At 40.3% G+C, this 72,089-nt stretch overlaps 1 protein-coding gene across 1 annotated transcript; it reads right to left on the reverse strand.

The window, feature by feature from the left end:
• Positions 1 to 23,841: 23,841 nt before the first annotated feature.
• LOC122807955 (gallinacin-13-like) lies at positions 23,842 to 60,276 on the reverse strand. Its single transcript, XM_044078990.1, has 2 exons — positions 60,108 to 60,276; positions 23,842 to 24,153 (listed from the first exon to the last, which is right to left on the reverse strand). The coding sequence occupies exons 1-2, from the start codon at positions 60,259 to 60,261 to the stop codon at positions 24,008 to 24,010; spliced, it is 300 nt and encodes a 99-aa protein (XP_043934925.1). The 5' UTR covers positions 60,262 to 60,276; the 3' UTR covers positions 23,842 to 24,007.
• Between the last annotated feature and the right edge of the window lie 11,813 nt (positions 60,277 to 72,089).

Below are 72,089 nucleotides of genomic sequence, written 5' to 3' on the forward strand. Positions count from 1 at the left end.
CGCCTTCCTCGACTAGTTTAGACCAGTTTACAGGCATTGCTGTATTCTGGGCTGTGGTGTAGTTCCTGTGTTGTCCATTACCTTACTTGGATAGAAGGAAGTTTCTTTGCTCACCAGTGGGAGTGGGGAGCCTTGAGCAGCCTACCTGTCCTTGGGGGAAGTGACCTCAGCACAAAAAGCTGTAGTAATTGGTTGTTTGGGACCATTTCTAGCTCTTTTGTAGTTCACTGTTTAAAATCCACGTTTGCACGGCTTTGCGCGGTCGTGCGCATAGCGCAGCACCGGTTAAACAAGGTTAAACTTTTTCTGGCTCCGCCAAGTCTGCTCTTCAAATTTTCCCTTAAGGAAGCTCTACTCTTAGTATAATCAGACTACTCATTGTATTATAAGCCTAGCACTTGTTCTCAATACTTCTCTACTAAGTAAGCACTCTCGTACTAAGTAAAGCACTACATCTACTTACCACCCCTGTGAATACCCACTTCCCTTAAAGGTATACCACTCCCTTATACTGTTCTAGCATGTCGAGTGGTAGATTACTGGTGTCGTCTCCAGTTCAGCTGGTCAATCTGGGCATCTTGAGACAATGCTACAATTGTCTCATGTACACAGACAACCCTCTCCTCCTTCCAACAAACACAAATACATGTGAGAGATGCAACTATATAGCCAAACTGGAGGCTGAACTCTCTCAACCCAGGGCTGGCATGACCAGACAGGAGGAGATGGCAACCACACACACAACAATCCCAGTCCCACATAGACCTACCACAACTGCAAACCAAACAATTAAAAACACAAAGACATACTTGGAGGCTCAAATAAAAAACTTACCAAAACGACAGAGGCTCCCAAAGCAGACATCCAAAAATCCACCACCTCAAAACAAAACACATGCAACACATACTTCAATAAATCAGTGTGTCGACCAATCGCAGCCCTTAAGGCCAAACACCTTGCCTGATTCACTAGTAATAGGTGACTCCATAGTCAGACACACTGATGTCCCACTGACCAGGCTGAACAAGGAGAAGGTGACTGTGAGCTGTCTATCGGGGGCTAGGATCCGCCACATAACACACGCACTCAGGTCACTCCAAAGCAAGTACAAATATGACTCCGTCATTGTCCATGCTGGTGTGAGTGACCTGAGACGTACCTCCCTGGACTACATGAAAAGAGACATAGAGGAGCTCTCCGATTATGTAGCCCAGGCTGGTATGACCCTGACCCTGAGCAGCATCTTGCCCTCACCAAGAATGATACAGCAATACATAGACAAGATGATCAGCTTTAACAATTGGCTTGAGTACTGGTGTCATTCTAAGGGGATCCAATGTCTGTCTGCCTGGGATGATATGTTGGACAAGCCACGCTGCCCAAGGGATGGCTTACACCTGTCACCACTGGGCTTCGGATATTGGCTAAGGCTCTTGCCACCCCATAGTGCCTTTTTAGGCAAGGCTCAAAAGACAAACCCACCTCCTTAGAAAACAAAATGGAAAAAACTAAGGGTAATGCTGCTCAATGCCAGAAGTCTAAATCTCAAGATGCAGGCACTTGATGCACTCCTCAGCATGGAGAACATCGACGTCTGTGCAATAACTGAAACCTGGTTCAAGGCTCCTGAGAGCACCCCAGCACTACCAGGCTATACCTCGTATCATGCTTTTCGGCCCCAAAACCCGGGCTGAACCACAAAGGGAGGGGGAGTGTCCATATTCATAAAGGACACCCACACCTCCAGGTTAGTAGCAACACATGAAGCATCAGAGACCATACAGGTGCAACTAACCATAGGCAAAACTGATATACAACTGGTAGCATGTTACAGACCACCCTCCCAATCTCAAGAACCCCACTCAGCCTTCCTGAAGACATTGGAGGATATGAATGTATCACAAAATACCATCATACTGGGAGACTTCAACTACACAAACATAGATTGGGAACATTATTCTAGCCCTAATACCCTAGCCCAAAGGTTCCTGGAATTCATAAATTCAAATGCACTGGAACAACTAGTCACCTCTCCCACTAGGGGAGATAATATACTAGACCTGATCATCACAAACATGGGGACAAAATGCTCCACACGGAAGTATACCCCTCACTAGTGAGATCTGATCACAAACTAATCACCCTGGATATACTTATCCCACCTCCACCCCCAGCACAAAAGACCACAGTGAAAAACTTCTCAAAAGCAGACTTCACTCATCTTAAGACGGAGATGGTATCCTTTAAGCCCACTGTGCCAGTGGATACCACATCCCGCAATGCCGAATCCTTCACAAATGCTTTCTATGGACATATCCAAGAATGCATGGATCATGCAATCCCAAACAAATCCAAGTCCCTCTCCACCAAATGTAAGCATCCTGTCTGGTGGACCCCAGCCATAAACAAATTGTATAACAAAAGAAGGAAGCTACTGCACGTCAGAGCAAAATCCCATGAAGGGAAGACGTCTCTGATCAACATTAGCAGAAAGCTACGTTCTCTCATAAAAACATCCAAGGCAAACTTTGAGAGAAAAATCGCTAAGGACACTAAAGATAACCACAAAGCCTTCTTCAGCTATGTTAGAAACCTGGGAGGAAACCCTCAGATATGCTCAGAGTTGGTTCACAACAACAAAAAATACACTGAACCCACAGATATTGCTAACATTCTGGCTGACAGGTTCAGTGCAAATGTCTCGCCTCCTTCACCCCCAAAAGAAGAAATACTTATCCCAGCTGAATGTAATCTCCCTGTCATCTCAGATGTCCAAGTGAGAACCGCCCTAAACAAAGCAAAAAACACAGCATCAATGGGACCTCACGGTATCCCGGGGTGCGTGTTATGTGAACTCCAAGAGGAGCTAAACCCACACATAAAAATGCTATTTAACCTTAGCCTTACTTTGGGATATGTACCTGCACACTGGTGTACAGCAACAGTGGTCCCACTCCACAAGGAGGGTGCCTCTACAGACCCTGGAAACTACCGCCCCATAAGCTTAACTAGCCTGGTCTGCAAAGCTATGGAAAGAATCATTATGGAACTCATAAACAGAGACATAGGGGACCTACAGACACTTCACCCCACCCAGTTCAGCTTTGTGAAGGGCAGATCCTGCCTTTTAAACCTGGTTGACTTTTTCGAAACAGTCACTAGAGCCATTGATGAGGGCAAAGCAGTCCATACAGCATACCTGGACTTGGCTAAGGCCTTCAACACAATACCCCACTCAGGCATCATAGATAAGCTAAACAGCTTAAAAGTAAACCCTTATGTCACTACATGGGATGCAAACTGGCTAAAGGACAGAACCCATAAAGTTAAAATCGCTGGAGCAATGTCAGACTCAAAGCCAGTCACAAGTGGTGTCCCACAGGGATCTGTCCTGGGACCCCTCTTGTTTGGCATTTATTTCTCAGATGTTAAAGCAAACATGGGAGGGCTGTGGCTGACAAAGTTCGCAGATGACTGCAAACTAGGCGCCATAGTCGATACACCAGCAGACACACACATCCTACAAAAGGCCTCACTGAAGCGGACAACTGGTGCCGTAGTCACGGCCTTAAACTAAACGCCAAAAATGTATAGTCATCCCTTTTGGAAAAAACAAAGTACCCACAAATTATCACATAGACAGCAACCCACTGAGTACGGAAAAAGTAATCAGAGACCTAGGGACCCAAGTAGACAGCGACCTCTCATTTGACACCCACGTTGCCAAAGTGGTTAGAAAAACATTCTACCTTGCACACCTCATCATGAAGGGATTCACATTCAGATCCAAGGATGTCATTGTACCCCTATATTCCTCCCTCATCAGACCCATGATTGAGTACAATGCCCCATTTGGTATGTACCTCACCCGGCACTTGCAACAGCTGGAGAGACCACAAAAGTACTTCACCAAAAGGATCAAGGGTCTCCAACATATGTCTTATTCTGCCAGACTAAAGAAACTTCAGCTCTATTCAGTAGCATACCGCCTGCTCAGAGGTGATCTCTGCCTGATGTACAAGGCCATGTCTAATCAGGATTTGATGGACATGCTCCACCTCAAAAAATCCAAATCCATCAGGACCACGAGAGCTAAAGACTTAAACCTCGGCACAAGTATGAATAGGACATGCTGGAGGGATAGATTCATAACCTAGAGGCTTCCCATGCTTTGGAACAGGATCCCAGTTCGTATTCGGCAGAGCCCCTCACTGACTCTCTTCAAGAGAAATGTTGATGAGTGGATGGGAGATCGAAAGTTTACCCCAGGGGTCACATCTGTGTCACTGCTAGACAGGGCCACAGTAAACTAATTCTATTATATAAGCGGACCTTCATTGTGTCACTACTAGACAGAGGCACAGTATTCTAGATTTATTCTGTACATTTTTGTACCATTTCATGGGGTGGCAAAAGCCACATCACTATGGCTAGGCTTACAAATGCCCCAGGGCAGATAGCCTAGTACTATACTATGAAACTATGAAACTTGTAGCAAATTAATTTCATCCATTGTTGTCACAGTTTACAAATAGAACTGTTTTTCTTACATTTGCTTGTGGATGAGAAGAAAAATAACTAATCAATGTATTGTATATTGTTATAATATGAAATATAACACCTATCACTAATGGATAATTTGTATTAATTTTAAGCCCTCATCACATATACCTTTATAATTTTCACAGTACAAAATGTGATTTTAATCCACAAAGCAGAATAATACTGAGGCCTGAGCATAGAAAGGGATTTTTCTCAGCAGTCCTTCATTCTTATTCCTAGATTTTCAGTCAAGTTTTAGTGCCAGCTGTCTGTCATGTCCATGCTCCGCTCTTCTGTCTCTTTATCCATCATTCCCCACTAAAATCCCTCTGTGTGTGGTGAACATCATTGTAGCCTGGTGGATGGTGATGTGGAGGATATAGTCACATTCTAGTACAATACCATCCCAGTTATAGGCAAATGTTTTTCCTCCTTAGGCTAAGCTTGAATATGAAATATAAAACCCATTCACTTTTAAATTACTTAAGATTGATCATATATATTCTGCTGAATGGTCTTAAATGCAAAATCCTTGACAATAAAGGAACAGTTTCCACACTTCCCTCATGTAGGGGGGCTTTGAGCACTGTACACTCTTAATTAACATAATGTGCCCTGAGAACACACAACATTAGGATAAGCTAGAAAATGTGTTAATTTACCCCATTTTCATAAAATGGAAATGACTGGTTGACACTCACTTAAAAAGAATCAAAAGCACAACAAGCGACCCTAGTATTTACCCACTCAGCCACACTCCATTGTAGATAATCTTCTACATGCTATTTATATGTAGAAGGTCTAGGCTGGAAAGTACAGTTGTGTATATAACCTTCTGGAGTGTTAGAGGTTCAAATAGATCACTATTGCAGTATTCGTCACAAATGGGATCTACCTACCAGGACATCTCATGCATCCTGCCAGTCTACAAAGATCAGACTTCTTCCTCATGTACTGAATGCCTGACCTTAGCATGAGTTGATATGCTAAAATAATGGCTATATAGGAATGAACCAAAACTCAGAGATTTCTTGACTCTATGAAGTCAAACTGAAGCATACAGCCCTAAGTGAAATAGTAAAAAAGACACTAAGGTGGGAAAAGAATAGTTAAATGGAAGAAAACCTCACCATGGCCAGATAAAGAGATAGCAAAGTGGAATGGAGGGAGGTTATACCTATTGTTTCAATGATAGATTCAAACATCTACTATTGTGATAGGTTACCTACACAACTGTACTATGTTCTTCATAAGATCACTGTTATAGTATTCTTCTTAAATAGGATCAGTCTCAAACCTTCAAGAAAGGGAGGTGGGAACTGATCCAGAATTCAGGATGCATAGTTTGGTAAATTTAGTTTTGACTCTGGAGAAAATCTTCACTTTTTAATGCTTGGTGATTGTGTAAACAGATGACCTAGAATCTGCTTCTAAGATTGACCTCGTGTCCCTGCCTTTCAAAAATATTCCTGATGTAGCAACTGCTCTAGTGTTGTGACCTTTTATCTTTTTTGGAAGACTGATGCCATGATTTGAGTAAAAGAACTCAATAGAAAGAGAATACCATCTGGAAATACTTTGTTTAGAGAATGGTTGTTGCTTTTTTTTCTCATAAGAAATAAAATGTTGATTTGTTTTTTTTTTTAACTTTTATTTCTATTCTAATAAAAATCTGGGTTGTATGTGTACATTTAAGCATGGAAGAATTATTTTGCCTTTATTTTCTGGATTAGGATAAAAGGCACTGAGCTGAATAGATAGGTTAGGAGTAAATTCAGAAATACCCTTTGGTGTGAAGGAAGGATTGGCTCTTATGTTATTCAGTCGTTGTGAAATAAACAAACTTTACAACAAAAGGAAGAAACTGTTGCAGAAAAGAGGAAAAATCCCAGGATGCAAAAAACTCCCTTACAAGCCTCAGTAAGAAACTGAGATCCCTCATAAAATCCTCGAAAGCTAGTTACGAAAATAAAATTGCCAAATATTCCAAAGACAACCACAAGGCATTCTATAACTATGTCAAGAATCTAAATGGCCATGCTCAGATCTGCTCTGAGCTAAAACAGAATGGCATTAAATATACTGATCCCAAGGATGTTGCCAATACCCTGGCAGATCGATTCAGTGCCAACTTCACCCCCCCCACCCCCTAAATGGCCCATTTCAATACCGGAAGATTGCCAAATTCTGGTAATAACAGCCACACAGGTAAAAAACGCACTCTCCAAAGCTAAGAATACTGCATCCATGGGACCAGATGACATCCTGGGCTGTGTACTACATGAACTACAATATGAACTGGCACCTCACCTAAGTGTCATGTTTAATCATAGCTTCACCTCAGGTTTCGTACCCACTGAGTGGTGCAGAGCTACAGTTATCCCACTCCACAAGGGGGAATCCACCTTGGATCCTGGAAACTACCATCCCATCAGTCTGACAAGCCTTATCTGCAAGGCCATGGAGCGTATTATCATGGAATTTATAAACAAAGACATTGGCAACCTTCAAACACTGGACCCCACCCAGTTTGGGTTCGTGAAGGGCCAATCTTGTCTCTTGAACCTGATTGACTTGTTCGAATCAGTCTCCAGAGCCATGGACAAGGATAAGGTGGTCCAAACAGCCAATCTAGACCTTGCCAAGGCCTTTGACACCATCCCCCACTCTGGAATCATAGATAAACTTACTAAGCTGGGCATTAATCCCTACGTCACCCAATGGGTTGCTAACTGGCTTACTGACAGAACCCACACTGTAAAAGTAGCTGACTCCAAATTCAGCTCCAGACAAGTGACAAGTGGAGTACCTCAGGGTTCAGTCCTGGGACTGCTCTTGTTTGGCATCTACTTCTCTGAAGTACAGGCCAACACTAAGGGACTCTGGCTAACAAAGTTTGCAGATAACTGCAAACTGGGAGCCATTATTGAATCCCCAAATGATGTGGATACTCTACAAAAGGGCCTTACAGAAACAGATGCTTTGTGCCAGAGCCATGGGCTCAAGCTCAATGCCAAGAAATGTATAGTTATCCCCTTTGGGAAAAAACATGTACCCATGAACTACCATATAGGTGGCAGTACACTAAACACCAAAAGTGTGATAAGAGACTTAGGGACACATGTGGACAGTGGTCTCACCTTCGATAACCACATCGCCACAACAGTCAGGAAATCCTTCTATGTGGCATACTTCATCACTAAGGGCTTTTCATCCAGAAAAAATGGAGGTCATTGTCCCACTGTACTCATCCCTCATTAGACCCATTATAGAATACAACGCCCCATTTGGTATGTACCTCTCAAGACATCTGCAACAACTGGAAGGGCCTCAGAAATACCTCACTAAAAGAATCACAGGCCTAAAGCAGATGCCCTACGCTGACTGCCTTAAAAAACCTCCTGCTATACTCTATCGCATATCGTCTACTCAGAGGCAATCTCTGCTTAACATCCAAGGCCATGTCAAACCCAGAGCTGTTTGACATGCTACACTTAAAGAAACCCCAATCCTTCAGAGTCACATGCTCCAGGGATCTAAACCTTGTCATCACAATAAACAAAACATGCTGGAGGGATAGGTTCCTGACCCAGAGACTCCCCAGACTCTGGAATAGATTGCCCATACATGTCAAGCAGAGTGCCTCTTTGGCCCTCTTCAAAAGGAACCTTGATGACTGGATGGGAGAAAGGAAATTTACCCTGGGGATCACGTCAGTCGCCCTGCTAGACAGGGGTCCAGGGAAGTAAATAGTGTGGGAAGAAATAGCCAGGGGATTGTTATGGCTAGGCATGTACAGGCCCTAGGGCTGATAGCCTAGTAGAAACCTATGAACCTATGAACCTATAAACCAGGAAAGATCAAATACACGTAATGGGTATAAACTTAGAAATCATTCTAGCAGATGTTGAGGCTACCAACAAAGCAGTCTTACAGATTAACAAGTTAAGAGAAGAGCCGGATCAAAGGGAGCTCAAGTTAACTGTATGACACAATTAAATTCCATGGAGAAGCCATTCATTTTATTTGGTTGTTTAATATGCAGAGCTCCTTTAAGAAGATGTCTGACCTGAAAAACATAAGATAAAATGGATTTAGTGTCAAACAGGTTGTAATGTTTGAGAGATGTACCTTTAATGAAGGGTACACTGAGTGTGAATTAAGAAGTTCACACACATAGTGAAGAACCAGGGGTGCCTCCTGCTTAAGGTAGGTCCTGTCCTTTGCTTCGACATCAATGAGAAAATTCTTTACATTTAGATAATTAACGTATCTTAGTGCAGCTTTTCTTGCCTCCTTAAATACCTGTAGTATGTTCCCTTAATAAAGATGCCTAAAGGGAATCATAAAACTATTATCCAAACTTACAAACTCAAGATTTGAAGATTTGGATATATTAGTGATCACCTGTCCTGTGTAAGCAAGTCCACCCTCAGAAAATGCTTATGGTAATTCTCTTTAGACAGATACATTGAAATGGAGACCCAGTGTTATCAAAATGGGGTCACCAACAGCATATTTGGAAGGTCCTTCCTTATCTTCTAAAGAACTTTGGAAATGAGAGAAAAGAGACTGGAAGGCATATTGAAACATCATTCTCTAAGGAATTCAAAAGATATCATTCTTCCAGACCTCTTTTCAAGACATCCTAGAGCAGAAAAGATTAATCTTTCTGCTGTGTTTGGAAACAAATAAATATATCTGATGGATTCTTAACTTGTAGACAATTTGCAGGAAGACCTCTGAGTATAATGCCTACTCCTCAGGGTCTCTCCTAGATCAGCCACTGTGTTCTGCTCTGAGAAGACGCATGTTACCTGGAGAAAAATGCTGTGTTAGTTGGATAAGTCCCAGGTAATCAAGGCTCGCCTGCATAGGGGCTAAGATCTTGCCCCCCCCTATTTGTTTAAGTATGACATCACAGTAGTACTATCTGTGATTGTGAATAATGTGCTTAGAGTCCAAAGTTGTTTTAGAGCTTTGACTGCATTGATGAGATACATCATTTCTTGGAGTCTTCTTTGTATTTGTGCTATGGTTACCAAATTTCCTGTACTTTTTGTCTTGGGAGAAGTCTTCCCAAACAAGGTTGGAAACATGAATGACCCCATTCTGACTAGGTTGTGCATACTGACTTTAGGTACCACTGAATATTCTTCATGCAAATTATTGCATAAGGAGTCATCAAAATGGATAATGCCATGAAACCCAGAGCCCTTAGAAATTCCCTTGCTTTACTCATTTTTTTAAAGACTGGGGAAATAAAAGATCATAGGTCTGCACCTCTTCTAGTGAAAGAAAGGGAGTCATTAAGGAAGTGTTCAAGACACATCACAGAAAAAATAATAATATGTAGACCGAATTAAGGATGCCATTTTAGGTTCCAGTTGATGAAGAAGATTCTCTGTAATTTCTAAGGTTGTTAGAATTCCTGACTGAATGGAGCTGAAATCAGGCAACTATCCAGGAAAGGAAATGTATATACCTTAAACCTGAAGTAAAGTATTACTGAATAAATGTAGGTGGTGAAAACTATTAAAGCAGTAGAGTCCAAAAGGTAAAGAAGCAAACTGATGGTGCAATTTCAAGTATAGAATCTTTAAAAAATATAAGGTATGTAATTCTAGAGAAAGAGAATGTGGAAATTCACATCTTTTAAGTTGAGATTGACCTATACAGCTTTTAGAGAGAGAAGAATAAATAATGTCTGAAGTGTTGACGTTTTTAATCTTGGAACTGCTATGAAGGTGTTTTGCCTGGAAAGATTTAGAATACATCTCTAAGACTCCTCTTTTTTTGATAAGAAAAAAGTCTTGGATAAAATCGTTTGCCATGTTGATCTCTAGAAAAAGATTCTATGACACCTTGATGAATAAAATCTTGAATGAATGGAGGAATCAGATGATGTTGATCAGTGCAGGAATGCAGGGAAGGATGATCACTGGAGTTAGCAACCATTTTTGTGATATTTAGTACCCAAGAGCCTTTTGTGTGGCTTCCCATAATGGAAAAAAAACAAAAAACTCCCATGCATTTTTGAGGCAGACCATGGGGAGGAATAGGAAGGGGGGGTCTTGGGAAGGATAGTCAGAAATTGTTTCTTTGAGAACTTGATATTCATTAGACCATCTTTTAGAGCTGCCTTGTCATTCTGACACTTTTCAGATGTTTGTTGTCTGGACTTGGATGGCTTATATAAGAAGTTGCTATATTAACAGCATAGTTCCCTTGGAAATAAGGAACTGGAAGGAAGAAGAGCTGTTAAACACCATACATTAGCCTCTAAATTTTCAAACAGTATCTCTCTCTCTCTCTATTTGGATCTAAGATTGTTGCATGAAATTACATTTCCACGAAATGTAAATGGCCAAACACACTTTAGTGAAAGTGCTTTTCAACGAAAAAGCACTTTCGCTAAAGTGTGCAAAAAAAAAAAAAAAAGAAAAGAAAATTGAAAAAAAAATCCCACATTACTCACATTTTTGCAGGGGGGCAAGCTGCCCTGCACCTCCCTACTTTTATATTCTCAATCCAAGGTCACACTACAGTGGGAAAAAGGGAATATTCCCTTATCCCCACTGTTCTACGATCTCAGCAACAGCCATTTCCCCAAGTTTGTGTCCCTTTTTTAGCACACTGATCTCAAAAGTGCTTTTTCGATGAAAAGCACTTTCGCGAAAGTGCGCTCGGCCGTTTCATGTGTGGTGAAATGGCGATTTGATAAACAGTACGGATCCCATATACATATATATATATATATATATATATATATATATATATATATATATATATATATACCAAACAGTAAGTATATATATATATATATATGTATATATATATATTTATATATATGTATATATATATATATATATATATATATATATATATATATATATATATATATATATATATATATATATATATATATATATATATATATGTATATATATATATATATATATATATATATATATATGTGTGTGTATATATAGACACACACACACACACACACACACACATATATATATATATATATATATATATATATATATATATATAGATTTACTTGATAACGTTGTGTTATCAAAACATCGAGTATCTCAACAGTGAGACCATAACGTTACACTACCACAACACCTAAATCTTATAACAGCGACTTACAAATGTTGGAAACAACACACCATAACACTGGAAACTTAGAATGTCGAATATGGTTAGGCAGATGTCACACTGCACTGCTCCCATTTGTGTTATGCAACTAAACCTCCAAACATCCCATATAAGTTGCCCACATACAAACAGCATCCGTAATAAGCCATGTTGCAGCATCTCATAAAAGGACAACATCCATAGTGGCAAACTAAATCTGCAACATACCTTTCATTTTCATCCTCTAAAATAAAGTACACCCATGCAGTAAAACAACAAGTAGTGAAATACCAAATTAAAAGTAAGTAAAACATGTAACAGTGCACACCATTTCGCCTTCATGAGTCCATGCTACAGCTTTAGTAAAGTTGCCAGAGCCTTTAGAAAGTTTGCTGCAGTATAGGTTTGTTTGTTTTGCAAGACGGACTAAAACTGTGAGTGTGTTTGCAGCAATTTGCATTTCTTTGGTGACAGAGTACACCCTGCAGCCATGCCCACTTGCACTTCCTCCACCCTATCCTGCTGTCTTGCTAATGTTGTCAATAGTACTAACAAATCTCTTGCCCTAGAGCCCATAATACACTTTAACCATCTATGTCATACCTTGATACTGTGTCCTAGGTAAACACAACACATATAGAGCAGAGATATTCCAGAAGTGAAATGGGAACAGAGGCGGGAATCTAGCAAATGTTGTCCTTCTGGTACTAAACTTCCTAGCCTTCCCAAGTAAATACCAGTTGCTGAAGTATTTTATGAGTTCCTTCACTTCTGTGAGAAAGACATCCCTGAAGGCATTGAACACCGGTATAAGTTCCTCGTCCTCACGAAATGCTAGTGCCACCAGATTCTTAACTGCTACTTAAAATCTTTGTGAGCTGTTGTATAGGGGAGACAAACCCAATGCCTGTACTTTCTGCCACACATTCTGGCCAAAATGGAAGAAGTAGCCTTTGCATGTCAAACCACTGACATTTAGTCTCAAACTCTTGATCGCCACAACCTCAAAGTCACATATCATACCTTACACTAGGTTCAAAGTGGTATTCATTGAGCAAATGGAATAGACAGTGCCACATAATGTTGTATGTTTTAATTGACTTCTTGGACATGAGGCAGTACACCAATGGAACTGTTTTGGTGTACCAACCATATTTAACCAAGCCATGTATACTTTACAACTGTCTGCACATTATGCCCTTATAGACATATGTACCTTCAATCAGCCAAATGGTGGCACGGCTGAGATCATATAGGTTGCTAACAGTGGTAAACACCAGTACAGTAATATAGTCGGCCATATCTATAACCCGTTTCTCAATGAACATGCCATCCTTCAGTGGGAACCTAGCAAGGTCTACAGTTTCCAATGTGATATGTGTATATGACTAGGGCATGCTCTGCTTCCTTCATGCCCTACACACTTGCTGTAAAAGGGCTTTATGGTTAGGCAGACTGGCAACATAGTCTAGGGATGTGGATGCCATAACATCATCCACGATCAGGCATGGAGTATCCCTAGAAAGCATTGCCTTGTGTTTTAGCTTAGTGCACATAAGATATATCTCCATCTCCACCAGATTGTCGGTGTGACTATGGACCACCAATTTACAGAGCTCTTCACCATCGGACAATGGTACTGTCACTGCCCTGCCTTTGTATTTATCGGCATGCTTGTACTTGCAGCACCAGCATTTCTTACAATTAGCAGTTCTCTCAAGACTGTACACAAAGCCATCTATTATTAATAGATCCTTACCCTTTTGTGATTTAGTCATAGGGTATAGATTGCCTAACACTCTGAGACTGTGGTGTGTGCCATGTTTTTGGTATTGTATACAATGTCTTAAAGTGATACGGTCACTTTTAAGTGTGTAGGTGTACCGCACAATGATAAATGCTGGGCTACACAGTGTTTAGGTTTACTATATCTGGTGTGTTGTTCCATTATCTCCAGCCTGGGATTACTGCTGTTTTTTCTTAATCTGCTGATGGTTTATTATAGGTACAATACATTTACAACAAAAAAATGGAGCATTACGGCATATTAACATCTGTACACATAAGTCTTTTATCCCTAAGTTTCATTGTTGGGCTATGCAACGTTCTAAGTTTCTGATGTTATGGTGTGTTGCTTCCAAAGTTCTGTGAGTTGCTGGTATGGGTTTTACATGTTGTGATAGTCTGATGTTATGGTGTCGATGTTGCGATACTCAGTGTTTTGATAACACAATGTTATCAAGTAGATATATATATATACATATATATATATGTATATATATATATATATATATATATATATATATATATATATATATAAAACAAAATATAATATATATATATATATATATCTATATATATCTATTCTCTCTCTCTTGCTCTCTCTCTCTCTCTCTCTATATATATATATATATATATATATATATATATATATATATATATACACACACACACACATATAGAGATACATACATACACACACATACACACACACACACACACACACACACACATGTGTATATATATATATATATATATATATATATATATATATATATATATATATATGTATATAGATCTAGGACGTTTGCTCGACTGAGCAAACGACCAAAATCCAAATGTTTGTGCATAGTTACGCGAAAGTGCTTTTCACCGAAGAGGCACTTTCGCAAAAGTATGACTGTTGCTGAGGCTGTACTATGGTGCGGGTAAAAGAAGTTTCCCTTTTCCCCACTGTAGTGTGGTCTCGTTGGGAGAATATTAAAGTAGGTCGTTAAAGTGTGTTCGGGTTTTATGGATTCTGACTTTTGCTCAGTCGAGCAAACATCCTAGATCCATATATATATATATATATATATATATATATATATATATATATATATATATATATATATATATATATATATATATATATATATATATATATATATATATATATATATATATATATATATATATATATATATATATATATATATATATATATATGGGTCAACTTTCTTTAAACGAAATTACGTTTAACCGAATTTGACTTACCCAACCCCACTTCTCTGAAGTTGCATTCCACTGAATGCACAGACTGACAAAATCCTTTATCTGTGAAAGGAACCACATGGCCACCATGGGAATTAACCTAAACGGAACAAAAGTAAACCCCCCCCACACCACTCCTACTTAAATATGCCAACTCCGAGATCGCACTACACTGAAGAGTTCACCATGGTGGCCAAGAGGTACTTTTCACAGGGAAAAGATTTCAGCAGTCTGTGCATTCAATGGAATGCAACTTTGGAGAAGTGGGTTCGGATAAGTCAAATTCAGTTAAACATAATTTTGTTTAAAGACAGTCGACCCATATATATATATATATATATATATATATATATATATATATATATATATATATATATATATATATATATATATATATACACACACACACACACACACATCAGGAGAGACATACACACACACGTACACATGTATACATATTACATCGATATATATATATATATATATATATATATATATATATATATATATATATATATACACGCCGGAACATCGACAGGGAAATCGCGAGCCCCAGAAGATCGACAGCGCAGAAGACCGACGCGACGGGACCTAGAAGATCGACAAGCAGAAGACCGACCCGACGGATGAAAGCACCGACGCTGAGGATGCCGAAATGGGAAAAGGCTGTGTAAGTATGCGGTAGTGACGGACGTTAGGTCAGTATAAGGTAAGTGTGGATAGGGGCGGGATAAGTGAGTTAGGGGTAGGGAGCGGGTCAGGTAAGTGTGCGGTAGTGATTGTGTTTGGGTTAGGGGCGGGATAAGTGAGTTAGGGTTAGGGAGCGGGTCAGGTAAGTGTGCGGTAGTGATTGTGTTTGGGTTAGGGGATAAGTGAGTTAGGGTTAGGGGCCCGGGTCAGGTAAGTGTGCGGTAGTGACGGACCTTAGGGTTAGGGTTTGGGTTAGGGTTGTAGGTAGTTGTGTATGTGAGGTTTAGTGTGGGTTTGTAGGGATTTTGGTGTGCTTGTGTTGTGTATGTGTTTTTTGGACGGGGAATGTGTTTTGTTTGTTGATTGTGGTGTGTGAAGTGTATGAGGTTTCGTGTTTGTGTACCGTCGGTTATTTCGTTGTCGGGCATGTGGGATTTCGTGTTTTTGTACTGTCGGTTATGTGGTTTCGGTGATTGCGTTGTCGGTGTTTTGGTGTTTCGTTTATGTGAGGTAGAACCATATATATATATATATATATACATATATAGGTTCATAGGTTCACAGGTTCATACTAGGCTATCTGCCCTAGGGCATTTATAAGCCTAGCAAGAGTGTGTTTGGCTTTCGCCATCCATTTTAAATTCATTTTGCTATGCCCTTTTTCGAGGTTAGTATACTGTGCCTCTGTCTAACAGTGACACAGAAGTGATACCCGGGGTAAACCTACAATCTCCCATCCACTCATCAAGATTTCTCTTGAAGAGAGTCAATGAGGGACTCTGCCTAACCTGGACTGGGATTTTATTCCAGAGTGAAGGGAGCCTCTGGGTTATGAATCTGTCCCTCCAGCATGTCCTATTTATTTCAGTGCTGAGGTTCAAGTCTCTCGAGCGCGTAGCTCGATGCGATTTGGATTTTTTGAGGTGCAGCATGTCCATTCATTCCGGGTTGGACATGGCTTTATACGTCAGGCACAGATCGCCTCTGAGCAGGCAGTATGCCACTGAGTAGAGCTGGAGATTCTTTAACCAGGCAGCATATGGCATCTGTTTGAGCCCTTTGATCCTCTTGGTGAGGTACTTTTGGGGTCTTTCCAGTTGCTGCAGGTGTCTGGTAAGGTACATCCCAAAAGGGGCATTGTACTCAATTATGGGCCTGATGAGGGATGAGTAAAGAGGCACGATGACCTCCCCTGATCTAGATGTGAATCCCTTCATGATTAGTTGGGCTATATAAAATGTTTTTCTAACCCCTTTGGCCACGTGGTTGTCAAATGAGAGATTGCTATCAACTTGGGTCCCCAGGTCCCTAATTAATTCTTTTGTACTTAATGGATTACCACCTATGTGGCAATTTGTGGGCACTTTGTTTTTGCCAAAGAGGATGACTATACACTTTTTGGCCTTTAGCTTGAGGCCATGGCTCTGGCACCATTTGTCTGTTTCTATGAGGCCCTTTTGGAGGATGCTTGTGTTGGCTGGAGAGTCTATTATGGCACCCAGTTTGCAGTCATCTGCGAACTTGGTCAGCCACAGTCCTTCCGTGTTGGCCTGTACCTCCGAGAAATATATACCGAACAAGAGAGGTCCCAGGACTGAGCCTTGTGGGACACCACTTGTAACTGGTTTAGAGTCTGACATGGCTCCAGCAATTCTAACCATGTGGGTTCTGTCCTTGAGCCAGTTTGCAACCCATCTAGTGGCATAGAGGTTTATATTTAAGCTGGTGAGCTTATCTATAATGCCCGAGTGGGATATTGTATCAAAGGCTTTTGCGAGGTCCAGGTAGGCTGTGTGGACCACCATCCCCTCGTCAATGGCCTTGGTGACTGTTTCAAAGAAATCAACCAGGTTTAAGAGGCAGGATCTGCCCTTAGCAAAGCCGAACTGGGTAGGATCCAGTGTCTGTAGGTCCCCAATATCTTTGTTTATGAGGTCCTTGATGATCCTTTCCATAGCTTTGCAGACCAAGCTAGTCAGGCTTATGGGGCAATAGTCTCCAGGATCCATTGAGGCACCATCTTTGTGGAGAGGGACCACTGTTGCTGTACGCCACTTTTTGGGTACATATCCTGTAGTAAGGCTGAGATTGAACAGTAGTTTTACGTTTGGGTTTAGCTCTTCTTGGAGTTCATGTAGGATGCAGCCCAGGACACTGTCTGGTCCCATTGATGCTATGTTTTTTGCTTTGGAGAAGGCGGCTCTTACCTGAGCATCTGAGATGTCAGGGGGGCAGAACTCTACTGGGATAGATATTTGCCCTTTTGGTGGGGAGGTGGGGGGGTTTGCGCTGAACCTGTCAGCTAGAATGTTGGCAATGTCTGTGGGTTCTGTGTATTTTTTGCCATTTTGGACTAATTCTGAGCATATCTGGGAATTCCTGCTCAGGTTCCTAACATAACTAAAGAAAGCCTTGTGATTATCCTTAGTGTCCTGTGCAATTTTTCTCTCGAAGCTGGCCTTAGACGATTTTATGAGGGCCCATAGTTTTTTGCTAATACTGATCAGAGATGCCTTCCCTTTTTGGGATTTTGCTCTGTCATGTAGTAGCTTCCTCCTTCTATTGTATAGTTTGTTTATGGCTGGGGTCCTTCAGACAGGACATCTGCCTTTGGAGGATTGGGTTTTGGTTTTATTTGGGATTGCATGATCCATGCATTCCTGAAGGTGTTCATAGAATGCGTTTATAAAGGATTCTGCAGTCTGGGCCGTATTTTCCACCGGCCCAGGGGGTTTTGAAGGATTCCACCTCGGTTTTGAGGAGTGTGAAATTTGCTTTAGACAGGCAGCTCACCGTGGCCTTCTCCTTGTTCAGCCTGGTGAGCAGGACGTCAGTGTGCCTGAAGTTTTTCACTGTAGTTTTCTGGGCAGGGGGTGTGGTCAGGATGTGAATATTCAGTGAGGTTAGTTTATGGTCTGATCTTACCAGTGAGGGTTACACTTCTGGTTTGGAGCATAGAGTCCCCATGTTGGTGATGATCAGGTCCAGTATGTTTTCCCCTCTTGTGGGAGTGGTAACAAGTTGTTCCATAGCATTTGACTTTATAAATTCTAGCTACCTTTGGGCTAGGGTGTTGGAGCTAGAGTAATGCTCCCAGTCTATGTTCGGGTAGTTGAAGTCGCCCAATATAATGGTGTTTGGAGAGACCTTCATATTTTCCAGTGTTCTTAGGAAGGCTGAGTGGGGTTCCTGGGTTTGGGCAGGTGGTCTGTAGCAGGCTATAAACTGGAAGGCAGTTTTACCCACTGTTAGTTGCACATGGATAGTCTCTGATGCTTCATGCTGTGCCATCAACCTGGAGGTGTGGGTATCTTTGATGAATATTGATACTCCCCCTCCTTTTGTGGTTCGGTCCAAGCTTTGGGGCCGAAAAGCATGGTATGAGGTATAACCTGGTAGTGCTGGGGTGCTCTCGGGAGCCTTGAACCAGGTTTCTGTTACTGCACAGATATCGATGTTCTCCATGCTAAGAAGAGTTTCGAGTGCGTGCATCTTGAGGTTTAGACTTCTGGCGCTGAGTATCATTACTCTTAGTTTCTTATCCCTTGTGATACCTATGGAGGTGGGTTTGTCTTTTGAGCCTTGCCTAAAAAAGGCACTATGGGGTTAGCAAGAGCCTTTGCCAATATCCAAAATCCCAGGGGTGACAGGTGCAAGCCATCCCTAGCGAAGCATCATGGCTTGTTGAGCATGTCATCCCAGCCTGACAGGCATTGGATCCCCTTTGAATGATACCAATACTTAAGCCAATTGTTGAAATTGATCATCTTGTCTTCATATTGTGGCATCATTCTTGGTGAGGGTAAGATGCTACTCAAGGTCAGGGTCATACCGGCCTGGGCTACATGCTCAGAGAGCTCCTCTATGTCTCTTTTCATGTAGTCCAGGGAGGTACATCTCAGGTCATTCACACAAGCATGGACAATGATTGAGTCATATTTGTACTTGCCTTGGAGTGACCTGAGTGCTTGTGTTATGTGGCGGATCCTAGCGCCCGACAGGCAGCTCACCGTGGCCTTCTCCTTGTTCAGCCTGGTGAGCGGGACGTCAGTGTGCCTGACGATAGAGTCACCTATTACAAGTGTATCAGGTGTGTTGTTTAGCCTTAAGGGCTGTGACTGTTCAGCACACTGGCTTTGTGAGCTATGAGACAGTGAGACATTGAGGGGGTTGGGAGGGTGGCCTAATGGTTAATGTGTTTGCCTTACAAACACAAAGTGCAGGGTTCAAGTCTCCCAAGGGATAATTGACTAGGCTTAAAATGGCTTACAAGGGCAGTTAGCCTAGTACTAATCTATGAACCTATGTGTTGCACATGTTTTGTTTTGGGGTAGCGTTTGCTTGGGTGTCTGCTTTGGAGGTCTCTGCTGCTTAGGCAGATTTTTATTTAGAGCCTCCGAGTATGTTTTTGTGTGTTTATGTGTTTGGTTTGCTGTCGTGGTAGGTCTATGTGAGACTGGAATTGTAGTGAGTGTGGTTTCCTTCTCCTCCTGACTGGTTACGCCAGTACTGAGTTGAGAGAGCTTAGCCTCCAGTTTGGCTATATGGTTGCATCTCTCACATGTGTTGGAATTTCTTGGGAGGAGGAGAAGGTTGTCTGTGTACATGAGGCAGTTGTAACATTGCCTCAAGATTCCCAGATTCACCAGTTGGACCGGAGAGGAAATCTACAACAAGGTTCCTTTTGAAGAGGGCCAAGCAGGCACACTGATTGACAAGTATGGGCAGTCTATTCCAGAGTATGGGGAGTCTCTGGGTCAGGAATCTATCCATCCAGCATGTGTTGTTCATTGTGATGACAAGGTTTAGATCCCTGGAGCATGTGGCTGTGAAGGATTGGGATTTCTTTAAGTGGAGCATGTCCAACAGCTCAGGGTTTGACATGGCCTTGTATGTTAAGCAGAGATCGCCTCTGAGTAGACGATATGTCAGAGAGTATACCTGGAGTTTTTTTTAGATGGTCAGCATAGGGCATCTGCTTTAGGCTTGTGATTCTTTTAGTGAGGTATTTCTGCAGCCTTTCCAGCTGTTGCAGATGTCTTGTGGTCTAGGGTCAATAACCTAGTAACAACCTATGAACCTATGTATACACACATATATTTTTATATATTTATAATATATATTTTATATATATATATATATATATATATATATATATATATATATATATATATCTATCTATATATATATATATATATATATATATATATATATATATATATATATATATAGATAGTTAGGGATCTAATTTGGAAGCCTGAACTTCAAAACTTAGAATTTCATATGTTTAAGATCATAGCACTGAAGTTTTGAAAGTTTGAAACTTCAATAAAAAAAAAAAATGTGTTTTACATTTTTGCAGGGGGGGGGGCATTGCACCCTCGCAACCTTTGTTAATTAAATATACCAACTCCGAGATCAAACTACAGTGAAGAGAAAGGTAAATTTCCCTTTATGAGAGAGAGAGAGAGAGAGAGAGATAAGGGTGCATTTACACATTTTGCTTTAATATCTTCAGGAGGAGATTATTGTCTTAACCAGGCATGCCTGTCCATAGTAATACCAATGGTAGTTGCTGTAGAAACAGTATCCGTGCCATTAATTACTTGTGATATAGAATTACAAAATGTTTAGGAGGTTAAATTTAAGATCAGAATCAGGAATGCTAGCAATAGTTTGTCTTATAGTGGCTAAAATGGCCAGTGGAAATTTTGACATGTGAGTCTGACATATGATGGCTCTGAAACAGATGGTGGCTGAGCTATATGCCTTTTTACCATATCTTTCTAGGCCAGTGCTTTGTCATTAGAAACAGTTTAAAAGAGAGAAAAGTCCTAATTCCTTTGTTAGTACCAAGAAAAATGACAGCTAGATCAGCTATAGGATTTTTATAAAAGTATAAGAGAGTCAGAAGCCAACCTTTTAGGGACTGGAGGTTATGAGTTATAGTAAGCAGCCAAAAAGATACCATTTAATTCAACTGTCACCAGGGAGATGGCAACCAGCTTAGGGGTATTGATGCTCAATACTTTGCAATATATTTTCTAAGAGTTAGACCATCCTGCCCTCACATTCAGAATAGCCTTTCATTTGGCAAAAGAGGGTCCAAAAGAAACTCTTCACTAGAAGAATCAGAGGCTAACATATCATGTACATCTTATTCAAATCTTGAGGGGAATGGGATTTTTTTATATTTATTTTTATTTAATTACACTTTTTGACTGGGTTAGTCCTTCTAAGGTAAGTCATCACTTTTCAGGGGAGAGCTGAAGTGGTATTCATAGGAGCTAGGGCAAATTTTGCCAGGGCACAAGGGAACTTCCCATACTCTTTTCAGTAAGTGCCATGGGACCTAATACATCCACCTGGACTGCCACCAACTTAGGCAGACATGGTCTCCAAAAGATGGGAGACTCAGGAATACATTTGAGAGGCTAGATTTAGTCTTCCATCTTCTAAGTCAGAAAAGTCTTGTCCCTCTCATGAAAATTAGTCCTTTTTCCTTTTCAAATGAGTAGAAGCTGAATATGATGATGATGGTTGACTAGGCTGAAAAGTCTGAAGTACTTTGAAATGTCACTGGGTAAAACAAAACCAGTCATTTTGACTAGATTTCTGACTAGAAAGTGGAGTAAAGGATAGAGAAATCGGTTTTGTTTTCTTTGTATGTTTATGTGGAATATCCAGATATATGGTCTTCCAGGAAGAAATGACAGTTCTGACTTCCATAACTGAGCCCTGGACATTGTCATGAACAAAGAGCTGGTAAATCCCTCCTAGGCCCTCCATCAAAATTAGTCTCAGTTCTTGTTCTTGGCTAACTCAGCTATATGGTCAGACTTTACGGAGGTGCTGAGATACTTGTCTATAACAGCTTTTAAAGGGGCTGCATTGCTGACCCCAGGAGAAACTGACAGATATCCCAGGGCTACTAAGCCACCTTGCCAAAGTCACTCATCTCAGGCCAACTGAGAAAAATGAAATGTCTAGTTAAAATCAAGCAACTCTCTGTATTTATTTATTTATGTATTTGGAATTTGTTTACTGGGTAGTCTGACTGGATCTACAGAACACGTTTTCAGCAGAGGCCCAGGGAGAAAAGCTCCATATACAGTACAATGCAGATACAGTATAATTCAATACAGTACAAATGACATTAGAAATACTATACAAAAATAGGTTGAAAGAACATAAACTATGCTACAAGATATTACAATAAGTACAACACATCTAGACAATTCTATAGAGTTAAAACATTATATACAATAATAGTCACTCTCACCATATACATAGCCTATGAGTAGATACTGTCCAAAAATAGTACTTAGGTAGTGCATTGTATGACACTGACTATTATAGTACATGATAAAATAGAATGCTGGTTTCAGTTAGGAAAATAATAGCCATTAAGTTAGTGATGCAGAAAGACAGTGAGGGAGATAAGAAGTATAGAGGCATTACAGTCTGAGCAGTACCTTCAGGATATGGTATTGAAACAGAGAAGGAGTTAAGAGAGCCTTAGCTTCTTGTAGACTATGAGGGAGTGAAATGTGACAGAAGAGGAGGATGAGGCCAATGTGGAAGAAGATATATATTTTTCTCTTTTTTTGACTGAGGGAGTCCATTGAAAGATGAATCAGATGATGGCATGGCAGTGCGAGCTAACATGTGGAAACTTCTGATTTCATGAAAAATTTTAAGAGTATTTAGTCTACTACACATGGTCTTAGGAGTGAACTGCTAGTGCATGTCATAAAGTTTTACTTTGTGTTCAGCCCCTAAGAATAACAAACAACAGAGGTAGGAGGCTTTCTAAAGAATATGACTCAGAGTCACACATTCTTTTTTTGCAGACAGAAATAAGAAAAATTTCTCACAAAAAGATATTGAAAGAAGAAGGGTCCTCAAAACAGTACTTATCTGTCTGAGGTTCTGTGATGAAGCCAATCATAATGATTGGTTAGATGCTATAGTGAAAGCAGTCTGCATATGTGGACTAGTAGCAAGAATGTTCTGAGTTTTGGCAGATTTATACATCTCCTTTATAGCAGTGCATCCACTCTTGCTAAGGGCAAATGCAAAGTGCATGAAGAAAGAGCCTGAGGTTTGCAGACTGGCCAGAAGTGCAGTGTATCCTGGCAGATAAGAGGCAGGTAAGTCCCATTTGAGAAGAATTCTGCCACAGTAATCGTATGAAGAACATCCTCATATCTCCACTGGAGAGGTATAATCGGGTAGGACAATGCTCTCCCTCCTCCTACAGAGAGAGAGTTGCCAGTGGCATTGCATTCGCCAACCCCAAGTCACGTGACACCCCATTTGTTACTCAGACAAAAGCTGACAATACCTCTGACTAGAGCTATTCCTTTGTGATTGGGATGATATTCCTTTCCACAGTGAAAATAATTAGAAAACCACAAAAAGAAACTGAATATACTGCAAGCTTTATTTTTGGATTAATTCCATTGCATTTTAACTGCTGACACACATGTATAAGACGTGGACATTAATAAAGGAAGCCTTGTAGCTAATGGACTGCATTTCTTAACCAGACTGAGCATGACTGAGGATTAGCATTTCCCACTCTTCTTGATCAGTACCATTGTTTTGGTGTGCAGCATCTCCACTTATAGTTATTACAGGTAGTTTTGTAGTCTTCATTTTGCTTGCAAGGATACTTTGTGCAGCGTCCACCATTGTTTATGCAGTATTTTGTGTCTCGATACTTTTGAAATGCACCTAAATGAAAACAGTAAAAATTATAATTTCTTTATGGTACTTTAAGATTATGAGTTATTAACACAAATTACTTTTAATTACAATGTCTTTTTTCTACTTGCTTATACTTAGCTGATGATTACTATTTTTCCCTATTTCTACCACAGGTATGTAGCAGACCTACATGGTGAGCAAGTTACCCATGTTTACTAGCATCTACTGGTAGTATATGTTGTCTTCTCTGATGCTGTTCCTGAGGTCATTTTACCTGTCATAAAAGTTAAATTCTTCACTGTAATTATTTAGTCTAAAGAAACAAATGCAGAACTGAACTTCACATAAGGTAAGCTTTGCACAGATTTCTGTTTACTGTTACTATAGACATTGTTCTTAACCTTTGTCAAGCTGATGAATATCAAAGAGTTTTACTGCACATTTGTGAGCAACCTGACATTAGAATTTGCAGGAGACAAATTTTGTGTAGAAACTATAACAAGGCCAGTTAGCACTGAATCAAGACTTGGAAATGGATCTCAGAAAGAAAAATAAGAGATAATAAGGAATGGCAAAATGCACCAAGTATCATGGAAGTGCTCCATGCTGAAGTTGCAAAGTTTTATTAAACGTCTTTCACCACTGTTAAACTTTGATTTCATGCCTGAAAGGTGAATCTTGGCATCTATGTCAAGAACATACAAAGCTGGCTGTGGTCAGAGACCCAATAATACATCTTTCTATTGAATGGGTCTTCATTTCCTCCATTTATTGCAAGTTACAGTAAATAAAAAGTGCAGAAGTAAGAAAGATAGCAGACAAAAAAAGTGCTCCTCTGCAGCGCTAATAGCTTTAAAAGCCATCAAATACTTCACTCTGTCAGTAATTTTTGTAAGTGTGGCTGAGCAAAGCATCTGACAGGTTTTAAAAGCTGTTTTAATTTTGTTGCTGTTCTTTACCAAATGCCACTGTCTGCTGTTATTCCCTAGCATGAGGCAGGTTCTTAGCAGTGCTTAGGTGTCCTTAACAAGCTTTTTTTAACTGTACTAATCACTGTTCAGATCAGATCTTTCATTAGGAATCCCCTTAATAAGTTTATCTTTTTCCCACTTTTGGAATGCATTTGCAGTGCTCCATACACTACAAGTTGGTTATGATTGGAGACTTCAGCAGAATCCTCTATATTATGTACAGTATAACTGTAAACACATATGATATTGTTACTTCATTCAGTTGTTGTTCTTGCTGTGTAATTGATATTTCTACAACTAACGCAGGCCAAGATTCATTGATAAGATATATATTATGCATCATGGATTTGCATGAGAATTGGCCACAGTCCGGCTTTCATCTATAGTTTTTCTTCAAACAAGCAAGAGAAAAGGTGTGGAATTATCCACATAAAAACATACAAATAAAACTGTGTTAGGAAATGAGGTCCTAAAAATATAGAGATATATGTGAGGTGAACATAGTAACTATTCATAGTTTTATCTGAATGAAACTGTGCACTTCTATGTGACTGACTATAAAACATAAAGCACACTGAAAATCTCTGTACTGTAGATATCCAGAATGCTTGGTACAGCAGGAGTGATTGTGAAGCAACACAGATTAGCTATGAGCACCTTTGCTTAATGCTGGTGTGTGAGTGATGACACTTGATACTAAAGATAATATTATTGTCTGTGGATGACATACCATTATTTCACCAACCACAAAATAATAGAAAACTTTACAGTAGATCTGGACATTGTGCAAGCCTTGATAGATATGCTACTCACACACAGAATGTGTAGTAATATTTGGCTTTCCCATACTCATAGAGATCAAACTATGTATAGCTCTTCTTTTCTATTTACATGGATCTTTCAAGGTTTAACTGGGGACATGGTTATTTCACAGGTTTATGTCTCTAGAATACTCAAAAGGTTTCTTATAGTTACTCTGCTACAAGCCAAAGAGAATATATGATTTCCAAGCATACCACAGGAGAAAGAGACAGAGAGAGAGAAAGAGAGAGAGAGAGCGGTGGAGATAACACGTTGTCTTTCTTTTACAACATTAGTTTAATCTTGAGGTACCCTATGAGTGCTATAGATTGCTGATATACAGCAATAAAGGCACTACCTTCCTTTTGGCAACATAAGATTGTGAACATGAAGGGTCTCATTCCATGAAGTGCCAGGTAGTGTCTGATAAGCATGGGATCATAACCAGTATCCGCAGACAGCACCCAAGCCATTTGCATAGTTGACATACATGGCAGACATCTCAGGTGTATCACAGTTTCTTGTATACTGACATCCATAGGGTCATCTAGTTAGTAAGTGCAGGCAGGGTAGTTAATGTTAATGTATATGGCTATAAATATGCTGGGTAAAAATGTATTGAACATATCCTCTTGATACTCTGTTGAAGGCAGTGCTGGATATCCCCTGGATCCATGGCTGATTATGACAGCAGAAAGCCTTCATACCTTGATTGAACTCCAGAATAACACAGCGTATACATAAATACACAATACCGTAGAATGTGTTCAATCTTCTCAAACTCTGCGTCCAGTGTTTTGGCATGTCTGCTAAGAAACTCCAATATGAGCCTGCTCTGAGTATGGTGTGTGCTACACAGTATGATGATGAGAAGAGAGGATGGGCAACCCAAAGATACTGGTGTTATCAGGCTGTTCACACAGATAATCAGCATGGACGGTGCATCAATACCATCATCCAGAGATAGTGAGGCAGGACAGCAACAACCTGCAGTCACACAAGCACCCCAAGCCAGTGTCCAGCAAGTTACACATCAGCAGAAATGAAGTAGCAACAGCTAGTCGCTGCCTATTGTGCCTGATAAGAACACAAAGATAGTATAGTGGCAAACTAAACAAACATGATGCATGCAGTGTTAATATAACTTAAGCTGGTCAGCGTGTGGTCAATCCACACTGTGTACTATACATTCTCATATACAATACACAGGAGGTTGAGTAGAGTAGATCACAGACATCACCTTATTCACAGATGACTAGGGATACAGTGACAAATGGCTGTCAAAACACACTGTGCGAGGGGGCCATATCAATGAAGGCAAAGATGGTGCACTGAAGCTGATGGATACTCCATGAAAAAAAATTACACCGGTAATGGGCTGGAGTGCCACTATGTAACTGTGCCCAGCTACGCCTTTCTTTGTTGCTGTATGAATTGGCAATCCTCCCCATCCCACCCTATCCCACTGCAAGATGATCTGCAATTGCAATTGCAACACCATGCCATAAAAGAAGTCTGCTGAGGATTTATCCTGACAATGAAGGATAGGTGTTGTGGCCACCCACAATGAGAAACGGCAGAAAATTTCTCAAGTGAGGACTATGTAAGCTGCGACGATGTAAGGTATTACCGTCTGTCCCAAGGAGAATAGGGCAGTGTATGTGTAATATATGCCAGCATAATTAGCTGGCATTTTGTAAATAATTTTATATTGTTTGACTATTACACTGACTTGTACAGATGCTTATGTTAGAAATGTATTAACAATGTTATTATTAACTCATTAAATGTTTATGTTCAAACAAAGATTTCTGAAAGTAAAGAGTAGAGGTTTTTGAAAGTGTTCTGTAATTTTCAAATGCTGCAACAGATCTTAGCAAAGCTCTGAGTGTGTATTGTACCAGAGTCAGGGGATCAAACTTGATGTAATTACATGACCAGCACCAAGAGGATGGAACTCACACAGTAGCTTGTTTTGTTTTCTTTGGAATCTAATATGAAAGATTTTTGTCAGTTATCACAGTTAGTTAAGTTCAGCTCAATCTGTTGGAAGCTCATCTCCTTTCCTTGTGGAAGTAAGCAGCTTAGCATCCATATTGTGCATTGCTGTATTAACTATTTTAGCTAGGGAACAGTTATTCTTTAGACAGGAAAAACAGTGAGATTAATTAAGTAGTATTTTTCTGCATCTGTTTAAATCTGTCCAACTGTGTTATTTGTTTCTCCTATGAAAGAAATTCTTGTGTTTATTGTACTTTGATATTTAGCATTCTCATGTTTTCAATTTTAGTATGTATTGTTAAACATTGTTATACTGTTCATTGTGGCTGGTGTTTTAGAGAGTACTTTTAACATCTTGAGAGAACTTGTGCTTATTTTAGTGATGCCTTGGCAACTCTGGAAAGCAGCTTTGCTTACGTTCTATCATTTATGCTAGTATTGATTTTACTCTGTATAACTGAATACCCTTGTAAGGGCTTGAGAGCAGTTGATGGTGGCAGTGAGGTTACCTTACAGTCAGGCCAGAAGGGGTACATATAGTAATTCTGTACTAGCCTTTCCCAGGAGTTTGTGTGTGTTGTGTGTGTGTGTGTGTGTGTGTGTGTGTGTGTGTGTGTGTGTGTGTGTGTGTGTGTGTGTGTGTGTGTGAAAATCAGATATCCAGGTGTGGGTCTGTCAGCTACTTGGAAATGAGGCAGAGTGCTCCAAAATGAGTCTTGTTTGGGATTTGGAGAGACAGAGAGTCCAGTCCCAGGTTTGGTACATGTTCCCTGTGTGCTCTTGGGGGACATCTTATTTGATACAGAGAGAAGCATCTTAAAATACTGTATAAATTAATTCCTGGTTTTAGTGACTATGTCTCACCAGGGTCAGTGATGAGGACTGAGGCCCCTTGATTACTGTCCCAGGGTAGAGAGGGGTCTGTCACATATTAGTGTCAGAGCAGTGGGATATTAATTGAACTTCAGTAGCCTGTGGGCAGTTGTCACTGATGGTGTGTGTACTCTCAACAACCACAATTTTTATTTATTTATTTATTTATTTATGTTTGTTAACTGGGTATTGTCCAGCTGGGCCAGTAGCCCATTTTCAGTGAAGAGCCGGGGAGATAAGCTTCAGACAAATTATCAAATTTTAAACAAGATTATAAGCAGAACAATTACTTAGAACATAGTAGTTAATTTAGCCTAATAAAACAGTACATTAGTTAAATGTAACATTACATTAATACAATATTCATAAAACAAATAGTTCTAGTTACCTATTATAGCAACTTACAGCAGTATAAATGAGTTTATGAGAACTCCACTAGGAAACAGCTGTAGTTGTTTGATGTGAAAGATAGTACAGGGTTGAGATTATCCAGGTGAAGTACAGGATCAAAGCCATTTGCTGGTGAAATATTCTTTTAGGCTTTTTTTGAAAGAAGAGGTGTTTGTATTATTTTGGATGCCCTGAGGTAGATTGTTCCAGACTTTGGCTGTTTTATTGGAGTAGAGGGAATCACCATGATAGCTGTGCGACGGGGTAATTTTTAGCAGTCACTTGCCAGAGGATCTAAGGGACCTGCAGTTAATATTGGTTTGGATCAGGTTAGAGAGGGCAGGGCAGTTATTGGGGTTGTGGAAGTCTTTGTGGGCAAAGGTAAGTTGGTTTAGAGTTAACAGGTTGGGAAGTTCCAGCCAGTTGAGGTGCTGGAGAGTAGAGCAATGATGTGATTTGTCGGGGGTGACTGGCTGCAAATTTAGCTATTTTTTTGTAGCAGGATTCTAGATTATTAAGGTCAGTCTTGCATAGGTTGGTGAAAATATGTGAACAATAGAGTAGGATACATAGTAAGTGCTCTAGCAGTGGCTAGTCTGGCTTCGTGAGTGAGGTAGGGTTTGGCCATTTTCACAACAGCACATGTATAACATATGCCAGCATACTTAGCTGGAGTTTTATAAATGATTTTGTGTCATTTGACTATCACAACTAGTACAGATGCTTGTGTTAAAATGGATCAACAGTGTTAATGTCTTAAGAGTTTCTGTGCTTACTTTAGTGATGCCTTGGCCAGTCTGAAAAGCCTGGCTGCTTTGATTACACTTGACCATTTATGTTAGTATTGATTTTACTCAGTATAAGTGGATAACCTTGTAAGAGCCTGACAGCAGTTGACTGGTGACAGTGAACTTACCTTATAGTTTGTGCAAAAGGGCTACAGCTAATAAATCTGTACCAGCCTTTCCCAGGAGTAAGTGTGTGTGTGTGTGTGTGTGTGTGTGTGTGTGTGTGTGTGTGTGTGTGTGTGTGTGTGTGTGTGTGTGTGTGTGTGTGTGTGTGTGTGTGTGTGTGTGTGAAAATAAAATACCCTTTTGTGGGTGTGTCAGTTACTTGAAAATGGGACATGGTGCTCCAAAGTGAGTCTTGTTTGAGATCTGGAAAGACAGACTCCAGTCCCAATGGAACCTGTTCCCAGTGTGCTCTCCATGGAAACTGTGTTTGATGCAGAGAGTTGCATTTGAAAATATTGTGCAAATCCATTACTGTTTTAGTGACAGTCTCTCACTGGTGTCAGTGGTGAGGATTGAGGTTCTTGGCCAAAGGTAAAGACAGGGTGTCACATAAGCTGTAATCACCTCTCCTACTGGCTACACCTAGTATGTAGCCTACCTGACCTGTACAGCACTACTGACATGGGAGCAATGGTGACATCATAAATGTTCCATATGTAGGTGGAGACCGAAGTTGTGTGTGCCATCAAACACCTTATGAGACCAATCAATACTGTTTTCCTGGACTGCATGGTCTCATGAATGTTAGAGAACAGACAGATCAGCTATGTGCTACACTTGTTTGCAGCAGATTGTGTCTGCATAATACACCGGCACATATAATTTCCTGATTTTTACTAAGTGCTGCCTCCATGTCAGAGTACACCTGTGACAGACAATGTTAATGCACACTATGGTCATGCTGCCCAGTGGCAGGCCTGGCATCTTCAGATTCAATGTACTTATTTGTTGCTGCAGCCACAGGTGGAGCATCACTGTGCTTAGATCCATTGGTTACATCTCCCCCACAAGGGATGGTAATCACTCTGACTGTATGACCTTATATATCATCTGTGGGTGAGGCACACATTCACCCTATACTGTGGGTGGTTGCACTGTCAGGATGGAGACAGACAGTGCCACTGCTTCATCAGACTGTGACTCTTGTGTCTCTTTCACCCCTCTGGGACCTGGATTTGATTTCCTGGCTCTGGGGAGTAGAAATATGGTGGTGGCAGCTATTTGTTTCTAATAGGTACATCTGCAGAGATGCACAGTATTTGCTAATGCTGGATTTACAACAGTAATGATCAACATCTTAACATCAAGCACACTAAACAATAATCTATAAAGGATTGGGAAAAAAATCACAAAATGAGTTTTGCAGTTGGATAAGCCCCCCCCCCGCCCCTGCATCCCCTCACACTCTCTGCTAATTTATATATACCAAATAATAGTTTTCACTACTGTGTGGAAAATGGCTTAGTCTTTAGTCCCTCACCTAACGTTAACATCCAAAGTCTAAACAACAAAACGTCTGAACTTCACGCATGGTTGGCCCAGCACAAACCTCACATGCTGGCCCAATCGGAAACATGGCTAAAACCCCATATCAATCCCTCTGAATTTTTCCCACCTCAATACAGCATCTATAGGTCTGAAAGGGCACCCAAAAAATATGGTGGGGTGTCTGTCTTGTACTCTGTTTCACTGACGCTAACACCCATAAACATTATCTTGCCTAGTTTCTCCCCTGCTTAACTACTGCTCCTAGACTGCCACGATAATAACTATAGGAAGGTTGCTATTGCCTCTGTCTATATCCGCCCAGGTAAAAACCTCCCTATCCTTGAACATATACTCTCCTGGATAAACGCCTCCATTGCCTATGAAACCATCATTCTTGGAGATGTTAATATAGATTGGAACTCCCTTAGTGGTGACTCACCCCAACATTTCATAAACTGGTATTGATTCTCACAACTGATCACTACCCCTACCCACTACAGTAAAAATGCTACTGGTTCCACAACTGACTGGATTTTTACCAACTCTCCAAACAACTAATGTAACCCTTCTACCTTCCCTGACTCTATTAGTGACCATTCTCCCATCTCTATCATAAGGCACTCTCCTCATCTTTCTCTTAGCCCCATCTCTACTGAGATTGTAGGAAAATGACTAACTTTTACCCTGCAACCTTTAACTATAGACTCTCTGCCATCAACTGGTCTTTTCTAAAAACTCTCCCGCTCAGTGATGCTGTTCGTAATTTCAGCCAAATTTTCCTTGATGTCCTAAACTCTCTCTTGCTCCAACTCGCAAAATCAGAATCAAATGTAATTTCACACCCTGGCTTTCCAAAGCTACTCATGCTTTGATGCATGAAAGAGATGCTCTATGTAAAATGGTAAACCACTAAAACTACCACATTTCTCCAAGGTTATTAGCAACTCAGAAATCATGTAAAAAACATATTATTTTGGATAAAAAACAATATTTCCCTAAATTTCAAAACTCTCTCCCAAATGACCCTAAAAAATTCTGGAGTGCTATCAACTCCCTGTTGCTCCACACTGGTTCTCCTACCATCCCTATCCCTTTCCCCTATCATACTACCTTTGAAACTGCAGACTTACTCAACAAACACTTTATAGACAGCATCTCTAAACTCCTACCTTCTGATAACCCTGCTCATCCCAACTCTTCTGTGACACCCTCACCTCCCCCTAAACCTCTATGCTCCTCAGTCTCTCAGCCTTTTACCTTGTGACCTCTTTCTACTAAATATAGCAAATCCCTGCTTCTTAAACTAAAACCATGCTCTCCATTCACTGATAAACTCCCCCCTCAATTTCTGAAAATTGCTGCTGACTCTGTTGCATATCCTGTATATATCTTAATCAATCACTCCATTCAGGAATCTACTTTACCGGAAATATGGAAATCCTTCTATATCACTCCTCTGCAAAAAAGTGACAACTCTGTTGAACCGTCTAACTATAAACCAACCACTATTCTCTCGCTGCTCTCTAAGATCCTTGAAAAATGTATACATACTCAACTACTGTTCTATATCATTCACGAAAATCTCCTCACCCCCTCGCAACATGGTTTCCGCCCTATACACAGTACCTCAACTGCCTTAGTATCCTTTACTCAAAAGGTTGCAGAAGCTAGGGACAACAGCCTCCTCATCTCCTGTCTATTCCTTGAGCTCTCAAAAGCCTTCGACACTGTGTCTCATCCCATCCTTCTTAACAAACTCAGACCTAAACCTCTCTCCTTCAACTGTTGGCTGGTTCCAGTCCTACCTTACTGGCAGAAAACAAGCATTTAGATGGCAGCATTCTTTCTCACCCTTCCTTACTGTTCAAACAGGAGTACCCCAAGGCTCCATACTTGGACTGCTCCTTTTCAACATTTTTACCAACAATCTTCATTCATCCTGCAGTCTCTCATCTGTAATACAATATGCAGACAACTCTACTCTCTTATCTATCTCCACTACTATCTCTGAACTACACACAATAACACAGAATTCCTTTATCTCTGTTAAAAATGGCTCAGCAATAATCAACTAATTCTTGACCTGAAGAAAACTCAGCTCCTTCTCTTCCTCCCTCACTCAGACACTCTCTCACCTTAAATCCAACTTTTCTCTTTCCTCCCTAGATAGCACCACTATCTCCCCTGCCTCACACACCAAACTCCTTGGGGTAATAATTGATGACCGACTAAGATTTGACTTGCACATACAACAGGCCATCAAAAAACCCACCAAAACTTGGACTACTTTATAGGAACAAAAAATCCCTCACTACTGCCACTAAATGCACACTGATGCAGGCATTTCTATTACCTAGTCTTCTGTTTGCTTCCCCCATCCTTAATATCCAAACTACCTCAATGCAGAAACTGGAACAAACATACAACAAAATTACCAGATTTATTCTAAACCAAACACTCTTGTTGCATCACTGCCTCTCATTAAACAAACTTCAGTGGCAGAAATTTCAGTACCTTCGCCTAAAATTGCAACTCTACACTACCTTTTCCATACTCAACAACCTTCTGCCTGCCCTGCTCTTGCCTCCCATGTTACTCTGTACTCTCCCCCCCCAAACTACTCCGGAATGCTGATTAGCATCTTCTCTCAGTTTACAAACCCAAAATGAATATTGGCAAACTACATTACAAACACTTTCTGTCTCACTAAATTGGAGAAAACTCCTTCTCCATATTAAATCCAACTTTTCCTTTCCTCTGTTTTAAAAAGGAGCTTAAATCCCACCTACTAAACTTGAAATTACGTTGTTGCCTTGACCACACTTAGTCTTAAGTCTGTCCTACTGTATAACATCTTACATCTCCTAACTTTCTTTCTCTGTTTGTAACTTCTGCTTAAACTAACCTCCTAAACCCTCAGCTCTACAATGATAGGCCTACTATAGACCCCTCCTTTCTCTTCCCCTCCCATTCTTCACACTATTTATCTTCCCCCCCCCACTTCCTATCAACGTCTGTACATCTTCCTTCTTTTGAACAACGATTATCTTTTTGTTTTTACTCTTATATGTAGTAAATTTAGACGCCTGCTATCAGTGCAACCCTTAATCTTCATATTTTTTCTTTTGTTTTTTCTCTTTATAATTAATTTCGTATTTGCATTGTAATTTTTAATAACTTTTGTCCTGTATGTTTATCTTTGCTTATGTTTGCTGGGGCTCTTTCCCCTTGGGTCGCCACTGAAAATGGGTTGCTTACTCTCAATGCAATGCAAATAATTAATAACCTTTTATTTTTTACAATTATTTTGTATTGTGATTGCTATTTATTATTTGTATATTGTCACTTTATCTTTACTTATGTTTGCTGGGGCTTTTCCCCTTGTGTCTCCACTGAAAATGGGTTTGCTTGCAAACTCACTTGAACTAACCCGGTTAACAAATGTGAAATAAATAATAAATAAATAACTGTAGTATCATACTGACAAAGCTTGTATATTTCAATCAGCTAATAATCGATTAGCTGTGCTTACTCCGGCAGATGTTGTTGATGTTGATGGGTTGATTCATGCTTATACATATACATACATACATATATATATATATATATATATATATATATATATATATATATATATATATATATATATGGTTTCACTCTAGAATCCTGAAATATCACAATCCTGAACTTCATAATCTGGAAGTGCAAAATCCTGAAAACTCAAAATCCTGAATCCCAAAATACTGAAAACACACAGGATGTATATCCTGACTAGACAACATAAACCATGTGACATTCCACCAAATATAAGCAAGTGTCAAGCCCCCTGCACCCTCCATGTGGGGGTCTGCTGCCCCCCACACCCCCTGTTGCTTAAATATATCAGCTCCACTGGAATATAGTAAGTGTTGTTTTCCTGTGTGTTTTCAGGATTTTGAGTTTTCAAGATTTTGGTCTCAGGATTTTGGTCTTCAGGATTTGGGGCTTTCAGGATTCTGTAGTTCTCCCATATAAAGATATAAATATATATGGTTTACAATCAAAATGTAGTGTTGAGGTTCTGAGATACATATTTATAAAATGTCCACTTATATGTGCATGAATATTACACATACGATGCTTCATCTGCTGTTCTTACTGAATATAACCAACTTCATGGTTACACACCCTTGGGATATGTTATAGTGGGTTCACTACATAATCTCAAAATTTTGAAGTATCGAATTTCAAAATCTTGAGACTACATAGCTGAAACCCCTAAATGCCGAAAGACCAGAACCGCGAAATTCAAAATCCCGAACGTACAACATCCCCCCACAATCAAACATATCATCCTACACTACAGATAAGCAGGGGGCAAGCACCCCCTGCACCCCCCACACCCCCCTACTTAAATATACTATTTCCGAGATCACACAGGCACACACAAGGGAAACTCACACCCATAGATTTTACAGTCCCTCACACACACACACACACACACACACACACACACACACACACACACATATTACATTCACAACACACACTAAAGCCCCTAACCAGCACACTTACACATAGATACTTACCTGAATTCCATCTATCCATCCACAAACTGCAACACCAAAAGCGCTACTTCATTATCTCCGTACATCGTGATTTTAAATTTCAAGCTTTTGGTCTTTTGGTATTTAGGAGTTTTGGCTATGTAGTCTTGAGATTTTGGAAATCGATATTCCAAAATTTCGAGATTATGTAGTGATCCCATTATATTAGGTTGCCTATGGGTGGATGAAGATCAAATTCTTCAGCATTATTTGCCCAAAGTTTAACCACCAAAGATCAGACCTCCTCCATAGGAGTTGTGCTGTCACTGATGTTCTTTTTGTGGGTAATTGCCACCTTCTTTAAATTGGTGCAACTGTGGAGTTGGTATATATATATATATATATATATATATATATATATATATATATATATATATATACATATATATATATATATATATATATATATATATATATATATATAAGTTCAGGGTGTTTTGGGGTCTTGCTATGCACATTATAAGGTGCAAGGAGACTTGCGTCATGCAAAAAAAAAATCACTTAAAATGTGTTTTGACCTGTTTTCAAAGGGTATATTTTTAGGATATTCTGTTCCTCGGCAAGTTGATCTTTGACTACTTATAGTGGAAGTACATTACATTATTTGCATGTTGGAGCTGTTATGAGTTCCGGCATGTAGATCGTGAGACGAATGCCCGTGAGCTACAATGCCAAAAACAGAAGACTGCAGCACTGCTAAACCATAGAGCAGTGCGGCCGAAAGGGAGAAATGCCGTGGGAATACCCATCAGTGTGAAAACTGACAAACAGAGATGATCCCTAAAGCAAGTACGCGGGCTGCCATCCGACAGTGGAAACAGCCATGCAATGGAGCAGAACAAGGCTAACACATACACAAACACAATATGAACTGCAGCATATATTTAGTGCTCCACAAGTCCACACAAAACACAATAAAAAATGCAGCATACCTGTAGTGATCCACAAGTCCACATAAACCCACACAGCAATCATTCCCGTGGTAGCAGACAGTAAAACCCAATGTAGCTGCAGCCGCAGCAGAGTGTATATACATGCGCATTTTCCAAACAGCAAGAACACCACAAGCATCCCTGCAAATACCCCGTAATGGTATATAACAGCACAGACTACATGTGGCTGTCTGTCACTGTAGTGGAAGAGACAGATGAGTTTCAGACTTCTTACCCCTCAGAAAGTACATGCTACCGCAAGACCTGTTAGTGTAACACCAACCAAGCATGTCACAGCATGATGGACACAGTGTCCCTGTGAGTACCACTGTTGGGAATGGCTCCAACACATGTCCAACCCAAACTGGTGGAGAGGCATACCTGCAACAGACAGTAACTGTCCTGCCAGAGCCCCCCTAGTGCAGAACATGACAACCCAGGCAAGCACAGACTACCAAACCAACAGCAGGAAATAAACATTGTAGTAGGGAACACTGTCATGCAGGGGTAGCAACCCATCTCCCAATCCACAGCAGCATGTGTGTATTTCAGGGGCCGCCAAACCCATCCATTGGTCGCTGCAGCTGGGGTACACAAGTATGCAGGCTCATGTAGGCAGACAAGGGTGCAACACAGTGAAACCTCCTTATGTAACCTCTGTCACTGAAACTGAGACTGGGCCCCATACCCTGATTGGCCTGCAGCAACAGCTGGGAGTTAAAGGGGACTGGTGCAGTACACGTAGAACCTGTGTTGCAAGCAAGCTGTGTAGATGCCTACCAGACTACAAGCACTTGTCAACCCCACAGCTGTGTGACCTGCACATAGTGAAACCCTAGCAGACCAGGCAGTCTGAGCAAGGTGGAGTGTAGACAGCTGGACAGGGCCACTGTGGCAGGCAGTGCTACTTCAGAGGGTAAAACACAAGATGGTGTACAGCGGCCACCCCAATGTCTGATAGTGACTTGTACCAGGGTTGTGTCTACATCCTGTTCCCAGCTACACTGGCTGTGATGGATACCGAGAGGCCATCAACAAGTGGCATTACCATGATGGAATCTATGTACCTGTATAGCCCTGGTCAGCTTGGCAACAGATACAGCACAATGCCCAGCCAGCAGGACAAACCATAGCTGGTACTGGAAGGATACCTCTACCATTTGGAGAGTGAAACACCACCTAAACGGTACTGGGCAAGTATCAAGTGGAGAGTAAAGGCCTGCAAAGGTTATGCCATCACTGTTCACCAGGATGAGAGGGAAGAACTGCTGAAATCACTGCCACACCAGCACGGCCCAGATGCAACAACAGCCCAAGTGGCTATACTGCGAGCTGAACTGCGGCAGATGGTGGTAACCGTCAATGACCTGCCAAGCCTGGTAATGCAGAGTGTCCTAGGCACAGCGGATGACAATGTATTACAGGAGATGCCTTGCCGTGCCACCCTGTGGCATAGCATAACCAGGGTATGGCAGAGGGCACCGGCATGCATGACCACAACTCCAGTAACACTTGCAGATATTGATGCCAGCCAGTATCCACTTCGTAGTGGTGGCTTTATCCTCTGTAGAAGGTCTGATATGGATGGGACTGATTCCTTGGTTCTACTTACTACATCTCAAAATCTTACTGACCTGTGCAGGTCTGACATCATTCTTGGAGATGGCACCTTCCCCATATGGGCCAATATATATCACCAGCTGTATGCGTTACATGGATGTATTGGCACCCCCACCTCAGCAAGGATCGCCCCCCCCGGTGTACTCTCTCATGACACGGAAGTCAGAGTCTGCATACAAACAATATGTGGGAGATACTGAAGGGTATGGCCACAGAACAGGGATGCACCTTGGCTCCACAGTATATTATGACTGATTTTGAGAGGGCAGCGATCCATGCCAGCCATAAGACATTCTCTAAGAGTATTCTGAAGGGGTGCCTATTCCATTTTGCACAGATCATTTGGTGCCAGATCCAGCATCACCACCTTGTGGCCCTCTATGGTACGGACTCTACTTTCTCAATTGCCATCCGCAAGCTGATTGCCTTGGCATTCCTACAGCTGGAAGATGTTGTCCCTGCATTCCTGGACATTGTGGCAACTTTACCAGACTGTGCTCAGCCTATTGGCATATTTCTGGACCATCATTCATAGGTTCATAGGTTCATAGGTTCATACTAGGCTATCTGCCCGAGGGCATTTACAAGCCTAGCCCATCGTTTTGTGGCTTAGGCCACCCCTTTAGTATGGGGAACTATACCCATTATTTTTCTGTGCCTCTGTCGAGCAGTGACACTGAGGTAATCCCTGGGGTATATCTGCGATCTCCCATCCATTGGTCAAGATTTCTCTTGAACAAGGCCAGCGAGGTGCTCTGCCTCACATGTACCGGGATTTTGTTCCACAGCATAGGGAGTCTTTGGGTGATGAATCTATCCCTCCAGCACGTCCTATTAATAGCCGTGTCAAGGTTTAAGTCTCCCGCCCTTGTGGCTCTGATGGATCTAGATTTTTGAGGTGAAGCATATTCATCAAATCTGGGTTTGACATGGCCTTGTATGTTAGGCAAAGGTCACCTCTGAGCAAGCTGCGACTGAATAGAGCTGGAGTTCTTTCAGTCGGGCAGCATAGGACAGATTTTGAGACCCTTTATCCTTTTGGTGAGGAACTTTGTGGCCTCTCCAGCTGCTGCAAGTGTCGGGTCAGATACATTCCGAATGGGGCATTGTACTCAATCATTGGTCTGATGAGTGATGAGTAAAGGGAGACTATGACCTCCCTTGATCTAGATGAGAATCCCTTCATGATATGGTGGGCAATGTAGAAGGTCTTCCTAACTACTTTAGCTACATGGGTGTCGAATGACAGACTACTATCAACCTGGGTCCCCAGGTCCCTGATAACTTCTTCTGTGCTCAGTGGATTGCCACCTATTTGGTAGCTAGGGGTAACCTTGTTTTTCCCGAAGGGTATGACTATGCATTTTTTGGCATTTAACTTTAGGCCGTGGCTCTGGCACCAGTTATCCGTTTCTGTGAGACCCTTCTGAAGGATATCTGTGTCAGATGTGTTTTCTACTATGGCGCCCAGTTTGCAGTCATCTGCAAACTTTGTCAGCCATAACCCTCCTGTGTTTGCTTGTACTGGAAAAGTAGATGCCAAACAAGAGTGGGCCCAGGACTGAGCCCTGTGGGACACCACTTGTGACAGGCTTTGAGTCTGACATGGCGCCAGCAGCTCTGACCCTGTGGGTTCTGTCACTCAGCCAGTTTGCAACCCATCTTGTGATGTATGGGTTGACATTTAAGCTGATGAGTTTTTCAATGATACCCGAATGGGGTATTGTATCGAAGGCCTTAGCCAGATCGAGGTAGGCTGTATGGACTGCCTTTCCCTCATCAATGGCTTTGGTGACTGTTTCAAAAAGTCAACCAAGTTTAAAAGGCATGATCTGCCTTTGACAAAGCCAAACTGGGTTGGATCCAAAGTCTGCAAATTCCCTATGTCTTTATTTATGAGGTCCATTATGATCCTCTCCATGGCTTTGCAGATAAGGCTTGTCAAGCTAATGGGCTGGTAATTTCCAGGGTCGGTGGAGGCACCGCCTTTGTGAAGTGGTACCACAGTTGCAGTGCGCCACTCCCTGGGTACGTATCCAGAGGTAAGACTTTGATTAAACAGCTGTCCTAGCTGTGGGTTTAATTCCTCATTGAGTTCATGGAGCACACAGCCGGGGACACCATCAGGTCCCATGGATGCTGTGTTTTTTGCTTTGGAGAGAGCAGTTCTCACTTGGGCGCTGGAGATGTTTGGGGGGCTGCAATCGTTTGGTATAGATATCTCTCCTTTTGGGGGGGGGAGAAGTTTGCACTGAACCTGTCAGCCAGTATGTTGGCAATGTCTGTAGGATCAGTAATCTTCACATCATTTTGAACTAGCTCTGAGCATATCTGGGAGTTTCCTCCAGGTTTCTAACATAGCTAAAGAAGGCCTTATGATTGTCTTTTGAGTCTTTAGCTATTTTTCTCTCGAAATTTGCTTTGGATGATTTTATGAGAGCTCTTAGTTTTTTACTTATAGTGATCAAGGGTGTCTTACCTTTTAAGGATTTTGCTCTATCTTGTAGTAGCTTCCTCCTTTTGTTGTAGAGTTTGTTTATGGCTGGGGTCCACCAGACTGGATGCTTGCCTTTGGTACAAAGAGTCTTTGTTTTGCTTGGGATTGCCTTATCCATGCAGTCCTGCAGGTGCTGGTAGAAGGCATTTGTAAGTTTTACGTGGTCTTTTTACCAACATATCACTCCCCTCTCTACCGGAAATATGGAAATCCTTCTATATCACTCCTCTGCAAAAAAGTGACAACTCTGTTGAACCGTCTAACTATAAATCAACCACTATTCTCTCGCTGCTCTCTAAGATCCTTGAAAAATGTATACATACTCAACTACTGTTCTATATCATTCATGAAAATCTCCTCACCCCCTCGCAACATGGTTTCCGCCCTATACACAGTACCTCAACTGCCTTAGTATCCTTTACTCAAAAGGTTGCAGAAGCTAGGGACAACAGCCTCCTCATCTCCTGTCTATTCCTTGAGCTCTCAAAAGCCTTCGACACTGTGTCTCATCCCATCCTTCTTAACAAACTCAGACCTAAACCTCTCTCCTTCAACTGTTGGCTGGTTCCAGTCCTACCTTACTGGCAGAAAACAAGCATTTAGATGGCAGCAGGCTTTCTCACCCTTCCTTACTGTTCAAACAGGAGTACCCCAAGGCTCCATACTTGGACTGCTCCTTTTCAACATTTTTACCAACAATCTTCATTCATCCTGCAGTCTCTCATCTGTAATACAATATGCAGACAACTCTACTCTCTTATCTATCTCCACTACTATCTCTGAACTACACACAATAACACAGAATTCCTTTATCTCTGTTAAAAATAGCTCAGCAATAATCAACTAATTCTTGACCTGAAGAAAACTCAGCTCCTTCTCTTCCTCCCTCACTCAGACACTCTCTCACCTTAAATCCAACTTTTCTTTTTCCTCCCTAGATAGCACCACTATCTCCCCTGCCTCACACACCAAACTCCTTGGGGTAATAATTGATGACCGACTAAGATTTGACTTGCACATACAACAGGCCATCAAAAAACCCACCAAAACTTGGACTACTTTATAGGAACAAAATCCCTCACTACTGCCACTAAATGCACACTGATGCAGGCATTTCTATTACCTAGTCTTCTGTTTGCTTCCCCCATCCTTAATATCCAAACTACCTCAATGCAGAAACTGGAACAAACATACAACAAAATTACCAGATTTATTCTAAACCAAACACTCTTGTTGCATCACTGCCTCTCATTAAACAAACTTCAGTGGCAGAAATTTCAGTACCTTTGCCTAAAATTGCAACTCTACACTACCTTTTCCATACTCAACAACCTTCTGCCTGCCCTGCTCTTGCCTCCCATGTTACTCTGTACTCTCTCCCCCCCCCAAACTACTCCGGAATGCTGATTAGCATCTTCCCTCAGTTTACAAACCCAAAATGAATATTGGCAAACTACATTACAAACACTTTCTGTCTCACTAAATTGGAGAAAACTCCTTCTCCATATTAAATCCAACTTTTCCTTTCCTATGTTTTAAAAAGGAGCTTAAATCCCACCTACTAAACTTGAAATTACGTTGTTGCCTTGACCACACATAGTCTTAAGTCTGTCCTACTGTATAACATCTTACATCTCCTAACTTTCTTTCTCTGTTTGTAACTTCTGCTTAAACTAACCTCCTAAACCCTCAGCTCTACAATGATAGGCCTACTATAGACCCCTCCTTTCTCTTCCCCTCCCATTCTTCACACTATTTATCTTCCTCCCCACTTCCTATCAACGTCTGTACATCTTCCTTCTTTTGAACAACGATTATCTTTTTGTTTTTACTCTTATATGTAGTAAATTTAGACGCCTGCTATCAGTGCAACCCTTAATCTTCATATTTTTTCTTTTGTTTTTTCTCTTTATAATTAATTTCGTATTTGCATTGTAATTTTTAATAACTTTTGTCCTGTATGTTTATCTTTGCTTATGTTTGCTGGGGCTCTTTCCCCTTGGGTCGCCACTGAAAATGGGTTGCTTACTATCAATGCAATGCAAATAATTAATAACCTTTTCTTTTTTACAATTATTTTGTATTGTGATTGCTATTTAATATTTGTATATTGTCACTTTATCTTTACTTATGTTTGCTGGGGCTTTTCCCCTTGTGTCTCCACTGAAAATGGGTTTGCTTGCAAACTCACTTGAACTAACCCGGTTAACAAATGTGAAATAAATAATAAATAAATAACTGTAGTATCATACTGACAAAGCATGTATATTTCAATCAGCTAATAATCGATTAGCTGTGCTTACTCCGGCAGATGTTGTTGATGTTGATGGGTTGATTCATGCTTATACATATACATACATACATATATATATATATATATATATATATATATATATATATATATATATATATATATATGGTTTCACTCTAGAATCCTGAAATATCACAATCCTGAACTTCATAATCTGGAAGTGCAAAATCCTGAAAACTCAAAATCCTGAATCCCAAAATACTGAAAACACACAGGATGTATATCCTGACTAGACAACATAAACCATGTGACATTCCACCAAATATAAGCAAGTGTCAAGCCCCCTGCACCCTCCATGTGGGGGTCTGCTGCCCCCCCCCCACACCCCCTGTTGCTTAAATATATCAGCTCCACTGGAATATAGTAAGTGTTGTTTTCCTGTGTGTTTTCAGGATTTTGAGTTTTCAGGATTTTGGTCTTCAGGATTTGGGGCATTCAGGATTCTGTAGTTCTCCTATATAAAGATATAAATATATATGGTTTACAATCAAAATGTAGTGTTGAGGTTCTGAGATACATATTTATAAAATGTCCACTTATATGTGCATGAATATTACACATACGATGCTTCATCTGCTGTTCTTACTGAATATAACCAACTTCATGGTTACACACCCTTGTGATATGTTATAGTGGGTTCACTACATAATCTCAAAATTTTGAAGTATCGAATTTCAAAATCTTGAGACTACATAGCTGAAACCCCTAAATGCCGAAAGACCAGAACCGCGAAATTCAAAATCCCGAACGTACAACATCCCCCCACAATCAAACATATCATCCTACACTACAGATAAGCAGGGGGCAAGCCCCCTGCACCCCACCCCCTACTTAAATATACTATTTCCGAGATCACACAGGCACACACAAGGGAAACTCACACCCACAGATTTTACAGTCCCTCACACACACACACACACACACACACACACACACACACACACATATTACATTCACAACACACACTAAAGCCCCTAACCAGCACACTTACACATAGATACTTACCTGAATTCCATCTATCCATCCACAAACTGCAACACCAAAAGCGCTACTTTATTATCTCTGTACATCGTGATTTTAAATTTCAAGCTTTTGGTCTTTTGGTATTTAGGAGTTTTGGCTATGTAGTCTTGAGATTTTGGAAATCGATATTCCAAAATTTCGAGATTATGTAGTGATCCCATTATATTAGGTTGCCTATGGGTGGATGAAGATCAAATTCTTCAGCATTATTTGTCTAAAGTTTAACCACCAAAGATCAGACCTCCTCCATAGGAGTTGTGCTGTCACTGATGTTCTTTTTGGGGGTAATTGCCACCTTCTTTAAATTGGTGCAACTGTGGAGTTGGTATATATATATATATATATATATATATATATATATATATATATATATATATATATATATATATATATATAAGTTCAGGGTGTTATGGGGTCTTGCTATGCACATTATAAGGTGCAAGGAGACTTGTGTCATGCAAAAAAAAATCACTTAAAATGTGTTTTGACCTGTTTTCAAAGGGTATATTTTTAGGATATTCTGTTCCTCGGCAAGTTGATTTTTGACTACTTATAGTGGAAGTACATTACATTATTTGCATGTTGGAGCTGTTATGGGTTCCGGCATGCAGATCGTGAGACGAATGCCCGCGAGGTACAATGCGAAAAACAGAAGACTGCAGCACTGCTAGACCATAGAGCAGTGCAGCCGAAAGGGAGAAATGCCGTGGGAATACCCATCAGTGTGAAAATCGACAAACAGAGATGATCCCTAAAGCAAGTACGCGGGCTGCCATCCGACAGTGGAAACAGCCATGCAATAGAGCAGAACAAGGCTAACACATACACAAACACAATATGAACTGCAGCATATATTTAGTGCTCCACAAGTCCACACAAAACACAATAAAAAATGCAGCATACCTGTAGTGATCCACAAGTCCACATAAACCCACACAGCAATCATTCTCGTGGTAGCAGACAGTAAAACCCAATGTAGCTGCAGCCGCAGCAGAGTGTATATACATGCGCATTTTCCAAACAGCAAGAACACCACAAGCATCCCTGCAAATACCCCGTAATGGTATATAATAGCACAGACTACATGTGGCTGTCCGTCACTGTAGTGGAAGAGACAGATGAGTTTCAGACTTCTTACCCCTCAGAAAGTACATGCTACCACAAGACCTGTTAGTGTAACACCAAACAAGCATGTCACAGCATGATGGACACAGTGTCCCTGTGAGTACCACTGTTGGGAATGGCTCCAACACATGTCCAACCCAAAGTGGTAGAGAGGCATACCTGCAATAGACAGTAACTGTCCTGCCAGAGCCCCCCTAGTGCAGAACATGACAACCCAGGCAAGCACAGACTACCAAACCAACAGCAGGAAATAAACATTGTAGTAGGGAACACTGTCATGCAGGGGTAGCAACCCATCTCCCAATCCACAGCAGCATGTGTGTATTTCAGGGGCCGCCAAACCCATCCATTGGTCGCTGCAGCTGGGGTACACAAGTATGCAGGCCCATGTAGGCAGACAAGGGTGCAACACAGTGAAACCTCCTTATGTAACCTCTGTCACTGAAACTGAGACTGGGCCCCATACACTGATTGGCCTGCAGCAACAGCTGGGAGTTAAAGGGGAATGGTGCAGTACACGTAGTACCTGTGTTGCAAGCAAGCTGTGTAGATGCCTACCAGACTACAAGCACTTGTCAACCCCACAGCTGTGTGACCTGCACATAGTGAAACCCTAGCAGACCAGGCAGTCTGAGCAAGGTGGAGTGTAGACAGCTGGACAGGGCCACTGTGGCAGGCAGTGCTACTTCAGAGGGTAAAACACAAGATGGTGTACAGCAGCCACCCCAATGTCTGATAGTGACTTGTACCACGGTCGTGTCTACATCCTGTTCCCAGCTACACTGGCTGTGATGGATACCGAGAGGCCATCAACAAGTGGCATTACCATGATGGAATCTATGTACCTGTATAGCCCTGGTCAGCTTGGCAACAGATACAGCACAATGCCCAGCCAGCAGGACAAACCATAGCTGGTACTGGAAGGATACCTCTACCATTTGGAGAGTGAAGCACCACCTAAATGGTACTGGGCAAGTATCAAGTGGAGAGTAAAGGCCTGCAAAGGTTATGCCATTACTGTTCACCAGGATGAGAGGGAAGAACTGCTGAAATCACTGCCCCACCAGCACGGCCCAGATGCAACAACAACCCAAGTGGCTATACTGCGAGCTGAACTGCGGCAGAGGGTGGTATCTGGCAATGACCTGCCAAGCCTGGTAATGAAGAGTGTCCTAGGCACAGCGGATGACAATGTATTACAGGAGATGCCTTGCCGTGCCACCCTGTGGCATAGCATAACCAGGGTATGGCAGGGGGCACCGGCATGCATGACCACAACTCCAGTACCACTTGCAGATATTGATGCCAGCCAGTATCCACTTCGTAGTGGTGGCTTTATCCTCTGTAGAAGGTCTGATATGGATGGGACTGATTCCTTGGTTCTACTTACTACATCTCAAAATCTTACTGACCTGTGTAGGTCTGACATCATTCTTGGGGATGGCACCTTCCCCACATGGGCCAATATATATCACCAGCTGTATGCGTTACATGGATGTATTGGCACCCCCACCTCAGCAAGGATCACCCCCCCTGGTGTACTCTCTCATGACACGGAAGTCAGAGTCTGCATACAAACAATATGTGGGAGATACTGAAGGGTATGGCCACAGAACAGGGATGCACCTTGGCTCCACAGTATATTATGACTGATTTTGAGAGGGCAGCGATCCATGCCAGCCGTAAGACATTCTCTAAGAGTATTCTGAAGGGGTGCCTATTCCATTTTGCACAGATCATTTGGTACCAGATCCAGCATCACCACCTTGTGGCCCTCTATGGTACGGACACTACTTTCTCAATTGCCATCCGCAAGCTGATTGCCTTGGCATTCCTACAGCTGGAAGATGTTGTCCCTGCATTCCTGGACATTGTGGCAACTTTACCAGACTGAGCTCAGCCTATTGGCATATTTCTGGACCATCATTATGTGCGAGGCCGACCACAGAAGTATGCATCCCACTGCTCAGCACAGCAACAACTGCCATCATCCTACTCTTTGAGGTGTTGGAATGTGTGTGATGTCTCTGACATGGATTTCCCATGGACTAATAACCAGGTGGAGGCATGGCATCGTCGGCTGAAGGTGTTACTGGGACGCCCTACAATGCAGCTGACCGACCTTCTGTCTGTTCTGCAACAGGAACAGAATCTGACAGATACCCGACAGGAGTCTCTTTTGAGGGGGATGCCTGTGACACAGCGTAGGAAGGCTATTGTTGTAAGGGAGCATCCCCTAAAGTACATCTTGCAACATAAGTGTGACTACAGTGATGTGCTGGATTTCCTCTGTGCTGTGGCACATTTCTACAAGTTGTGATTATATTTGGGTTTAGTATGGACCAAGCACTACACACATCACTTTACATATTGTGTTAATAAAGGCTTTGCCAACAGCACACAGGTTTCACGTTACCACTTTCATGCCCACTTGACATCCTATGCCAGCCACATGTTCCAATGACGGTTGCGCATGGTGGCTTCTGGGGGGTGCAGAGTGTATCACTATGGGGGTTTGTGTCTGTCACCTGTGGTTAGGGTGCAGGGAGTTCCTCTATTCCCACAGGGAATTGTCCGCAGGCATTTGTCACTGTAGCTAAACTGTCATCCTGCCATGTGTCCACATCCAGCTGTCTCACAGGGGGGGTGTCGCACCGCCTAGGCACCTGAACCCAGCTGTTATATATACAGGAATACAAATGTAATTAAGAAGGTCAATACAGTTGTTCAGTTTAAGAAATTAGCAAGTTATACAGAGAGTTATTCAGAATTTTTACAAGGATAGCACTTTTGGTACATGGGTATTTACAAAAACTATATTTCCAAGTTTGTTTCTAAGTTTCCTGCTCTTGACTAATTAGTTAGTTAGAGTTATGTTGTAATAGAGCATTGACAGTGGTTAGCCAGGGGTTAGGGAGCATAGCCAGGAGTTAGGTAGTTTTTGAGAAGTATTTTGAATTGTGAGTGGCTAGTGGTTCTTATGATATGTTGGGGGATGGAGTTCCACGTTTTGGAAATCTAATTAGAGTATAGGGAGCCAGCATGGTAGTTGTTAGGTTTTTTTACTTGTAGTAGAAATTTGAGGATCTTAGCTGTCTCTTGCTAGTTTGAGATTGAAGAATGTTACAGAGTGCTGGGCATTTTTCTGGCTGGTATATTAAGCCATGGGATGTGGTTAGTTGTGTGATAGGAGGCTGAGTAGTTCAAGCCAATTTAGCTGGTTCAAGGTAACACAGTGGTGGTTTTATATGGGGAGTTATTTTCAAATTTGATAATTTTATTGTAGCAGGCTTCTAGTTTAGATTGATCTGTTTTTTTTTCAGGTTGTTGAAAATGTTAGAAGTGTAAAGGAGGGTAGAGAGTAGATGTGTCCTGGCCATGGATTGTCTTGTAGAGTCGGTGAGGTTTGATTTAATTCTTTATAAAGAGCGTTTAATATGGAATTTTTTAATAGTGAGAGATAGGTGTTTGTCAAATTTCAAATTGCTGTTTATAGTGACAACAAGTAGCTTAGTTTGTGTGACTTGTTCTATTTTAGTGTTATCAGCTGAGTATATTTGGAAGGGAGATCAAGTCAGGGGTTTTATTGTTTGAGAAGATTATAAGTTTAGTTTTTTTTGGGGGGGTTAGGATTAGCTGGTAGTCTGAGAGCCATGATTCTACTGCTGTGAAAGAGAGCTGGGATGTTTTTTGCAGGGAAGTTAGAGAGGGAGCTGTGCAGATGAGTGTAGAGTCATCTCCATACTGTATGATTGTGGCAAGGTTAGTAGCAGAATGTAGTTTATTGGTAAATATGGTAAACAGTAGTGGACCTAGGATGGAGCCCTGTGGTACTCCTGGTGTGACTGGTAGTAGTGGGGAGAGTTCACTTTGCAATTTTACATCTTGTTGTCAGTCTGTTAGGTAGTTATGGAACCATGTAACAGTAGATTTGTTAGATTCAGTGACTGAAGTTCGATTAGAAGTCTTTGATGAGGGACAGTGTCAAGTGCTTTTGACATTTCTAGGAAAATCGAGGAAATTAGTTGACCATTATTTTTGAACTGGTTAATGGTATCAGTACAGTGTAAAAGAGCTGTGGTAGTACTGTGGTGTGGTCAGAAGTCATGTTGGGTATTGGTGAGAAGGTTATTGGATAGAAGGTGTTTCATGAGTTGGGAGTGGATGCATTTTTCTAGGATTTTGGATAGGGGTGATAAGATAGCAATTGGTCTGTAGTTACAGATATTTGTGGAGGTACCTCTTTTGTGAAGTGGTATGATGTAGGAGATTTAAAAAAATTTAGCAATGTACTGTTCTTTTATTGAGAGATTTATCAGGATGGCTACTGGATAGGCTAAGGTGCTAGAAGCTATCTTGAGCGATTCGGTGTGCAGGTTAGCTGCAGCTAGGGAGGTTGGTTTATGTTTTATTAGCATCTTTTTTATGGTACTGGTTTGGATGGGATTAAATGAGAAGGCATCAGGAGTTGTGTTAGGAGCTACAGGGATGGTTGGGGGTATGTTACTGGAGGTCTTGGTTATGTTTAGGATGGAATTTAAGAAATAGCTATTGAATCAAGTAGATATACTATCTGTCGTAGTTATATTGTGGGTGTTGGGGTTGAAGAATGACCTGGATGCAAGAGTTGATTTATTGTCGGTAATAGTCTAGGGTGGCCTGGTTTTTGTTTGTTTGGTATTGGGCCCATGCTTTGTCCCTGGGTCTAAGAAGCTGTTTTGTTTCCTTGGTTAGCCAATGAGCATATTTTGTTTTTGTTCTAATAGTTCTGGAAGGTGCTTGGGTGTTCAGTATATTTAGGAAAGTGCTGTTAAAATATTATACAGCTGAGCCTATTGGAAGTTTGGTCAATGAGGTCCAGTCACATTGTTGGAGGGTAGATATGAATGTTTGAGGACAAAAGTTTTTCTTGTTACGGATTTTTTTATATGTTATGGATTTGTTGGGGTTTTGTTTTTTTTTTTTCTAAGTAAATGGGTAGGTGAGTAGTTGCTTATGCTTATTGGGAAGCAACCTGATTGAATGGCTAGTGATGGTTTATTAGCTAAACTCCAGTCTAGTATAAAGTGCCTCTTGGTTTTTTTGTTTTTTGTTTTTTTTTGTTCTGGTTGGAGTTAGTATCAGCTGGGATAAGCCATGCAGGTTTATAAAATCTGAGGGCTTATCTGAGGTAAAGGTTTGCCAGTCTGAATTAAAGTCTCCCATAGCTATTGTTTCTTGTGCATAAGTTAAGGATAGCCAGTGAAGGGAGTCCTCAGTAATGTTGGGATTATTTCTAGGTGGGATGTACACAGCTATAATTATGATGAATTTATTGGGGTTTATTTCTAGTCTAGTGAAAAGCATTTCAGTATTATTTAATTCTGGTGGGTTTGGATTTACTTTTTCAATTTTTAGGGCATTTTTATAGATAACAGCTATGCCTCCACCACATTTGTTTAGTCTATCCTGCTTATGTATACTGTAGCCAGGGGGAAGGATTTCTTTATTATGTACCTTAGGTTTTAGCCAGGTTTCAGTAATGACAGCTATGTCTGGAGAGTAGAGTACTAGGGATGCATATAATTGTTGTATTTTATTTGTTAAGCTCCTAAGGTTCATGTTTAGGAGTAGGAGGTTGGAAATGCTGTAGGTTTGGTTGGAAGTATTTGTGGCATTGTCTGTGTATGGTGCATGTGGTCTATATTGGGTTGAATTAGGACCTGGGTTTGGGTGGACATCTCCACTCAGCTTAATGTTTGATTTTAAGTGTACTGAGGGATTTGGATATTTGGGGATCAGGCACCTGGCCAGCATGGCATTTCTCTGTGGTACATTTGGTAGGGGACACATCTGAAATGACATTCAGCTGCAGAGAAATATGGCATTTTGTGAATTTCCTTGGAGGCAAAGTGAAGCACGTGCTACCTTGCCCACAGCTTTAAAAACTAAGTGCAAGGGGGCAGAAGAACTAATGAGTGTTGTGCTCAGTGTACAGCACATGCTTATGTAACTACAACATGTAGATATGTGCTTCAGCATGGAGAATATCCTGCATGCTACTGTAGTCACATTTAGGCTGCAGTATACATTTTAGGTAATGTTCTTTAGATACTGTGAAAGGGGTACTGGTTCACACGCACCACTTATAAAGGTGCTGCCAACTGTGCACTGCATTTTTACTGCCACTGACATGCCCACCTGTCAGGCTGTTGCTGATGCCTGCCATATTGCCTGCTGTCTTATGTTGCCTTGCTGGCCATGGACATTATTTTTCCCCTGTGTATTTGGTTATTGAAGCTGTGGGCATGGCACTGCATTCTTCTGTTTGGCAACAGGGAATTCACAATAGCTGTAGGTCTCTGCAGCTAAATTTCATTTCATCCATGTGCTCTCAGCCAAATGTATCACAGGGAAATGTCACGCTTGCTAAGTGCCTGAACCCGGATATCTGTGCATTAGTTTGGTGTATTTGCAAAGTAATTGGGCTGTAGTATTTTGATGTAAGTATCTGTATGAAAATAGTTGTGTTTGTAGTATAGAGACTTGGTGCTATTGGGAAGTATAGTTCTTTAGTATGTAGGGAAAAGGGGTTTGGTGTGGTGGGTGCGGTGTAGGTGGTTAGAGGGTGGTCCTGGTAGGATGTTAGTGTGGATAGTGTAGAGAGGAGAATTATAAGAGTTATGTGAAAGAGAATCATAGTGGGAAGACTAGGATTGTGAGTTGATAGAGGTATTATATGGGATATGTATAATGCCGGAAGAGGTATTAGCTGTTGGCTGTAGTGTTTTAGGTTAATATGAGTTGGAAGTGGATTCGTTACTTAGGTAGGAGGTGGAATAGTGAGAGGAAGGGGTGGAAGAGTAAGGTTAATGAGGTGGGTGGTATTAGGTTGGTGGGAGGGGAGTTATTAGAAGGGTTTTACTGGTTGATTGTAAGTGATGGGAGTGATTTGTTTAGGTTAAATTTACAGGTACTGGGGGCGAAAGGAGCAGGCCAGACCTGGTTGCAGCAGCACAGTTCAAGAAAAAAAAAAATCAGTAAACACTTTATTATTTAATAAACAAGTATAGAGATACCAAGCTCCGATAAGAAAGCCAAAGAAAGATATGATTCAGTAAAAGTGGTTAGAAGACACTGACTTGGGTGCTATAGTATAGAAGAAAAAAAATACAGTGAAGTCTGTAAGTAATCCTTGTTAAGCTTCCCTATTACGTCATTGAAACCTTAGGTTATCAAACATCTAAAGGTCAAACACAAAATGTTGAAGTCTGAAAATTGTGAACGGCCATTTCCACACAGGGAAACAAGTCATTTGGCCATTACACAGATTTTGTTCTTTCTCTGCTGTAGAGCAGTCTTGGAGTTGGTATATTTAGTTAGGGTGGAGTGTAGAGGGCACAGCCCCCCACATCGGGGGTGTGATGGGCAAAGCCCCCACTTCAATTCCGTTTAAAACTTTTCTTTTTTATTTAGCCAATGGCATTGATTCCCTGTGTGAAAATGGCCGTTTTAGATTTGAAGGGTTTGACATTTAGTGATCAACCTTTAGGTGTTCCATAACTTAAGGTTTTGATCACGTAATATAGACCCCATTGTTAATGGCTACGGAGGATAAAAAAGAAGAGAGTAGAATGGAGGGAGTCTCATGGAGTCCTGGTGATGTACTTTAGTTACTAAAGGGGTTTCAGGTGTTACTTTATAGCTTAGCTTTTCCAATGTACATTAGTTGGAGGATTTGCAATCTCTGATGGGTCCATGAAAGCAATTTTGGATGGCAGAGGTGTTTTTGTTGCAGTTTGCAGGAAGATTTATTTGGTACACATGCTTCAGATTTAACACATAGGAAAAGAGGGGAGAGAGGGAGATAAGTCAAGTTTGGAGTAGATACAACTAAGGAAGTCTGATTTAAGAAGTGCAATAACAAGGGTAAGAAGAGAGGGGAACGAAGGAGGTGGAGATTAAAGGGTAGTACCAGTGAGTGGAGGAAAAGATGTACACTGATAGCAGTAGTTTAGTGGTCTAGGTTGTTAAGATTGTCAGAAAAATGTTCAGGGTATAAGGGGAAATAAGCAAAGTAAGAGACTGTGATAGGTAGAGTACAGAAGTGAACCAGAAAAGGAGTTAATAGATTAAACATGTTCAATATAGCATCATTTGTAACATTTCAGTATTAGGCTAGACAGTCGTACAGTGCAGATGAGTGATGTGACGAGTAGCACACTGCAGTATACGATACTTATTTCATTTTGTAAATACCAGGTAGTTGGCAGTTTGCTCAGCGAATAATTACTTGCGAGAAACTTAGTCAATTCTATAAACAGCAAAAAACAAACAATAATGTTTACTAGCTAATCACTAGTAGTGCTCCATCCCCCACCAACGGCATCACCCCAGATGGTGAACATATCTCGAACATCCCTTCTCTGAACAATTGAAATAAGTGCATGTTGTTTTCCAAGTAGCACTGATCTGCTGGTAAAGTAATATGTACGTATAAAGAGACGTCTTCAGACAAGAAGCAGCTTTGAGTCCTACTTTCATTATTAACCATCTTTCTTTTTTTTAAAAAACATTTTTAGAAGATTTTTCTAAACAAATTGATCATGACAATAATTGTATTTAGAAATTTGTGAGTATAATAAAAAAACAGTATTTAACCATCTTTCTGTTGTATAATACCACAAAGGATTTTTCCACCACTATATTCTTTTGAAGAATGTGGTACTTCAACAGGGACACTGCTATTATTTTCCTGTAAACCATGAGTTTTTAACTGGTGAGGTTTTTCTCCGAGGTTTTTTTTTTAAGTTCGTTCTCCAACCACGGAGAAGGGGATTTACCTCCAGCAGTTGTTTGGAAGGCAGTATTTGTTTGGTTTTCTTTTGAAATCAGCATGTCTGTGCTATGACTATATTTGCATTGCTAGTATATTTGTGCATTTAAACATGTTAGGAAAGTGACATCCTGGTCAAATTATTAATGTAACTGTTTTTAATTTATTCATGCATATGATAACTTGGTGTCACTAGTGCTCATGCTCTTTTATTTTATATTTTCACATACTAAATATTACATCGTAAACAAACCATGGAACTGTTTAAAACCAGAAAATAACTAGAAAATGGAAAAAAGTAAAGCCAAGGACTACAAATGTATAGTATATTAAACTCTTTCATCTCGAGCGCAGAGAGACCGCACAGTCTCTGATTGGTTAAAAGAATGACATCATCCCTCCTAATACCTGTACATAATACTTCAATATTTTCTGGTGGCTTTTTATGACACTCTTCTCTTGATTTTTATGATTTTTGTCCTTTTTGATCTAGAATTATATTTTTATTGTTTGTCTGTGTGTATACAAATGTTTAAAAAGTATAGTGCATTTCTTTCAATGGTTTAAGAGGTCACTTTATGGCTAGCAGGAATTAAGAGGGATGATGTCATTCTTTTAACCAATCAGAGACGGTGCAGTAGCTATTTAAACTGTTTATTTAATGAAGTCTTTCATTCTGATGAAGTCTCTGCACTCAAGACGAAAGCGCTTAATAAGCTATACATTTGTAGTCCTTGGCTTGGTTTTTGCCCATTTCCTATTTATTTTCAAATATTACATGTGTCAGAAATAATCATAAATAAGTAATTTTGTCTTTTGTAAATGAATGGTGCAATTATACCTTCAGAAAATATTTCTCTGGGTCTACTGCAAGTGCTTTGAGTCCTGCTGTCTCACTGCCTCGGACTTAGACAGTTTTTTGTAAGTTTCATGGATTGCAACTCATTCTTGACCTCACCTGCATGTTTGGGCAAGGTGCACCAACCATGCAGAGGGAGTGGAGATTCTGCATCTCATCCAAACACAGTAGCTGAGTTCAAGCAAGGACTGTGCAGCTACCATGGGGAGGGAGTGGAAGCTAATGGGAGTATTGATGCTACAGTACAGCACAAGGGGCATGCTACACTTCTGAGTGTGCCATTCCTTGGATGACATGTAAAACTGAGGCCAAATCCAAATGAGCTGACGGTTGTTCGGGTGAACATATAAGACCGCATGGCACTTATTAAGACGAGTAGGAGAATTTTGTTAGTGATCTGGCTATTTTTAACCTATAAGAATACAACATCTAATTCTCTTGTACAAAGTTTTCCTATCTACCATGTCTTCTGTACTTGTCCTCTGACATTTATGGCCTGTTATTATCCCCTTCTGTCCTATTATCCTGCCACTTATACCTTCTTGCTATATTCTCTTACCCCCCTTCTGTATGCTCCCTTTTCTAATGTTTACACGTCTTCTTTTCCTTTCTCTTCCCCTGCCTGCTAGCTCTATCATTTATGATTTATTGCATTCTGCATACCGAAGTGCAGGATTTACCAAATTATTTAAAGTCAGTTCTTTTTATTTATGACAGACACTTTATGTGCATTAGTTAATTTCAGGTTTGATACTGTTTCATAATCAAAGAACATCAGAAAACAAAATTGTGAACAAATAATAAGGCACTCAGAATTTAAAACTGTAATATAGACTAGTGGTGATGATAATGAATAAGTTATAACAATAACTGTTTGATTATATTAAATTAACTTATAAAAATATATCAAATTATTCAATGCTGGCTATAAAATTTAAAGTAGAAAATGTTGCCGCCTCCTGGCAGCCTGTCATTCATGGGCTCTTTTCCAGATGAGCAGTCCATTTATTCTCACTGGGGTAAAATCCAAACATGGGAGCATAACAACCAGACATCCACCAGGGATTTTCCTTGATAACTTTAATCTCTCCCCAACAAATGATGAGGGTGTTTGACGCTAGGGCCTGCTAATCCTCCTTCTTTGAGCATACACATTCCCACACATAGGCCTTGAAGGCTACTGTGGAAAGTGGCTTGGCAGATCAAAGTGAGTGGCCCCAGCACAAATTTCCAGTAGATGATACCATTGCAGTGGAACAGACTGTCTCTCTCACCTCAAGATGGGTGAGACACTGTTGCCGATTCACTGCCATTCTCATTCCCCCAAATCCTTCAACACCTAAGTTGTTAAATTTGCATGAGCACGTCTGCATGTGTGCAACCTCCTGATGGATGTGCTCACAGCTCATGCAGCACAGAGCTGGCCAGAGCCATTTGTTGCATAACTACAGTGAACCTTTAAGCTGCCTTTGTCCCCCAGGATGTGCAAACCAACACTGGTCACTCAATCCCATCCTGCTCCTGCACCAGCATCTTCAATGTCCATGCAGCTAATCGACCATACATCATCTGGGGTGTAGTATGATCTTTATCCCCCTGCATCATGGGGCCATTCATTTTTTCATAATCTTGAATTAAACTATAATTACAATGGATTGCTTCTAGAGTATGCTCTAGATACTGTCACTGCTTAACCATTAGAATACAAACAAGTTGCAGAGACTCAGGTAAAGCTCATCCTCGTCTTTCTTTTTTCATACTTCTCTGTTCTCATTTCATATGCAGAACTGCCATTCTCCAGACAGGAAAACTTCATTCCTCAACTGCCAATCCTCTCCTGGTAGCACTGCACATGAATTCTTATTACAGACATGTTTACGCTATTGCAGTTTCTATGCTTTGAGGCATCCATCAGCTTCATTCAGACAGATCTATACTACACAGCAGATTAAGGTATTCACTGAGTAATACCACTGGATCATTATGAATGCTAGCTTGGTATCACACAATGCACTCTGCATAGGCAAGATCCTATGCTAGCCCGTTATCCTAATATATCCAGTCACTCATGCTGTGATACAATCTTAACTTGTCCTTTGATCCAGCCTCTTCTCATTTTATCCCTCTACTTGTACATTGAAATCATTCTGTCCTGTCTCCCACTGCCATTTTCTGCTTTTTTAATCCCTGTTATCTTAGGTTACATTCATAGATGTGTATATGAAGTGAAGCAGGACTGGTATGCAGTGCACCTGTAAAACAAGCTCATTGTGATTTTTAAAACTGCATTCTCAATAAAGTATATATCAGATTTTGAATGACTGCTTATGCATAGTACACTAGGCACAAAGTATTAAAGCAAAGCATCACCATCCCAGTTGTACACCGTTCAAGAAGCCAATACCACTGGTTAACTGGATGTTACCAATAGCTTAACCTATGGAACAGGCACTACATACTTACCCATGATATTATGTTTTTAATGCAGTAACCCCTCTTCTCTACTAGTATGCTGCTCATTATACTGTGTTTAGAAAGACAGTAACATATTTATAATAAGTAAATTAATAAATAAATAAACCACCAACTAAGTTGTATAGTAGAAACAAGCCAGCTGGTAACAGAGTTCCCTACAGTGCAGGTAGGCTTGCTTTTGCATTCAAACTTATCCCACCCTCATGCAGTGATCCTGGTGAGCTCCTGCCAATGAGAAATTACATAGCACTACATTATATAATATAGTAATGAAACCTGGTCCACTGACATGCCAGTCAGTATAATTCTGTATGTGTTACCATCTTTCCTGATGTTGGACTTCAGGGATGGGGTAAGCAGTTTTAATTAAAAGCAGTCTGCACTAAAGTTGCTACACACACATCTACTTGGGAAGGCAAAGTGTACATAGTTACCTGGTGAGGCAAACTGTGCCTTAATTAATGGCTTTATATCTCTGTTCTGTGTAATAATATCAAGCTACCCCTACACATGGCTATTTGGTAAGGCAGACTGCACCTTAAGTAAATACTATACTTCATTCAACTGTGCTTCGTAGCAGTATCAGGACATGCACAGTCATTAGGAAGATGAAGTTTACCTTAACTAACTGCCTTGTACCTCTGTGTACATTACTGTCTGTATCTCTATAAATCTTTGTGTATATACACACATACACACACACACACACACACACACACACACACACACACACACACACACACACACACACACACACACACACACACACACACACACAAGCACGTGTGCCTAAATATATGTATATAGATATATATGTATGTATGTATGTATGTATGACATGTATATGTTTTATTTTTTATATATCTCTACACATTTTTTCTAAATATTAACATTGTATATTTTTCATATAAGTTTTACCTTTTAATTTTTAATAACTTAATTATTATTGTCTCAAAAATGTGTTTCTATTCTTACAGTTCATATGTGGAGCTTTTCTCTTTTTCTTCTGTTGTAAATGAACTTTGTCTAGTTCGAAATTCCCATATGCGAATAAATAAATAATCTCTGTATTGTTATACCTGCTCCATTTACAACAGGCTACAATTTATGCCCTATAATAACAAAGTAAAATTCTTTTACCTGTCCTTTGTTCACAAACACCTTTATTATAACTAATACCCTGCCTTTACCTCATTTTGTCATGCTATATTAAAAGCAGATCACTTTTTAATTCACTAACAAATCTGTTGTCTAATGTATAAAACTAAAAACTAAAAAATAAAAAAAGGAGAGAGGATATGAAGTACTTCTTTACCAGTCGTATAAAATGCAGTACCTGCAAAATATGAACAATGTCTAAATATACTTGCTTTTAAAATGTGCAAATCCTTTCTCAGTAGTATTCCATCGTGTCTTAAGTGTGCAACCACATAAGTAATAACATTACCATGTACTCTACCTTTAGTTAATAATATCTGCTTTAGAACCTAAAATACTTTGGATATCTCCCTGCTGGTTATTTCAAGTCCTGCTAATATTTTTCCCCACTACATTTTCTCAAAATGAGCCTAGTTTTTACAGTTCTCATAAATCTACTCTTACATTTTTCCTTTCTTTTCTCACATATTGTCTTTTCCTTCAGATAATCTAGAGACAGCTTTGCATACCTTTACAAAACTCAAACTGCTTTCCACTTATTTGCCTTGATGTAATACAGATCACCTGAGCCAGACTGCTGAGAAAGTTACATTTAGCAAATCTGGTTTTAAATGGAAGACATGAATATACATATACAGTAGAATGTATGCAATGTACATGAAACAAGAAAAATGTATGTACAGTGATTACTGATTTCCAGTATGATCTTGTATACATGTGTACACATTACTAATTGTGTAACTTTAATTCCCTACTTGAATTGATCTTATGTATTAGCATATTATTAATCTTATAGTTTGTCTTTTTTTTTCTTTGCCTAACTGGACCAACCCTATTAATAAAATGCAAATGCATATTTCATATATCATTTTATATATATTTCATTTTACATAGATGAATAGATAGATATAGATATAGGTATACATAGATATAGATGTGTATATAGATGTGTAGGTGTATAGTTATATAGTTACCTAAATACATATAAGTATTCATATCCATCCTTAACCTTTTTTTCCATTTTGCGCATGGGGAAGGGGTGTCAATTCAGCAGTGACAATCATCTCGAGCCAAGGTTTACACTACGGGGTATCTAGCCCTGCCTATGTAATTAATCTTTTACTTTCTTGTTCTTTTATGCTGCTGCTGTAATACTCTAAGGAGGTAGCATACTGTTTTGATTATCTGTGTAGACCTCTAAACAACATAGATTACTGAAATTATTCATATTTGACATAATAAAAGGTTAAAGGTTTACATACCTGGTTCAGGGTGCAGAATGAGGACAATTGCAAAGAGCAACACCACAGCCTTCAGCATTTTGATCTGGGGACTCAGCGATACAACTGATTTCTGTTTCTCTAGACCCTGTATAACCACTGTATTTATAGTCCTTTCCAACAGTTTAGCACACATGTCATGTGCATATTACTTTAGTTACCTTGCAGCATCCGTGGTTTCATAAGAGAACTGGATGAACTAATTTTATCTGGCAATTTTATTGCAAAAGTGTAGCTGCCACATGCATTCTTTTTTGTAACAATTACATGACCTTTTTCCTTTTTTCTCCATTTTAGGATGATTCTTAGCTTTGTTTTGTTATTTTCATGTTTCTCACATTTTCTGCATTCATTGCATTTAGCAGGTAATATATCTATTTGAATATATGAAGCTTCATAGCAAGGCAGTCAGATGTTACAAAGGAGGCATGCATTATATGTGTATGATATTTATTATTCACTACTTTGACGAGACACTTAATTAGGTTATAGTACTTTTTATTTGCTTATCATATCTACTCACTTAGTAATGTTGTAGATAGTCTGTTCCAAGTGGGTCTTTGGCAGTTATGGTGAGGTTCTTTCAGCCTGATTGTCTGATGGAAGATTTCAGGGAAAACCATTTAATAAAAGTAAATGTACAGGCCCTTGTGAAGTGGAAGCAAGCCCCTATACCTAATATCTAACATCCTCTTAAGTCATGCAGTGTCATGGGGGAGTTATGAAATTTACTGTAACACTACATCAGTCATCTACCCGCGGTGGTGCAGCGGTAGCATTGTTGCCTCACAGCAAGAGGTTATCCCGTTTGATTCTCGGCTGGAGTGCGGGGAGTGCCCTCTGTGTGGAGTCTGCATGTCCTCCCCGCAGTTGGGTGGGCGTTTGAAAGACATGTGTAAATGGGTGTGCCTTCGTTGAAGGATGAATGTTGAGCTGGCACCTTGGCATTCGTCAAAATCTACTGCCAATCATTAGCAGACCGGAGTTCTGCTGTGGTAACCCCTAACCGGGAAAAGCTGAAAGACAACAACTACATCAGTCATCTGGGATTTGGTAGGTTGCAGATATTGCCTTTCGAAGGTACATAAAACAAAAATAATAAGTCACAGTACAACAAAAACATACTATAAAGTTTGCCATAAGATAAATATATTCTGATTTACATTAAAACCTTAAGGTTTAAAGAAAAGAAAAGCAATATGCCTCTCAGGTTTAACAATTATCTGATCATACTGTATACATAAAATGAGCAAGATAGTTCCTTGAAATGAATGGGCATTCTCAGAAATGTATTTGTTGAAACTTTTCACTTTTGAAAGCACTCTGTGTAAAAAATGTAATGCACAAAAGTTGATATACACAGACTGAATGACAAAGACACAGGCTGACAGACACAACTACAGACACACAGACACACCCAGTACACACACACACACACACACACACACACACACACACACACACACACACACACACACACACACACACACACACACACAGACACTTGTACAGCTGTGGCATATTTTATTAATCATAGGATTCATTCAAAACTATTTGATGTATCCATACCGCTCAACTGTCCAGATTTTCACAGAATGTCTAGATTTTTGCCTCATATCTTTGTGGTTTTCTGGATTTTTGTGGCAAATCAGTGAGGACTGAATTCATTAAATAATGACAGGCATTTGAGTTTCAGAATTCATATCCTTCAGAGAATTTGTGGTAAGAAAAGACCTTTTATTCTAACAACTTTCTAAGCTTATGAGAGCAATATTAAAAATGCACCCCTACTTTTGGGGCTTTGTCCCCTCATTATTTTTCACTTTGTCCAGATTTTAAGAAGTCGAGAGGTACTGATGTATCCCCTGTGAAATGATTTTTACTTGGTGATTTCTGTTCATGACATGGACATTTCTTGCAGATTTAAATAATTAAGTAAAATGGAGTCTGTCTGATGAGACATTTGTTCCTATTTCTGATGCAGTGCAAATGTGAGAAGGAAGTTATGTATGCCATCGATGGACCAAGAAAAAGAAGATTTTGCTTGTAGATAAATCCAAACTTTAAAATGACTAAGCACTTTCATCTTAGCATACATACAAAGAATTCATCAGAGTAAAGTGCTGCAAAAGTAAATGTCTTTAAGTAAATAAGAACAACCAATCAAGATCCAACCAATCACGATTTTAAATTTCAAAATGAAGCATTGTATAGGCTAAAAATATAAAGCACATTTACATACAAAATATATACATAAATAAAAAATGCTGAAGCAGTTGAAAATATAAAGACTTAAAAATGATTTCAAAGAATGTTAACATAATAACACAGAAAAAGCCCTTTTCTTGAAAACAAAAGCCAAAGATAGGGCATCATTAATATCAGGGGCAACCAAGGCATTCAACCCTCAGCTGCCATGTGAGTTCTTTGTATTCCAAAAGTAATTCCAAATCTTCTTTAAAATTTTCAACCACTACCCAATCTAAAATGAAAACTGCAAATTTTGTAAAATTGGGGCAATAATAGGCTCTCATTAGTTAACTGGTCCATCCTGCAACACCTTCCACTCAATGACGCAATTATAGAATTCAGCCATACTTTCCTCAATATACTTAACTCCCTAGTACCATTGAAGAAAATTAGGATAAAAGCTAACCATGCCCCATGGCTCACAAAAGGCATACACTCCCTTATGAAAAAAAGAGATACCATTTGGAAACAATGGCTAAAAATTGAATCCACTATGCTACTCAAAATATGCAAAGAACTAGTATGATGCCCAATCTACCCACCATTCTAACCCAAAAAGTTCTGGCACACCATTAATAAAATCTTCCACTCTGGAGGACGTACTACCCCCTAACTCCTACCCTAACAATACACCTCAAGAAACTGATATACTACTTAAATCTTACTTCATTTAATATATCAGCAAACTAACCCACACTGACCAAAAGAAAAATCCTCCTCCCACCTCTTCCACTAATACCAATGCCAGCTCTTCTCTTTTAAACCAGTCTCCACTGCTTATATACAATCTCTTCTGCTTAAACTAAAACCATGTTCCCTCTCTTCTGATAACCTACCTCTTCTCCTTCTTAAACTTGTAGCTGACTCTATAACTTATCCTATCTCAATACTTGGAAACATATCAATCCAAGAATCTACTGTCCCTGACATTTGGAAATCTTTCTACACCATACCACTACATAAAGGAGGTAACTCCATCAATCCTTCTAATTTTAGACCCATAGCCATTCTGTCCCCAATCTCTAAAATCCTTGAAAAATGCATACGCAATCAGCTTCTCAAATGCCTAATTCAGGAAAACCTTCTGACCCCCACTCAACATGGTTAGTACTTTCACTGATACTATTGCAAAGGATAGAGACAAAAAACTACTGGTGTCCTGCCTATTCCTAGACTTCTCAAAAGCTTTTGATACTGTTTCTCAATCTAAGCTACTAACTAAACTATCTAATCTCAACCTCTTCAGCTCCACTATTCTCTGTTATCCAGCTATTATACTAATAGGTTACAGTCAGTCAGATGGCAAACAACGTGCTCCCCCTTTTTACCTATCCAGACAAGGTCCCCCAATGCTCTATTTTAGGTACTCTTCTTTTCAACATCATTACTAGCAACCTCCTCTCATAGAGCATAGCATTGTGATGTTAGTAATGATAAGGTCAAATGTACTTGATCCTCTCACGCTGGAAATTTAGTCTAGTGAATTTGCATTAATGATGTCTATCAAGCACTGAGCATACCTGTTTTGTAACAGTTTAAGAATTCCAGTTAATATATGGAAAATTAAAATCCCCACATATAATAGTGTATGTATCGATAGTAAGCCACTCCAGCTTATTTAGGTATACCTCATGGATTGTGGGTGACATAGATGGTGTTCTATAGTTAGCCAGGACATGGTAAGGGGTCCTATTTACAGTTACTAGGATTTGAAGGATGTTTGTGGTCATAATCTAGCTGTATAAGTCTAAAGGTGAAAGACTCATGGAGGTGTATGAATGCACAGCCTCCTATTACAGAGATACTCTCAGAAGAGGATCAGAGCATGTGATGACCATTGATTCCTGGTTGGAAAGGCATATTGTCCATGCTTCAGTAATGACACAGAAGAAGGCTTCTAAAATTGTAGTTACACCTTAGGCTTACAGAATTGGGCAGCACCATATATATATATATATATATATATATATATATATACTGTCCTCCTGAATTGATTTGGTTAGGTTGGTAGATGGAGAAGGATTACACTGCTTAAAAAAGGCACTATGGAGTAGAGAAAGTCCTGACCAATATACAAAGACCTGGAGGTGAAATGTGCAGGCAATTCCAGACAAATTAGATAGGACATCCAACCATCTCCCACCAGGCCGATACACACTGGATCCCCCTGTTTTTGTACTGAAGAATCATTTGCAATAATACTACCCAAGACTGGTTTGTTTCTTCTAGCCTTGGATATATACTATGAGCTCTATCATGCCAATCTTCATATAATCTGGGGATGTATGCTTCAAGTCATTCACACTGACATAAACAGTAACCATATTGTAAGTGTATCTGCTGTGATGGGACTTGAAAGCCCTAGATACTTGCAGTATCCTGACTCCTGAAAGGACACCTCATCATCACCCCATCTTTACCAAGATGATGGAGTAACTGTGTCTGTAACTATTTCTGGGACATTCCCTGTGTCGTAGATGGCTCACGATACCTTAAGGGTTCAGATAGACTGGTAGGATGGCTCCTTTGTTTTGCGTTTGACATAAGCAATGATTGCAGTGTACCATGAGAAGTTACATTATGCAACTGCTGAGAAGTTTGAGAGTGAGTTTTCCACATCATTAGGATTGAGGACTGACATCTAAAGTATATAAGTGTAAGTGTTAGTGTGTTTCTTTTACGGTGAATGAAATGCAGGCAAAAGGTGGATGGGAGAACCAAGAGCCTCTTCGGTGCTATGTGTAAGTTTGTATGAGAGACTAACCTCAGATCTATAGTAGGTATTTCTACCTCTCACATGTGTAGTGAAGGTAGAAGTAAATAGTTGTCAGTGAGCACTAAGCAGTAAGAGCACTGCCTTAGGGAACCTAGCGCTAACACGCTGGCAACAGAGGATGAAAAAGTGGTCTGCAGACCTATGTTCTCAGAATAAAGTGTTGATGCTGTCTGATTTGTATCTAGCTGACTAGGGAATTTAACCACATTAGGTTAACTTAGGACCAAGAAGAGGTGTTTACTGACCAGAGAAAATAATGGACACATGTAAAGTTGTACTTTGGTCCATCCTGCTTGATGCAGTGCTCTGCTTTGCTCTGCATAGTCAGATGGGAGGGGGTTCAGGTACTGGGAGATGGCAAGGTGCCACTTGCTGCAGTAAAGTAGTCTTTAGCTTAGCTGGGTAGTGAAGGTTGTAGCTGGATGTAGCACTTTGCATCATGGAGGCAATGCTTGACCAACCAAGTCCAAATTAGTGGAACTGAATGGTGCGGATAAAGAAGAGACATTGAGGCTAAAGTCCTAATTTAGTTTCAGTCACTTGCCTCTGTGATGTGCACTGTGCCCCACCACTGCACAATGTGCAGCTAAGCTTAAAGAAGCACTAGTGAGTACACAGCAGCACAATGTAAAGAAAGCAAGAAAAATCAAAGTAGCCTGTCAGTCAGAGAGCAGCCCATAATAAAGTTATCCGTGATTAAGCATGTAGAAGTGCAGAACTATTACTTTATCTCACAAAATAACAACTGCAGCACTGCTCAAAAATGTTCTCCAAACCATTAGACCTGTTAAGCTGTGTCCAAAGGTTTATAGGTTGGTACTAGGCTATTGGCCCTTGGGCCTATACAAGCCCAGCCATAACAATTCCCTGGCTATTTCTTCCTACACTAATTACTTCCCTGGACCCCTGTCTAGCAGGGCAACTGACATAATCCCAGGGGTGAATTTCCTTTTTCCTATCCAGTTGTCAAGGTTCCTTTTGAAGAGGGTCAAAGAGGCGCTCTGCTTGACATGTATAGGCAGTCTATTCCACAGTCTGGGAAGTCTCTGGGTCAGGAACCTATCCCTCCAGCATGTTTTGTTTATTGTGATGACAAGGTTTAGATCCCTGTAGCGTGTGGCTTTGAGGGATTGGGATTTCTTTAAGTATAGCATGTCCAACAGCTCTGGGCTTGACATGGCCTTGTATGTTAAGAAGAGATTGCCTCTGAGTAGACAATATGCGACAGAGTATAGCTGGAGTTTTTTAAGGCAGTCAGTGTAGGGCATCTGCTTTAGGCCTGTGATTCTTTTAGTGAGGTATTTCTGCGGCCTTTCTAGTTGTTGCAGATGTCTTGAAAGGTACATACCTAATGGGGCGCTGTATTTTATAATGGGTCTAATGAGGGATGAGTACAGTGGGACAATGACCTCCTTTTTTCTGGATGAAAAGCCCTTAGTAATGAGGTGTGCCACATAGAAGGATTTCCTGACTGTTGTGGTGATGTGGTTATTGATGGTGAGACCACTGTCTACCTGTGTCCCTAAGTCTCTTATCACACTTTTGGTGTTTAGTGTACTGCCACCTATGTGGTAATTCACGGGTACATGTTTTTTCCCAAAGGGGATAACTATACATTTCTTGGCATTGAACTTGAGCCCATGGCTTTGGCACCAAGCATCTGTTTCTGTGAGGCCCTTTTGTAGAGTATCCGCATCATTTAGGGACTCAATAATGGCTCCCAGTTTGCAGTCATCTGCAAACTTTGTTAGCCAGAGTCCCTTAGTGTTGGCATGTACTTCAGAGAAGTAGATGCCAAACAAGAGTGGTCCTAGGACTGAACCCTGAGGTACTCCACTTGTCACTTGTCTGGAGCTGGATTTGGAGTCGGCTGCTTTTACAGTGTGGGTTCTGTCAGTAAGCCAGTTGCAACCTATCGAGTGATGTAGGGATTAATGCCCAGCTTAGTAAGTCTATCTTTGATGAGGGATGGTGTCAAAGGCCTTGACGAGGTCCAGATAGGATGTGTGGACTGCCTTACCCTCATCCACAGCTCTGGAGACTGACTTGAAGAAGTCAATCAGGTTCCGGAGACAAGATTGGACCTTCACGAACCCAAACTGGGTGGGGTCCAGTGTTTGATAGTTGCCATTGTCTTTGCTTATAAGTTCCATGATAATATGTTCCATGGCCTTGCAGATCAGGCTCATCAGACTGATGGGGCAGTAGTTCCTGGGATCCAAGGTGGATCCTCCCTTATGGAGTGGGCTAACTGTAGCTGTGCGCCACTCAGTGGGCACAAAGCCTGAGGTGAGGATATGATTAAACATGACACTTAGGTGAGGTGCCAGTTCATTTTGTAGTTCATGTAGTACACAGCCTGGGATGTCATCTGGTCCCATGGATGCTATATTCTTAGCTTTGGAGAGTGTGTTTTTTACCTGTGTGGCCATTATTACCAGAATTTGGCAATCTTCCTGTACTGAGATGGGCTGTTTAGGGGGTGAGAGAGGGGTGAAGTTGGCACTGAACCGATCTGCCAGGATATTGGCAATATCCTTGGAATCAGTATATTTAATGCCATTCTGTTGTAGCTCAGAGTAGATCTGCACATTACCATTTAGATTTTTGACATAGTTATAGAATGCCTTGTGGTTGTCTTTGGAATCTTTGCCAATTTTATTTTCGTAACTAGCTTTGGAGGATTTTATGAGGGATCTCAGCTTCTTACTGAGGCTGGTAAGGGAGTTTTTTGCATCTTGGGATATTCCTCTTATCTGCAACAGTTTCTTCCTTTTGTTGTAAAGTTTGTTTATGGCAGGGGACCACCAGATTGGCTTCCTTTTTCTGGAGTAGAGCATCTTGGTTCTATTTGGGAAGGCATGATTCATGCATGAGTGGATGTGCTCTTACAGTGCCTTAGTGTAGGATTCAGCAGTCGAACTATCAGTTCCCGTCTGCATGGGTGTCATGAAGTTTGTCACTTCTGACTTGAGTAGCATGAAGTTGGCTTTGGAGAAGTTTTTTATAGAGGTTTCCTTTCTGGGGGGGGGGGATGTGGATGTTAAGGGTGATTAGCTTATGGTCAGACCTGACTAACAAGGGGATGACCATAGGTGTGGAGCATCAATTTTCCATGTTGGTAATGACCAGATCTAGGATATTTGAGCTCCTGGTGGGACTATGGATTAGTTGATCCAGGCCGTTGGGATTTATGAATTCCAAGAACCATTGGGCAAAGGTGTTGGTACACAAGTAGTTTTCCCAGTTAATGGCAGGGTAGTTGAAATCACCCAGTATTAGGATGTTTGGTTGTGTCTTAATATTTTCCAGTATGTTTAGAAAGGTGTAGTGAGAATCTTGGGGCATGGTGGGGGATCTGTAGCAAGCTACAATTTGGATTGCAGTCTTACCTAGTGTTAGTTGCACCTGGAGAATTTCATACTCATTGTGTTGGGCAACTAGCCTGGTGGTGTGAATATCCTTGGTGAATATGGACACTCCTCCACCTTTAGTGTTTCAGTCCTGGTTTGGTGGCCGACAAGTGTGGTAAGAGTTGTAGCCTAGTACTGCAGGGGTGCTCTCTGGAGCCTTGAACCAGGTCTCAGTTACTGCACAGATATCAATGTTCTCCATTTTTAGGAGTGCCTAGAGAGAGTGCCTTTTTAGGTTTAGACTTCTAGCATTGAGTATCATTACCTTCAGATTTTGCATGCTTGTACCTGTTACGGTGGTGGTTTTGTCCTTTGAACTTTGCCTAAAAAAGGCACTATAGGGGTGGCAAGAGCCTATATTAGAGAAATGGCAATGAAATAAAAATGAAAATGAAAAATAAAAGTAACTACTTCTCTGATCCTGTAGGGACAATTAAAGAGTGAACTCTGTTGTAAATAGGTCACAATGATTTTTTGGTAATGGCTTAGTTATCCAGCTAAGAGCACCGAACTAAGTGGAGAGTAATTGCTGTCAGTGATTAAGCACCCAGAGCAGCAGTGATATTTCCTTTGGTAATAAGATAGTTACTACAGCAGTGTTCTAAAAGGTCCCCCAGTCACTAGGAAAACTGACTTTTGCCCAAATTAGCAAATACAGTAAAAACAGTAAAAAGCAGTTATCTTTACATGTGTAATGATAATGAAATACAATAAGCATTGCGGCAGATAAGAGTTGCATCCAGTGCATAAAGGTCACAGATTGTTTTCAGCATTCTGAAAAGTGTATTTAAAAGGTTAAAACATTAAAGGAACAGCACTGGGAACTGACAGCAAAGCAAGATAAGCGGGTTTATTGTGGACAAGAAAGGTGTCTTATAATGCCACTTGAATGATAGAGACTAACACCACAGGCAGAGGTGGTTATTTAGGTGAAAATGAGTGTCTGGCACTCTTTTCTTTTGAGAAGCATTTGCATATTTAGGCAATAATTTATTTATGTTTTATGATCAATATTATTGTCAGAGAGATGGTGTAGCCATGGGTACCCCCTGTGCCAACATCTATGCCAACTTGGTATTGGCACAGTGGGAAGCTACCCATGTTTTATACAATACATGCCCATGGAAGGCAAGTCTGAAAGTATACCATTGATTTGTGGATGATATATTTATTTTGTGTGGGGGAGTGGGCACAACTGAAGAATTATTGTCATCTGTCAATTATTTGGAAAATACAACAGATTTTTTTACATTTTACTGTTAGTTACTCTGCTGAATCGATATATTTTTTAAATGTGAAAATTTATAAAGATGTGACTGGCAAATTATAAACTAGAATGTGTAGGAATAGTTGCTAGAGAAATAATATGTTGACTTTGGATAGCTTGCACCCAAGGCACATTTTTGATAATGTACTAAGTGGGCAGAACCTAAGAGTTTTCACATTATGCAGTGAAGACAATATATATAAAAATGTGTTAAATAACATGCAAAATATATTTGCTAGTCATAGGTATCCAGCACAAAGAATTAAGAGAACAATAGCTAGGATGAAAGGTTGGAGAAGGAATAAAAGTAAAGCGTGGTTTAAAGGCAATGCAGGCAATATTGACAATGGTACTATTGTAAATGAACAAAAATTGAATAATAATTTATCTGTAAGAGTGAATTTGCATTATAATAGTGATATTGATGTTATTTCCCAGGTGATTAGAAAAAATTGGAAGGTTTTACACACGGACGATAAATTAAAAGCAATAGTAGCCCCCCACCCCAGATACACTTACACTAACAGCCAGAATTTGAAACATATTTTATGTAGGAACATACTTCCCAACAAGCCTAATGCACACAAGACAAAACTAGGAACTTTTAAGTGTAGAAAATGTAAGGCATGTCAGTATGTTAAAACAAATAATATTTTTGCACACCCTGTGTCAGGCAGGAGGTATATACCCAGGCTACATGCAGACTGCAGAACTAAAAATGTGGTGTATTTAGCTGAGTGCACACCATGCCAAGCCTTCTATGTTGGAAAAACTAATAGAATGTTAAAACAATGTATATTGCAGCATATGAGTGATATTAGATTATGTTTTATTTATTTATTTACATTTGTTGACCGGGAGTGTTTGAGAAGTAATGCTTTATATCAAGATATAGAAATAAATAAAGAACATAGGTTTCAGTTCATGGTGCTGTGTATGCAACAAGAGGGTACATTGTACACAGTACTGAGTTAGCTGAATTATAATGGATAACTGAGCTACAAGCTAACCATGCACCTGTGTTAAATGGCTACATGCCTTTAAAACTCCTATTGAAGGGGCGTAGGTTGTGCTATTGACTTTAATTGGTTAACAGTTATTAAACATGGCTGATTTTAACTGCTTTTAGATCTGCTAAAGAGCTAATGCTCAAAAGCACTTACATGTATTTTAAATAAAAGTTTATAAACGGTCGTGGTGACTCCAGTGGGTCTTCTTTTTATCATTGTTCAGATATATAGGTACCATTTCACTTATGAAAGGTAAAGGTAAAAGCTAAAAGAATAAAAAGGTGTTCTGCATCAGAGGGATGGGATCTGCATGAATATCCGCACAAATAGGAATACGTCTGCATACCTTATGCCACAGTAGTGCCACAGTGGTGTACTACTGGTACGGTGGCAGAGAAGGGCCCTCAAAAAGCACACCATAGAATGAGATTCAATGTGTGCATGCAATAATAACTAAATAAATTAATTAATAGATAGATAGATAGATAGATAGATAGATAGATAGATAGATAGATAGATAGATAGATAGATAGATAGATAGATAAATAAATAAATCACCTAATTATCTAGCTGTCTATCGATCTATCTATAGATTGGTAGCAACAGATGCAGATTAAAAAAAAACTGCTAATTTTTATAACCACTAGGTGGCTGCAAAATATAGACAGTTGTTGGTAAACAAATTTACCCATTTCATGAAAAAATACAATATTAAGTGCATGTATCTGTGCATATGCATGGTCATTTAAGGTAAATAATTTGCCTAATGTGTTAACTAATAATGTTACTTGCTTCCCATGCTTAATAGATAAGCATATTGACTTAACGACACATTTATACAGGTTTTAGTGAATGACTGGAGTTTAAAATCTCCTTCAGAGTGAAGTTCAAAAAGTTATGGTAATTACCAAACAGCTGTAAGATCACATATATCCTAACACTTTTTTTTGTTTGTTTTTCTTTACAGTGGAATAACTATGCTACATTACAAACCAAAGTAAAACATTTTATTTTGAAATCTTTTATTTTGGGATTAAAACTTTATTGAATGGTGTTTCCCACCTAACAATCAGATGAAAGTTGCTAAATACTGTGCAAGTAAATGGAACCTATTGTTTCCTTTTGTGATGTAGGCCATTTAGTGTGGCCATAGACTTATTGTAGTCAACTTCTAGTTTGATAAGGCTTGTCCATGCAATTTCATATGTTAAGCATGGTTACCATTCAAACACATTCAGGGCACATATT

Source organism: Protopterus annectens, chromosome 1.part1 (assembly GCF_019279795.1).
Source record: "Protopterus annectens isolate FY-2018-M chromosome 1.part1, PAN1.0, whole genome shotgun sequence".
In the NCBI taxonomy this organism is placed as follows: Eukaryota; Metazoa; Chordata; order Ceratodontiformes; family Protopteridae; genus Protopterus; species Protopterus annectens.

Coding starts and splice junctions, on each gene's coding strand:
- LOC122807955 (XM_044078990.1), bottom strand. CDS start 60,261: ATGTGTGCTAAACTGTTGGAAAGGACTATAAATACAGTGGTTATACAG. Junction 24,154..60,107: donor CATTCTGCACCCTGAACCAG/GTATGTAAACCT, acceptor GTTTTCATTTAG/GTGCATTTCAAAAGTATCGA.